Genomic DNA, 63,646 nt, shown 5'->3' on the forward strand with positions numbered 1-63,646 from the left:
AACCAGCCAGTATTTACTGAGCACCTTCCACGTGCCAGGTATCGTTTTTTGGTGCTTGACCTAAAAAAATCCCCGTCTTCCTGCAGCTTATTCAGGCTGGGGAGACCAGACAACGATAAACATAAAAAAAAAAAGGCCTCACTTAGGTGAAGCTTGAGCCAAAGCGAGCGGGTGTGCATGGGGCCCCCAGGGGCTGGGGCCTTCCGGGCAGAACGAAGAGCCAGTGCGAACGCCCCAGTGTGGCAGGAAGGGGCCGCAGGAGCGGGGGCTGATCTCACAGGGCCAGGGCTGGTTGCCAAATAAGGACTTGGGCTTTTCTGCTTCACTGTCGCTGTTTTGCCTAAGAGGACCCACTGAGAGAGGAAAGTCAAGTGTTCTTGGTCACAGGGCCTGCCCTCTACTGGGCCTCCACCCCAGATGACAAGCCCCTGCCTGTCTCCCACAGGCTCTGCCCCGCGCCCTAGGGCTCGGGACGCTGCTGGTCCTGCCAGGGGCCCTGGGCTCTGGTGGTGGCACTGAGGACAGTGTGGGCTCCAGCTCCGTCACGGTCGTCCTGTTGCTGCTGCTGCTGTTGCTGCTGGCCACGGGCCTGGCACTGGCCTGGCGCCGCCTCAGCCGCGACTCGGGGGGCTACTACCACCCAGCCCGCCTGGGTGCTGCGCTGTGGGGCCGCACCTGCCGCCTGCTCTGGGCCAGCCCCCCGGGCCGCTGGCTTCAGGCCCGGACTGAGCTGGCTTCACCAGACAACGACCCAGAGCGGCAGGAGGACGAGCAGGACATGGAAGACGACTACATCTCAGACGGTGGCCTGGAGGCTGGACCCAGAGAAGGCAAGCGGCAGTGTGGCGAGGCAGCGGGCCCAGAGCAGGGCCCAGAGCAGGCTGAGGAAACACCTGACAGTGACACGGAGGGGGGCCCAGGCCTCAGCTCCCTGGGGCCGGCAGGCTCAGGGGGCAGTGCCGAGGCCCTGCTGAGTGACCTGCACGCCTTTGCCGGCAGCGCGGCCTGGGACGACAGCGCTGGGGCAGCCGGGGGCCAGGGCCTCCACGTCACCGCACTATAGGGGCCAGTCTTGGTGTCCCATCCCTGTCCTGGCCACTCACGGTGCCTGTTTCCCAATCTGCCAAGGCTGGCCACAACCCCCACCCCACATGGCATTCCTCAGACTGTCACCCTCACCAGTCCCCAAGTCTGTATATGCTACCCCTCTACAGGAAGGCCTCCTGTCCTCACAGGCACTGGGCAGCCATTTGAAATAAAAGCCTCCAGCCCTGCGGTCCCGTGGTCCTGTAGCGACCCCCTCTTCCTAAGCAGGGGCTCCTCCTGGCAGGCCCCCCCCAGTCCTGCCCCCAGGAGTCCAGCCGAAGAGCCAGGTCAGTGCCATGATTCAATCCTTTAATCCCCCACTGGCACAGGTGAGTGGGGCTCTAGGGGGCAGCGGAGCCCTTGCTCCAGCAGTCGCGGCCTGCAGCCCTCCATAATCATGATTCAGGGGCCCGGCCACACCCAGCAAAGACACTCGCTCTCCACCCCACACACAGCCCCAGGTCTGTGGGACTCGCCCAGCGTCCTGCCCTCGCGGCCTGCAGGGAGGGGCCTCAACAGCTGCCCTCATCCCCACCTAGCCTAGCGCCCAGGGCGTGCGCGGCCCCTCTTGGACTTCTTGGTCCCTGAGGGGGGACGGATGGGGAGCGGGGCAGTGCTCGAGGGTGGTGGCGGCGGCGGTGGCGGCAGCAGTGGAGGTAGAGGTGGCTCCATGGGCTCTGGCGGGCCGGGGCTGGGCCGGAACCCCTCAAAGGGGGAGAACTTGAGGGGGCTGCAGAGGAAACCAAGGTAGAGTCAGAGCCTCCTATGACCTGCCAGGGCCTGCTGGCGCTGGGTCAGGGAGGACAGACTCTCCCATCTGCCTGGCTGCACAGGCTGTAGGGTCCACCAAGTCCCATCCAGGCAGTCCTGGCCACAACGTGTAGACAAGGCAGCCCAAGCCTAGAGCTGGCTGCCTGCCCACTAGAGCCCCCTGGCCCAGCCACACACTGCCCGTCATTCCCTTGGTACCTTATAGGAGTTCGGGGGCTGCTGTTGAGGCGCCTGGGGGAGCGCAGCTTGGGCTGGAAAGAGAAGCCCTCCTTGATGCTGTCCAGAACAGAGGGCGCCACGTACGTGAAGCCCTGGGGGCAGAGGCCCGGTGATGCTCAGTGTCTGCCACTCTCTGGCCACAACCCCTGCCCTGGTCCTTGTAAGCCCCAGGTCCCCGTGTCCTCACCAGGAAGGCCTGGTTGGCACTCTCACTGAGGGCCGTGTCGTCCGGACTGTCCACTGGCGTCTGCCGTGTGAAGCGGGTATCAAACTGGCTCACGTCCTCCTCTGACTGCTGCGGGCAGACCCGAGTGGGGAGTGGTCAGGGGCATCCGAGATGGCAGGTCCTCTACCCACCACTGGGCCAATGGGACTGCCACTCACCAGACAGGGCCTGAAAGGGGGGTCCACACGGCGGGCCAGGAGGTCATCCCAATTCACATGCCGGAAGAAGGGGTGTCTCTGTGGATAGAGAATGCCCCCCAAACCTACCAACAGTTTTCCCTGCCTGGCTCCTTTAGTAACCTGCTCTGCCCCAGGCCCCCGCCCCTGTACCCAGTCACCCCTGGAGACAGCCCTGCCCTGGTGGTGGTCCCAGACCCACCTGCACGTCAGCAGCATCCCCTGGGCCACCCCCAATCCGCTGGCTGGGATTCCGCTTCAGGAACTGTGGGACCAGGGCAGAGGGTGAGGGCCTGGGGGAGGTATGTGTCCCAGGGCCAGCTGGGGTGGGACAAGGTGAGATGGGGCGGGTAGGTGCCTCCGGATATGGCCCCCACCTCCAGATGCCCTCAGGACTTTCGAGGTTTGGTCCAATGAAGCGTTCTCCACGAAGCCTTCACAAAAAGGCCCCTGGTCCCTGGCACTGACCCAGGGTGCTTCAGTGAGGAGCTGGAGCCAACTCCAAAGCTGGACGAGCGCCTGGCCTCCCCCCTACACCTCCAACACTTGCCTCTCTGAAGGCAGAGTGGCCAGCTCATCACGAACGTTCTGCTGACTGGCTCTTAGGCCTGGGACTGGTCTAGGGGCAGGCTGGTCTGGGTCAGAGCTGAGGCCTGGGTCGGAGTCTCGGACCCCAAAGCAAGGGCTCCTTTCCCTCCCACAAGCAAACTGCACAGGCAGGGGTGGCACCAGCTTCCCCACAGCTGAGAGAGGCTCAGGCACGCACGCAGGGTGGCCAGTAGGGCCCGGGAGCAGAGATGGGGGCAGGACCCTGGGCAGGAGGGAGCCCCACCTTTTTGACAAGGTCCCGGGCATCTGGGGTGAGGTAGGGGGGCAGCGCCAACTTCCCCTTGATGATCTTATCCATGGTTTTCTTCCGGTTCTCTGCAGTGAAGGGTGGCTGGAGGAGGCAGAAGGTGAGAGGAGCCTTGCAGGCCTCCCACCAGCCCTGCTCCTGCCCTGGAGGGGGTCTCCTCCCACCCCCCACCCGACCTCCCCCCCACGGAGGCTGGACTTGCCGATCCAGTGAGCATGTCGTACATCAGGGCCCCCAGGCTCCACCAGTCCACAGCCCGGTTGTGGCCACTGCGCACCAGGATCTCAGGGGCCCTGGGGACCAGGCAGAACTGTCAGTCAGGCTAGGCCCTTTCTGGCTGTCCTCCCAATCCCTGGAGCAGGCAGGTGTCACTTACATGTACTCAATGGTGCCACAGAAGGTATGAGTGACAGCACCCTCATGGATCGACTCCTTGCAGAGTCCAAAGTCGGTCAGTTTGATGTGGCCTAAGGAAGAATGTTGGGGGCGGTGGGGCGCCGGGTCAGGGCCCTGGCCCCCTCCACGGGGCTGCTCAGCCTCCAGATAGACTGCAGACCCCGTATGTGCAGCTGCACGTGCACACATGCGCACCCTGACTGTTGAGCATGATGTTCTCGGGTTTGAGGTCTCGGTAGATGATGCCTTGGGAGTGGAGATGGCCCAGGGCCAGCGTGATCTCAGCCAGGTAGAAGCTGCAGAGACAGAACAGGGTGAAGGTGGGGGTGGGGCAGGGACCAGCCATCTCGTGAGAGCAGCAGGAGTAACACCCACCAGGCTGTGTCTTCGAGGAAGATGCCCTCTCGCTCCAGATGTGTGAAGAGTTCGCCACCTGCAACACAAACATGTCAGCAGCCATGTGCTGGCCCAGGCCCCTTTGCGCTCTCTGAGTCTCGGTTTCTTCTTGGGGAAAGTGGGGCTTATAATTCCTGCCCTACCTGCCTCACAGAGCTGCCGTGGGGATTCAATTCAATTCAGCAAACATCTACCGACGCCTACTCGGAACCTGGCCCTGTGCTGGGTGAAGCTGGGGACAGGATGAAGAGACCCAGCCATTGCCCTCAGGACGCTCAGTCACTGGGGAGACAGACATGCACACAACTGCTCTAATATGCCAGGCTGCACAACAGCTCTGAGAGCTTAACCCAAAACATCTCACAGAGGAGCCGAGGGAGACAAAATGAATCCCACCACGAGAGAACAGAGAAAGGGAGGTGCGGGGGGGCTTCAAGGAGCGCTGAGATGGAGGGGAGGGAAAGCGAGTGCAGAGGCAGAAGCTCACAGGGCTCATCTGGTGCGGACGAGGTAGTGGGAAAAGCAGGCCTGGACCGCTTCAAGGTGAGCAGGGGACAGCGGGCCGAGGAGGTTAGGCTGGATCTGGGCAGGCACAGTCATGGGACTTTGAGCAGAAGTGCTGGGCGCAGCCTGTGCTTTCAGAGGATGGCCCCAGCAGTTAGCAGAGGGGACAAAGCAGTGAGCAAGAGGCCTCAAGCCCGGTTAGGAAACTGCTGTCCACCCCCTCCTTGTCCTCCTGAGAGAGTGGAGGGAATGGAGGACACTACAGAGAGTGGACCAGCTGGATCTGGGACCTGACTGGATACAGTGCTCGCAGGGGAGAGGAACAGGATGTGGAGGGGAGCAGAAATAGACAAACCACCCTCTGGACTTCCGTATAAGCTCGCACCATTCCCATCCACCCCCAACACAGGTGAAGGACAGATAGGCACTGGACAGATGTTTGCTGAATGAATGAATGATGGGATGGATGGACAGACGGACAGGTGGATGGGTGTGGGGGCCCTCAGCCATCCTCCACAACCCAGGCTCTCGGGGCTTCCCCCAGAGCTCCCAGGGCTTCCTGTGCTGGCTCCCCACCCACACCCCTAGCTGGGCCCACACTCATACCACTGAGGCACTCAAGGATGAGGTAGAGTTTGCCACCAGTCTGGAAGGCATAGGCCAGTTCCACAATGAAGGGGTGCTTCACTGACTCTAGAATGTTCCGCTCAGCCCGTGTGTGTGCTGTGTCCTTGGCGTTGCGCACAATTTTGGCCTGGAAGTGCAGGAATCAGTTAGAAGCTGGGGTACCCAGAGATCCTCAGTCCCTCCAGCCATTACCCTCTGCCATCCTCTGTCCTCCATTGTATTTCTCCATAATTGGAGAAATAGCAGTCATCCTTTTCAGGAACCAGTTTATCCTCTACCATAGGGTTTTTCAACTTCAATACTGCAGACACCTTGGACCAGATATTCTGTGGCGGGAGGTCGCCTTGTGCATTGTGGGATGTTCAGCAGCATCCCTGGCCTCCACCCATGGGATGCCAGAGGTACTTCCCTCTCTAGTCCTGACAATCAAAAATTGTCCAGACATTGTTAACTGTTCCTTGGGAGGCAAAATTGCCCCCATTTGGGAATTAATGCAAAACAATATATATCACAACAGGCAATAAACTAGCAAATGCCAAAGACAACGACTGTCTTCTTTGTCGTGTTCACTGCTATCTTCCCAAAGCCTGGCACAGCATGTTGGGAATGGCAGCCACTCAGTATTTTTGGCTGAATGAATGACTCACCTTCCTTAAGACTTTCATGGCATAGATCTTGCCCAAGTTGGTGCCTTGCACCTTTCGCACCTGGAACACCTGTAGGGCAGGGGAGACAGGATCAACTTCCCTCTCCACATCCCATCTTCAAGAAGCCCCACCCTGAAGCTTTGGCATTTAGGACAAGAGACTGAGGCCCCACCAAGGGTGGGGCAGTCACGATTTCAAGTCCAAGTCAAGAGGATTTACCCTACCCTCCTCTGTGTTTCTAACTCTGAATCTCATTAGAGGCTGTGCTGATCTACAAGTCTAATTGGTTTTGAGAACCCTTTGCTGCCTCCAGGCTGGAGGAAGCACCAGTACCTTTCCATAGCCTCCCTTGCCCAACACACGCAACAGCTCAAAACAGTGGGGCCCAATGCGCTCAGGGCCGAGGTTCACGCTGGTCTCAGTCAGTTCCACCTCCTCATAGTGTCCCACAGGCCTGTGGACACAAGAAGTTAATGACGGCAACACTCCAGGGCTTCCCAGGTCCCCTTCCCCATTACATTCCCCCCTCCCCCAACACGACCCTCACTCACTCCAGGCCAGCAGCCCTCAATTCGGCAAGAGAACACACGTCCTGTGAGAAACCGAGGAGTAAGAGCCAAGGGAGGCGCCAGGATACCTTCCCCATCCCCGCAAGCTGGAATGCTTGGCCCAGGAGAGGAGGGGTTAGGGATGGGAGCTGGCAGGGGATAGGCAAGGGCTGGGAAGAAGAGGCCCAGGGCAGAAGAAAAGGGAGAACCAGGAGAAAGGGCTGGGGGCCTGGAAGAGAGGTCGGGGTGAGGGTGGGGTCAGAGCTTAACAGAGGCCAGGATCTGAAAAGCATCGGGGTCTGCAAGGGTCGGAGCCCACTCTGGGTGGGGGCTGCCGTGGCTCCGGCCTCGGCTGAGTGATAGCATCGGCGCCGGGATCCGGTCGCGCCCGGGAGGAGCACTCACCGTGGGGCTGAACTCCGGCTCGCCCTCGCCCTCGCTGCCTTCCTCCGTCTCCAAGTCCAGATCAAACACGGCCGCCATAGCGGCGCGGGCCCCGCGGGCCACTCGGCCCTTACCCGGCCGCGCTCTGACTGACAGTCCCAGCCTGACGTACACGTTATCACTCTGCGACGGCGGCCGCGCGCGCCTATGATGTAAGAACTTTGCTCCGCCTCCGGAAGGCCGCTTAGCCTAGCGGGGAGGAATGATGGCGTCACAAGGTCTGTCGGGAGTTGTAGTCCCGGAGTGCCGGGGCGCCCGGGCTCCAGCCTGCGGAACCCCCTTCGGCAAAACCCTCTGTCTTCCCAGCACCGCTACCTGGGCGCCTATTTTGGCTCTGGGAAGAGTTTCAGCATGTTTCTCCGTTTTCTTTCTTTCTTTCTCCAAAAAAAGAAACTCAAACTAGAGAGTTTGAGTTTGGATGCGGCAGAGTCGGGAGTGCGGGCAGGTGTAAATGTAAATGCAATCCCCAGCCCTGTCGGAGTGTCGCTGCCAGGCTGGCTGGGTGACCAGAGGCAGGTCGCGTTCCTCTCTGTTCGTTCCTGAAAAGGAGGCGGCTGCATCAGGGTCTCCCTAACGTGTCTCTCGCTCAAGGACCCTGCAGGTCAGAGCATTTGCTGGGTGAGCAGCTCACTGCCAGGCTCTGTTGCCAGGTGCCTGCCCTAAAGGGTTTGGGGCTCATTTATCCGTCCACAAATATGGGCTTTTGCTGGGGTTTGCTCGCTTGTCAATTTAAGCATATTTAGTAATTTAGCAGCCTGATACAGACCCTTAATAAAACTTTGTTGTAAGAATGAATGAACCCACCAAACCTGGTCTGTCATTTTTTTTTTTTTTCTTACAGACCCTGCCGCTCTGTTGCCCAGGCTGGAGTGCAGTGGCACAATCAGCTCACTGCAGCCTGGAACTCCTGGGCTTGAGGGATCCTCCTGCCTCTGCCTCCCGAGTAGCTGGGACTACAGGCACACACCACTACACCCAGTCTTGATCTATGACTTTAGATTAGGCATGGATTCTTGTTGGGCAGAACTATGTGGGGGTAAATTTGGGCCAGACCAGGCATTGGGTGTGAGTACTGATTGCTGGAGGATGTGTAGATGTGCATTCCAGTTACACAGGGGAGGCTGGATATAAACTCAGATGAACAGAACTTAGAGGTCTCCAGGCAAGTGGAGGGTTATCTGGTTGGATGTGGCCCTCTGGTTGTAATTCCACCAAAAGACCAAAGGAGATCCTCAGGTTGGGTCCTGGTGTAGGTGTAGGGCAGGCCCCTGCCAAAGCTCAACCCAGATGCCTGGCCTGTGGGGTGGTTTTCCCTTAGCTCCAGATGCTACAGGTATCCCCTACCCACCTCTCCCGCCCCCTCCCTTACCTCCCATCTAGTTGAGCCTGGAAGGAATTGTGCAGTCAAGAGAACCTGTCCCAGACTCCAGACACTTCACTAGTCCATAAGCCTTTATTTGGGGAGAAATGCTTGGGGAGCTGTCCATAGCTCCTGTGTGCTCAGAGGCAGGGTTCTTAAAGCAGCCTTCCCTGAATTAGGGGGTGTAGACTCTCCTCTGCCAATGCTAGTTAGTGTGCCAGAGACGAAAGGACCAAAGCTGGGTGGAAAAGGTGCATGGTGCATGGGAGAGAGGTATTCACACATCTCAGGGCCACTTATGAATGAAGGTAAGGAGATGAGGGTGGCCTAGAAGCTGAGTGGGCATATAAGACTTAATCAAAACAGAAACCTGGACCTTGCATCATGTCCCACGGCCATCCATCCACTGTGGTATGACCTTGGGGCAGTCACTTTTCCTGTCTGAGCCTGTTTCCTCTCATCTGTAGAACAGGGGCAACAGCGTCTGACTGGAGGTGTGAGGGGAGATGATTACTGCTGACCGAAGGTCACCTGCTTCTACTGCTCAGGCCAAATGAGGCAGATGGGACACTGCTGAAAGTTTTCAGCAGGCTCTAGAACTATCCTGGAATTTAGGTAAAAGAAAGGGGCTTTAGACTCAGGTTTTCCTGGGATTTGTCCAAGGCCAGGGGCCCAACCAGGTTCTCTCCTCTGCTAGGTGGCAGGAAGAGAAACAGACCTGGAGAGTGGACAGAGTGGGCTGGGTTTGGGCCCACTTCCACTTGGGGAGGTGGTGGTGGAAGTGTGTATACAGCTGCTGTTATTTCTCCAAGGCTAGAGTCCTGGGGAAGCTGTGGGCTGGACTGGGACCTTTGGGAGGGCTAGAGGCCCCAGCAGTCCCCAGATACTTGCTTTTGTGGCCTTTGAGTCCAGGAGGCCTTGGTGCCTAAATGGCCCTGCCACTCTGGAACAGATCTGAGGCATCAGAGTGGGCCAGACTGGGGCCGGGGCAGGGCAATGGGGAGAGAGGCAGGGAGAGCACCAGGAAGCAGAGGGCACCACAGCCCTCCCCCAGCACCTCACCCCTGCCTCCTGGCCCCAGCGCTATTTGAAGTGAGATAGGAAGTGGGCAACAGGGTAGTTGGGCCCATCGATGCCCAGGCCCTGGCAGAGGCCCAGCAGGCGGAGGCGGGCCTCGGCGGGGCTGGGCCCAGCACAAGCCACGCTGCAGTAGGGCTCCTCATACTCGCCAGGCACCAGGGCCTCCTCCAGCAGGTTGAGGCGCAGCAGGCCCCGGTCGTGCAGGGCCTGAAGGGTCTCGCGGCTGGCAGTGGAACTCAGGGCCTGCAGGTGCTGGGATGCCAGGCACATGACACCTACCAGGTAGCCACGGGCACGTGGGTGTGTGGGCAGGGCGGGCCGCAGGCCACAGGCCACCATAGCAGCAGCTAGCAGCAGGTCCACACCATAGAGCTCCAAGATCCAGTCACGCAGATAGAAACCGCCCATGCGGGGGTTGATCTCGATGAGCCGAGGCCCAGCCCCAGTCAGCTTGAGCTCCACATTGAAGACCCCATCAAGCAGCCCACAGCCCAGGCAACAGCGGAAGGCTGCCTGAACCATCTGTGCCTCCTGCTCCGGTGCCAGCCCGGTGGGCATGCAGGCGGCCGTCTCAGTGAAGCCAGGCAGCCTTGTGGGGCCGTTGTCAGAGACAAAGGCAGCCAGCAGCCGCCCGCCAAACAACACCAGGTCCACATCGTGCTCGGTGCCCTCCACAAACTCCATCAGCAGCATGGCATTGCCCCAGCCCAGCCCAATGCCCGGGTGATCGGCCTCACCCTGCAAGTCTCGGGCGATCCTGGAAAAATGTTCGTGGCACTGTGGCGCATCCTCCACCAGCCGCACTCCCACTGCACCTGCCCCGAACTCCAGCTTCATGACGCCTGGCAGGGGAACCTGGTGGACAGCCCTCGCCACATCAGCCTCACTCTCCAGCGGACAGCAGGGCACGGCATGAAGGGAGGGTGCAGGCCAGGGTGGGCCATGGCAATGCAACAGGTGCAGCTGGGTGCAGCTCTTCTGCTTGGCCAGGCGCATGGCAGCCGGGGGGTTGCAGGGCAGACCCAGCTCCTGGCAGAGCAGGGCTGTGAGCACCAGGCAGTCATCCCAGTAGGAGAAACAGCCATCCAGCTGCAGGCCGCGCGCCCGCACCAGCTCTGCCAACAGCCGTGCGTTCTCCTCATCCCTCTGGTGCTCCGTCAAGTCAAAGTGGATGAAGGTCTGCACCAGCTGGGATGCGAAGTGGTTGGGGTCTGACTCCACCAGGTGCAGCTGCGGAAACCACAAGAGGGCAGCACACCCCGGTCAGCTGGTGCTGAGCGTTGGAGAGATAGGATGAGGTGTAGGACATCCTCTCCGCCCTCAAGGGACACGGGTTCACAAACATTAGGTACTCAACAAATATTTGCTGATGATCAATTGAATAAATGGAAGGCGCAGAGGTGGGACACCTAACCCGGCCTGCGGGGAGGGATGGCACCCTGGAGGAGGCAATACTTAAGCGGAGAGCTGAAGAAGAGTCAGCTGAGGAAAGAGGAGGTCAGTAAGGGCAGCCAGCTGCAGGAAGAAGGGGCCGGGTCTGGGTGGGTGGGGATGGAGGGCAGAGGGGCAGGTGAGAGAGGGCTCAGCGGTCTCCTTTTCAGAGGCAGCATCACTGGCCAGGGCTTGTAGAGAAACCACCAGGGTTGGGGCTTGGGACAGGTGGTTTGGCTGTCATGCACAGCAGGGGTTCTGACACCGGAAGGTGCCCTCAAAGCTTACTGCCCAGTGGGGGGAACACAGACAAAAAGCAGCTGGCACCCAGGGCAGGGACAGCCACTGAAGAGGGTTGGGAGGGTGGCTGTCTGCACTCTAACGCTTGGCATCAGGAGTGGAGTGACATCCTAGCTAGAGAACATGCTGTGCAAGGCAGGAAGCAGAGAGCTGGGGGGTCGGTTGCAGGGTGGTGTTCCCCAGGGGATGCTGCGCTGTGGGAGAGGGGAGCGGAGGCTGCTACTGTAGATTAGAGCCAGCCTGAGAAGACCTCAGTTTTCTTATCTGCTCAGTGGGGATAAGAATATCTACCTGCCAGGCCCGCTCCAGATTCTGTAATGTGAGGCCACTGCTGTGAACTTGGTTCGGGATCTATAAGCTGCTCCCCAGCACCCTCCGCAGGCCCTAGGTGCCGACTCGCAGGAGGAATTCAACCTCAAAGTGCTCGTCCTTTCCCCAGGACGGAGCCAGGCTCCTTAGCCTGGCATTCAAGGCCCCAGCTCTGTCGCTAACCTTGTCCCTCGGCCCCCCAGCACATCTGCCCCGGGCTCCTCGTTCCCATTTTCCGTGGGACAAAACTTGAACACCCCAGGGCGTCTGGCCAGTTCCTGCGCACGGGCTTTGGCGCACCCCGCCAGGACAGCCCCGCGAAAGCCCCGCCCCCAGCGCTCCCGGCCCCGCCCCAGGGCCCCGCCTCCACCATTCAGGCTGGGACTTGGGGCCCGGCCCCGCCCCGAGCCCCGCCCACCTTGAGCCCGTAGTCGCGCGCCGCCTCCCACACGAACTTCTTGCTGACGCCGCCCGCGCCGACCACCAGCAGCTGCTTGCCCTCCATGAGGCAGCGGGCGGAGCGCCGGAGCATGGTCTCCACGAGCGGCGCGGCCGCCGCGGCGTCGGCCGCCGGCCCCGGCGCGGCCCACAGCCCCTCGAGCGCGCTGCACGCCTCCAGGCACAGGCCGCCGTTCAGCTCCAGGGCCACGGGGGTCAGCGCGCGGCCGGCCACTGTCAGCGCGAAGTCCACGCCTGGGCCGGGCGGGGGACACGGGCTCAGCGCGGGTGGCCCTCGGCCCTCGCCCCGGCGCCCAGCCCGGGCCGCATGCACTCACCAAGGAAGTCAGTGTGGGCCCAGCGCCCACCTCGCTGCTCGGCACTCAGGCCGGCCTCCAGGGCCAGCACGGCGGCCAGAGCAGCCTCGGCCGCCGCCTTGATGCGCTGCCGCACGATCGCCACCTGCGTCGCCTCGCCCAGGCCGCACTGGGCCAGCGCCACCTCCAGGGTCCACGGCAGGGAGTTCTGATGCCTCAGAGGCCTATCCCCGCGGCCCACGCCGCACACCACCTGGACAGGGTGCAGCTCAAGCGGCTGGCCCAGGAGGAGCCACCCGCCACATGCATACCTCCCCCTGTGCCAAGATCCAGGCCAGACCTCTCACTGAACATTCAAGAAGCCCCATCCTTCAATGTGTCTTTGTTTGTTTGTTTGTTTGAGACAGAGTCTCACTCTGTTGCCCAGGCTAGAGTGCTATGGTGTCAGCCTAGCTCACAGCAACCTCAAACTCCTGAGCTCAAGCGATCCTACTGCCTCAGCCTCCTCCTGAGTTGCTAGGACTACAGGCATGCGCCACCATGCCCGGCTAATTTTTTCTATGTATATTTTAGTTGTCTAGCTAATTTCTTTCTATTTTTAGTAGAGACAGGGGTCTCGATCTTGCTCAGGCTGGTCTCGAACTCCTGACCTCGAGTGATGCTCTCCCCTCAGCCTCCCAGAGTGCTAGGATTACAGGCGTGAGCCACGGTGCCCAGCCCTTCAATGTGTCTTAAACCATTCTCTGCCACTGCCTATGTGGTCCCCAGACCCTCCAGGGGTTCTACCCAGGCTTCCAGGGGCAGCTGGGGTCCCTGCTCCTAAAGGCTCCAAGCCTGCTTGCTTGTAGCTCCTGCAGCCCTGAAGCCTGTGCCACCCTGGTGTCCCCTAGCCCTGGCACCTCCCCTGGATGCCGCTCCCCTACTCCACTGGAGCTCCCCCCACCCCGGGAAGAGTGGAATCCCTCCTTCACAGCTGGTCTCAGAGCTGGGTACTCGGAGGGTCCCTAAGCCTTCTTGAGCTCCCCAGCTTACAGGCCCCTCTAAAGTGCTCCAGGCACTGGAGATTTATCAGGAACCCTGGGGCAGCCTTTTCCATGGGCAAGAGGTCCCTGGGAAGAGGATTCAGCCCCCAGCCCTGGTACCCAGCATGGGGCTGAGCACAGGGGCAGAGGCTCCTGATGAGGGAGGGGTTCTGGAAGGGTTGGAGGAGAGGGAAAACGTATCAGACCCAGGAGTTCCCCTAGAGGCAACCAAGATCCCCCAAAAGATTTTGTCCTCCTGCCCACAGACTGCCCAGGGGCCCTTGTCAGATCAGTGTGATGGGGTGTGGTAGGCAGGTCATGACCTGGACCTGGGCCACGCTTACCTTGCTTAGCAGGGGCCTGTCGCCCTGTGTCCGACACACCACAGCACAGATACGCACAGTCAGCTCAGGGCCAGGGGAGGGGCTGCCTGGGGATGAAGGGAAGGTCTAAGCCCAGCACGGAGAAACCAGGAGCCCGTGCCGAGCTCCCTCCCCTGCCTCTCACCTGGGAAGGGCAGCTGGGGAGGTGGGCACACAGCCTCCACCAGGACACTCTCCTCCTCCTCCAGCTTCTCCAGCAGCGCCAGCACTGTGTCCACCACTGCGGCCAGCTCCGCCCGTTGGTGCAGACGCAATGCCTGCCGCCCCCGCCAACGCCAGCCACTGAGCTTCACAGCCACCTGCAGCAGGGAAGGGAGAGGGGCCTCCTCGACACTACCCCATGTACATGCAGGGCAGGATACTGACACCACGAGAGCCAATGAGTAAACTGAGGTAAGGCAGCAGGGGGTTGCCCTAGAAATTTGGCGGCAGCAGGGCTAAAAGGTAGGTGCAGCTTCCCAGCAGGACTTGATAACCACGCCCAGGTCCCATCCTGCTGGCACAGACGTGGGCGGGAGCCTGTTACCTGCAGGACATCACCCAGGGCCTCGGAGTGCAGAAAGGCCCCTACTTCCTCTTTCACCAGTGTTTCCTGGCCCTCTTTGCCACTCAGCTCCACCAGCCGTAGGCCTGGGCTGGCATCCCCTCCCCGAAGCAGCCCCGGCGGCTTGTAGGTGAGAGCCAGGGTAGCTGGCACGGCCACACCGCCCTGCTGGGCCAGCAACCGCCTCGTCAGCAGCCGGTCCTCCAGCAGCCGGGCCAGCTCGGCCGAAGCTCCTGTGGGGCAGGTCAGGTCGCGGGCAAGCTCTGCTGCCTCCCGGCCCCAGCCAGGCCCCTGCCCGACGCCCGCCAGAAAGTAGGTGGCACGGCGTGGGGGGACAAAGTCATCCAGGAATGTCATGCCCCCTGGGTGGAAGCTCACAGCCTTGGAGACCAGCAGGGCTGCCTCACCCGGCTGCCCGGGTGCTGGCACCTTCATCAGCCAAGCAGGGGACAGGCAAAGGAGCATGTTTCCTGTGGGTAGAGGGAGGCAGGTGGCTAGTCAGGGAAGGCTTAATGTCCCCATGCCCTCCACCTCCAGCCCGGGCCCCTGTGTAGCAGGAGGCAGCTGCTCCCAGAACCCACCCCCACTCAGAGTACGGCAGCTGGTCTGGTGGAATGCGGGCAGTTGCCAGGGTTGGCGGGTATTTTGGGATGTTGCTGGGCTAGGGCAGTGCTGCCCTTTCTGTAGGAGGGGGTGGGGAAAGTTGGGCACACACTCACCCGGGCTCTGGATCCCACCCTCCAGCAGCACTGACAGAAAGGTGCTCGGGGATCCCAGAATGCACAACGTCACCTCTGCCCCAGGACAGCCTCAGGGAAAGAGAACATTGCCGAACTTACCAGGGGCTCCCGTTGCTGTCTTTCTGCCCACCTGCCCCCACCTCCATATCCCTGCCCTCACCTTTGGGCCTCCAGGTGCTTCCTAGGGATCAGAGGAGAAGAGTACAGGGGACAGGGAGGGAGCTGGATGGGGAAGGGGAGCTGCCACCTGTCCTGTCCTGTGAGGCTGGCTCCCTTCTCTCTGGAGCTGTCCAGAAGGCACTGCAGGCTGGGTGACCAGGGACCTGGGTTCTAGCCTGAGCTCTGTCTGTGAAACCTTGGAGAAGTCACCTTTTCTCTAAGCCTCAGTTCCCCAGTCTGTACAGTGGGACCAAGTCTGTGATTCTCATGTATACTAACTCATCTAGCTGTGGCCACCTGATTTATAAAACAGATGAAGCAGGGAAAAGTCTTGGGGTCCCAACTGTGAGCTGCCTCCATGGCAGCTCCCCAGACACTTCTTTAGAAGCTTTGGTGCCATGGAACACAGTTTGCAAATCCCAGGGCTGGATCTTCGTGGGGAGTGAGTGGGGGTGGGGTGGAGAGCCCCAATCCCTGACCCCACTGGTGCCAGATGGCCTTGGAAGGAATGTCTGCCTGCCTCAGACCAAACCAGAGGCTGGGGGAAGGACTGCCCCTGACCAGGATGGGGAAGCAGACTAGGCTGAGGGCCCCTCCCTGCCCCCAGGCGTGCCCCCCTCCGTGGAGCCCTCGGGCACCTGTGCGGGGCACCTGGCTGCGGTCCTGGGTCTCCGGAAGGCCAGCTTGCTGCAGACAGCTCTGCAGGAGGCTGTAGTAGTAGACAGTCCAGGCCCGGGCCTCGGCCCCTTCAGGGGAGCCCTTGCAGTCCAGGCCCACATCCTGGTGCCAGGAGCCAGGGAGGCAGCCTGTGGGCGGCAGGCCAGAGCCCCCTCCCCGTGGGCCCTCGTCTTCCTCCAGGTCCTTGGAGCCCAGGGGGAAGTCCCACTCGGGACTCAGTGGATCCAGGGAGAGCTGAGGGGGCAGAAGTGGTGGGTCTTGGGCAGAGTGGGCAAGGGGCACATGAAGTCACCCAAGGATGTAGGGCCCCCACTCTCCCAACCTGGATTATGTTCAGGGCACATACTGTCCAAGGGACCAGGAGAGGAAGGAGTTGGGGGGGAAGGCTTGTCACTGGGAGCATGTAGGTGGGTGTGCTTTGCAGACTGTTTTGTGTCATGCCCCCAAGGGGGGCAGGAGGCAATGTCCTGCTGGCTGGATTACTGACCCCCCATCCCACGCTGGGGTCCACCTTAGCTTGGTTCACAGGGGCAGAGTTTGTTTTGTCTGTTTGTGCATCAAGGCAACCCCAGCACCTAAAACAGTGCCTGGCACACAGTCACTGCTCAGTGAATGTTTCTTGACCGAAGAATAGATGAACGAATGAACCCAGCAATCACTCTTGGGTTGCTCATTTCTCTCTGGGCCTCAGTGACCCAACTGCCAGCATGGAGTTTGCTGATATCTACGCATGGAGGTGATTCTGTCTCACTGTCATCCCCACATCGGCCTCGGAGACCTGCTGTGCACCCAGCCCTGTGCTAGGCATTAGCAGGGAAAAGCTGGTGCCCTTTTTTCAGAAGTTTTGAGTCACGGAAATGCTTTCTTTGGATAAAAATGTAATACTCCTCCCCGTTTCTAAGGCCGGCCGATTCCCATGGGGGCTGCTGGAGGCTCGTTGTGAATGGATTCTGACTCTCTGTAGTCCCCTGGTCTGGACAAGCCTGGCAGCTAGACCCATCCTCCAGGGGACAGGCTCGGCCACCGTGAGCAAGTTGTGAGGTCTCTTTGGGCCTTGCAGTTGCCTGGTGCCTGCCCTGTCCCATCCCCGGGGTGTGATGAGGCTTGGACTAAGAGAATCACTGGGTGGTTGGGAGACAGTGTGCTGCATCCGGGACAGCAGAGGACTGAGCCTCAGACCTGGGCTTGAGTCCCAGCCGCCAGGGCCATGCTCTGAGCCTTGGTGTCCTCCAGAAGGTGGGCTTCCGGAGGGCCCAGGCTGCAGGCTCCCTGCTATGTCCCCAAACCTGGAATGGTGCTGGCTACACAGCAGGTGCTCAGTAAATGTTGTGGAATGGATAAATGTCCAAGGGGCCTAACAGTGCCCACCTCCCAGGGCTGATGGCGGAGGAGAGGTGGCGTGCCTGGCACACAGCAGCTATTTCTCCTATGACACAGGGTGAGGGCGGGGGCAGGAGCGGGCTGTGAGTCTGAGCTGTCCGCACAGGGCAGCCCCTGGGTTAGGCCTCTGAGTGCCAGTTGCTGCCCTCTGGGCCCTCCCTCTGTCCAGGAACATGGGCCTTTTGGGGGAGGGACCACAGGAGACTCACCATCTCAAGGGTGCAGGGGCTGAGAGACTGATGGCAGAGACAGAGGGACAGAGAGACAAAGGAGGGTGTCAGGGCAGCCAGGTCTCTACCCCACCTGCCTGCCCCTAAGACTTTGGGAGCAGAGAGGTGGCCATCTCCGTGCCTCTGTCCTGTCCCTGCCAGGAGGTGCCAAGGCTGCCCCACCCCCACCCCAAGGAAGAAGAGGGATTTCTGACGCCCAGACCCCGTGGGTCCTGCCCCCTGAGCTCAGGGGGCGCCCTGGGCGCCCGGCTGCACTGAGGGTCCTGGCTTAGCCCCTCCAGCGGGGGACTCCCCGGGTCCCGTCGGGGGCGGCGTAGTGTCAAGGGTCGCGCTGCGGGGCACAGGCGCTCTGGGTCCCTGTCCCCGCGGCCCGGGCAGTCCCCTCCCTGGCTCTCCCCGGGACGGGGAACGGAGCCGGGGGTACCTGGCGGGCGGTGGCGGCTCGGCCGGACTCGGCGGCGGACACGGAGCGGGCGGGACTCGGCGGCGGCGGCGGCACAGCCGGGCTCAGGCGGCGCCACTTTATATAGACGCGCAGGGGCAGGCTCGCGGCCGGGCGGGGCGGCGGGGCGAGGACGGCGGGGACCGCCCCGCCCCGCGCGCCGGGGCGACCCAGACCTGGGCGTGGGGGTGGGGCTGGGGGTGGGACTCGGCCGGCCAGAGGCGACGCTGGGCGGCGGGGAGAGCCAGTCCCAGGGACCGACAGGGCATCTTCAGAGACACAGACTAAGTCTCAACAGAGGGTCAGGTACAAGTGGACAGGGACTGTCAGAGAGGGTCACAGACATAGGGCTGCGGTAAAGAAAAAAGAGACATAATGGAGAAGAGTTGCGGATGGGAAGGGCAGGGGCGAGGGGAGGGGAGGGGAGCGCTGGAGCGGGCAGAGGCTGGTACGGGCCGCCCCTAGGCCGGGCGGCGGCAGAACCGGCTGGGGCACACAGCCCCGAGCCCCGCCCTTGGATGGAGTCCTGAGCTCCCTCCACCGCCCCCCACGCCCAGGCCTGCCGCTGTGTCCCAGCCAGGGGCGCTCTGCCCTATTGCACACTCTCCCAGAAAGGCACTCCTGGGCCAGGGTCTCCGGACATCTGCGGAGTCGCCTCCTCACCTCTCCTGTCCTGTGGGCCTGCACAAGGAGAGGGGGTGTCTGTAAGATCCACCTGCCATCCACACCCAGGCCAGCTGCACAGCCTCCCCAGGACACCCATATACCCAGGTGAAGCCACCCAAACACCCACAGAAGCGCACCCCAAGGGACCTGGGTCACAGCTACAGATTCAGCCCCGCAGACTCACACCCTCTCCGGGAGTGTACCGCACCTGCAGGGGCCCATCCTAGCTCTGGCTGGTGGGACCCGGCCCCTCCCCTTTCTGATCTGAAGCTCACTGTCCTCTTGCCTCAAATGGGGTTGGCTCCCTTCTCACAGGCAGGGCTAGCCCAGGGTGTGCACCTGGCACAGGCAGGCTATTGTCACCATTCCTCCACCTCACACCCCCACACTCACACCCCCTCCCTGCTTGTCTCCCTGTCCTGGCTGTCCTTGAGAGCCCCCTGGCCTGGGGGAGGGTACTGAGAGGCCGATGGCACTTGCGGGGACAGAGGTGGCAGCTTTTGGACCCTTTCTGCTACTACAGACAGAGCAGCCTATGGGGACACACCCCTGTCTACCACTGGAGGGGTTCAGAGAGGGGAAGTGACCTATCCAGGGTCCCCCAAGCCAGCCCACATTCCTCACAAGCAGCCCTCCCTGCTGGGGCTCCCACAGTGAAGCGCAGATACCCCAGGAGGTCCATTCCCTTGGCACATGGGTGGCCTGAGCACCCATGCGATCCCACTGTGGGGGCAGGGTAGGCATGGCTGTCATCCAAAGAGCATGAACTTTGACGTTTGATAAACTACGCAGCCTCTGGGGACTCAGTGTTCTCATCTTCAGATGGGGACTACAGTGAGTGCATACTTAGTCCAGGCTTGGCTGGGCAGGGGCGCCTGCTGGTAGAGCTAGTTGTATCAACAAGTATTTCTTGTTTTTTCTTCTTGCTATGTTGCCCAGGCTGGTCTTGAACTCCTGGCCTCAAGCAATCCTCCCATCTCAGACTCGTGCATCACTGGGACTCTAGGCGTGAGTGAAGAGCGCAAGTGTTTCTTGCCTTGTCCCGGGTGCTATGCAGGAGGCTGTATGTGCAGTGTCACTTAAACACTCAACACTAGGAGGTAGCAGTCACGATTGTTTGCCTTTTACACATGAGGAAAGTGAGGCTCAGAGATGTGGTGTGACTTGCCCAAGGTCACACAGGTGGTGAGAGTCAGAGCTGGGGTCTTCCTTATGCCAGGATGTGCGCATACCTACGCAGAGAGCAATGCGGTTCTGTGCCTGCTCCCAGGCTACCCTGGCTGGGCACCAGCTGCACTGGCTTTTGCCTTGTGGACAAAGGGAGGAAAATGAGGGTTTAGAAACTGCAGCCCAGTACCGGGGCCCTTGGACTTGGGGCAGGCAGGTGGTGGGGTGGTCCTACTCTGTCCTTGCCAGGAAAACATAGCCATCACCCGAGGCTGAGCTGAGCCAGGTAGGGGTGGAGTGAGGAGAAGCCATGCTTCCGCTGCTACCCAGCTGGATTGAGGGCTAATCCTCATAATGGTATGACTGGTAGAACGCTCTTGAGGCTGGGGTGGGAGCTATCATCCCACTATCTGTAGGAGAAAACCGAGGCTCAGAAAGGGCAAGGGGGCCTTTCCCATGCAGGGACTTTGCAGGGATTCCAAGTTTGGCCTCTGAGAGCCCAGAACAGTGCGGGCATGGCGGGTGGCAGTGAAGGATGGAGACTGTGGGTCCTCCCTGATCCAAGGTGGGGCTCCACATGCTCTGCCACTCCTTTGTGTGCCACCCACTCGTGTCCACTCTGCATCCCCCACTCTGATGCAGACTGACAGATGTTTCTGGGTGCCATCCCAGCTTCAGTGCCCACACACTGAGTGCTCTCGGATGTGTTACATCCCTTTCTGATCCCCTTTCCAGGCAGGTTTGTAGGGAGCTTCTGGGTTCACTGAGTATGGTTGTGCAGGTTGATCACTGCACAAAGGCACCTGGGTGAGAGGTCACCCCCCGACTCTGCCACACCGTGCACTGTGGCAGGACTGCATGTTGCCTGAAGAGCAGTATCTTTCCCCAACTGGTGCAAAGTGCTGTGGAGCTGGCGCGGCCCTGCGGAGGAGGACCTCTGAGAATGTGTGCTCGAAAGTCTTCATGTGAGGAGGGAGCTTGTCCTCTTCTGGCCTGACCTGTCAGTTCAGGCTCCTGTGTAGATGGTTGATAATGGAACCTGCAGAAAACCACCCAGAAAATACTTCCCTGAGTAGGAAAAAGGCAGTGACTCAGCCCCAGCTGGGGGGGGCCTGCCGGAGACCACCTGCTCCCAGACTCTGTCTCTGTGGTGAGCCACTGCCATTGTCCCCTCACCTTGCCCCAGCCTCATGACAGAGTTTTGCCCAGGGCTGAGCTGCTGCATTCTTGCGCTCCTATTCTCCCAGCAGAATAGCTGAACTGTGGAGGGCAGGGAGCTTCCAAGTGGACCCCAGGGGCAAGTCCCCTGGCCACCCTACCTGCTACAGTGCCCGAGATTCCACCATCAGACTCCTCTCTAAGGCCAAGGCATTGTCCAGAAGGCCCAGAGCTCTGCATTCTCACAGCGGCCCTGCCTCTGCTGCGGTCTCGGGCCGGGTATTGAGCCTCACTGACCCTCGTCTCTCTAATAGGGCTATCAGGGCCACCTGCAGAGAGGGGGTGGGGGTCTGTGAAAGGCTTTCATAAACTACAGGTAAGGGGATGATTATTAAGCTACAGGTACCCCATGGTGGGGGAGGAGGGAGGGAAGGAAGGCTCTGGAAGCTCTCCAACTCACAGGAGCCCAGCTGCCGGCCCACACTCAAAGGGGCTGGCACAGCAATGGCGGTGGGGTGGGTGGGAGCAGGAGAGAGCACGCGCAGGAGGGCAGGCCCAGGTGGGTTCCCAGGGGGAAGCTGGTTCATGGGCTGCCAGTGGTGGGGGCAGGGGTGAACCTTGGTCTGCCACGGACAGTGAGCTATGCCAAGTTCCCTCCCCTCCTGAGCCTCAGTTTCCCCCCAGGACAATCTAGATACAAATGGATCCCATGATTCCCTCCTCCAGGTGGTCAGCTTCTTGGGATTGGGACAGGTCTGTCCTGGACCCAGGGCCTGACCAGGCGCATAGTAGGTGCCACATGAACATATGTAGAGTGAGTACATTTCTGCAGTCTGTACCCCTGTCACTAGAACATTCCAAATCCAGACTCTGACATGGCCATGGCAATACTCCAGCACAGCCGCTGGGCCGTGCAGACTGAACACTCCCGATGGTCCACTGCTGACCGGCGGCCTCCGCCGCCTGCTCTCGGTGCTCCCCGCCATGTCCCTCGCCCTCATCATACTGCGGAGCTGCCGAGGGGGGAAGGGAGAGGGCGCCTGGGAACAGGCACTCTGGGGACACAGCCTGCATCGGAACCAGCCCTGTTGTCCTGGCGATGGCTCACGTTCCAGGCACCCCAGGCACCCACGGGGGCAATTAGTGAGCGTGGGAGGAGGTTTCCATGGTGGCGATCCCAAGGGGGTGCCTCCAGGGCTTGGGGGAGCAAGGGCCAGCAGGACCTTTCTCCTTTGTCCTGGGCACACTAGGCCTTTGTCCTTGCCTGGCTCTCTTTGACAGATGTGATCAGGACCATGGTGGGGGCGGACTTGGGTCAGAGTCCCCCACCCTGGGGAGTCCTGAACCTGCCTGGGGGGAAAGGAGGGAGGGGCGGCATCCGCTGGGGAGCCCTCCTCCCGCAGGTGCGAGAGCCTCTCCTGTCCCCAAGAGGCTGGGCGAGGCAGCACTTGGCTCCTGTGGCTGGTAAACACCTTCCCCAGCAGCCAGTGGGCAGCCTGGGTGTGTCCCCAGGGCGGAACCAGGGCTGGGCCAGCAGAGGGCAGGGCTGGGAGGGGGTGGGTGAGGGGAACGGCCTCATGTCCAGGGTTGGGGTGGAGGGCATTAGATCCAATTCAATCCAGGCATCTGCTCAGTCAGACTTTATTCCAGGAGCTCTTTGGGGTCCCTCAGCCCAGCCAGCTGCCTCTCCGTCCCACTCCCTCAGTGCTGGCTTAGATGCTTGTGAGGGTCTGGGCACCAGGACAGCTTCATGGGCAGGTAGCTGGCTTGGGTCCCCACAAGTCCCACTCCGTGATCTTCCTTCATCTTTGTGCCTGACACAGTCTGTAACACGGGGGCTCCTCCTCCACGGCCCGGCCTTGCTGGGAAGGGGGCTGAGTCCCGAGACCCCAGCCGTAAAGTGCAGTGGCTGTTTGCAGGGCTGGCGCCAGCCATTCAGGAGATCAGGACGCTGAATCCATGGGACCCTCAGAAGCGGGTGTCCAGGAAGGAGGCAGAGCCTCGATGGGACCTGGAGGGACCTTCAATGGGGGGCCCCCGGGCCCGAGTCAGGAGCCCATGGAAAGTCTTGCCGCGGGTCTGGGGCTTGCGCCGTGGTGGTCTGGGCTCCTCCGGGGGCTGCACCACAATTCGGGGCACCTCAGGCTTGGTGCCTCCTCGTGCCCCTGCCAGCTGCTGGGCCTCAAAGATGGCTTGGGCCCCAGGAAGGCGGGCCTGTGGCCGAGGGGGGGGCCCAGGCGCTGACTCAGGCAGCTGGGCCAGCTGGACCCTGATCTCCCGCTGCAGGTCCCGCTCAGACAGGGCCACACTGTGCACCTGTGGGGAGCAGCTGGTGCTGAGTTTGTCCGGACTTGGGGAGGGCGGGGGGTGGGGACAGGAAACCATGATGTCCCCATGGGGCGGGCAGTACACAGCCCCAGGAAGTGGCTGAGGGCTGAGGGGCTGACAGACAGCCTTGCTGGGGGAGCCACAGAAAGCCACTTGAGGCCTGGGGTTTTCGTGTTTTCTGCAGCTCAGAAGACAGGAACTGAGCCCCGGTTCTCACTTTGGCTTCCCGCTCTGGGACTCTGTCTCCCCCGCTGTGCAGCAGGGACTGGGCCATTGCAGAGGGCAGGCAGGGGGCACCCACCTGGGACATGAAGACCTCCTCCTGCAGCTGGGTGGGGGGGATGGCTCGAAGGGCGCCAAGCGTCTCCAGGAGCCCTGGGCAGGCCCCGCGCTGCTCTGCGGTGCCCAGCGCCAGGCGCACCAGCGTCAGCCCCACACGGAACAGCACCTTGGCACCTGCAGGCCGGGGCTCACTCACGGGAGGCCAGCCCTGCCCTGCCCCTCCTAGATTCTATACCTGAACCTGCCCCCAGCCATAGTCCTGCCCCCTCCCCCAACCCAAGCCAGGAGCAATGGGGGAGGACAGGCTTGGACTTTGTGGGGCACAGGCCCTCACTGCCCACATCAGTCTCAGGGCTCCTGACAACCTCACACCCAGCCTTCCGGCCTCAGCTTCCTTGTCTCCACGAGGAAAGATCAGGTGGGTGCTCTCTAAGGCCTTTCAGCTTGGATCAGTGACACCCTGATTCTAGAAAGATTCTGGGCAGAGTTTCTCACCCCGGAGCCAGGAGCACATGCCTGTGCGTGTGCACACTCCCCACAGTGTGACCTTGAGCCTCAAAATCCCTTCCTGGCAACCTCTGATCTGCTGAGAGGAGCAGGCAGGGGACCAGTGAGGCCTACTGACAACTGTGACTTGTGAAGGGACGATCTGATGTCCTTGTAGATATTCAAGGGAGCCCGCACAGAGCTCGTCCTCAGGTGGAGCTGATCAGGCCCTGTCCAGCTCAAGGTCCAAGGCTGGAGGGGAGGTGACCCATGGATGGCCACTTAGACACCTATGGCCAGAGCTCTAAGCCAGCTACTGGCCCTCCCCTGTGTGTGTGTGTGCGTGTGTGTGTGTGTGTTGGGGGATGGGGTTCAGGGGGGTTGGCCTGAATCTGGCAGGCATACAGTAGGTGTTCAGTGAATGTACTAATTTATTTCTACCATTTTTTCAGGTGCAACCTCTGGGCATCACACAGAAAACAAAGTGCAGGTGGGTTGCTGGTGGGAGGCACTGAGGTGGGGCCTCGGGGACCAGCTCGGGGCCTGCCTGACTCCCCTCCTGCTCTTGGCCTGGCCCAGAGCCCCCCCTCTGGCACGGCCTCCCCAGACCCTCCCTCCTGTGTCCCTCCACTGTAGCCTGCCCCTGGGGACAGCAGCATTCCCAGCTCCAGGCCTCCTGAGCACCCCGCAAGTGTGCCTCCTGCACGGAGCAGCCAGGCAGCTTTAAAACAGCAGTCCCCTCCTGCTGCTCCCCTCACACCCTCTGTCACATCCCTTGTTTTATTTTCCTCATGACACTTATGACAATCTATAAATATCTTGTTAATTTGGTTACTGTCGCCTCCCATCCCCACCCGCGCTAGAAGGAAGGTCTTGCTGGCTCAGGTGCTCCCTGTCGCCAGGGCTTGGCCTCCTACCAGGGCCCCAACCTGGCCCAGTCCCAGAGCTCAGGCCTCCCTGCTGTGACGACAAAGCCTCCCTGGCCCCGCCCTGCCCCAGGCAGTGCCAGTCCTCCCTCTGGTGCTCCGCATCACAGGCCGGGCCGATGCCTTCAGCAAGCCTGGCCCTGAGACGGGAGGCCCCCAAAGAGCCAGGAGTGACAGCGGCAGCGCAGAGCGAAGCCTCCCCATGTGCGCGCCAAGGCCCCGCCTCGCTCACCCTCGCTGAGGAAGGCGTCCCAGACGCGAAGTACCGTGGGGAAGGGCAGGGAGCGGGCGAAGAGGCACAGGAACCACTCGGGCAGGTAGAGCAGGGGTCCGACGCCCACCTGCTGCAGGTGCTTGTGCACACGCGGGAGCAGCCGCCGCAGCAGGGCCATGAACACCTCGGCGTCCAGCCGCACAGCCTCCTGTGGCCTTGTCCATGAGCTTGGAGGCCAGTGCCGCCCGGCACCTCCACCCCCACCCCAGGCTTCTGCCCCTTCAGTCCCCAGCCCCCACTCACATGCCAGGCCCCTTCCCCTCTTTCCTCCAGCCCCCATCCCAGCCTCTCACCATGTGGGGCCCGTAGTAGCCGGGGAGGTAGACCTCACAGATCTGCACCAGGCACCAGAAGGCCTCCTGGGGGGAGAGGGCACAGGCCTGTAGTGCCCACCAAGGAAGGTACCACGGAAGGGAAGGCAGGACGGGCAAAGGGTGTTGGGGAGGGCCTGGGCACAACCAGGAGCCTGGACTCAGTGCCCCCCTGCAATCTGCCCGGTGCCTGGGTGTGCTTTCCAAAAGCCAGGGCCTGCTCATGGGCTCAGGGGGTCAGAAGTCACAGGGATCATCAGGGTGTTGGATTTGAGGGCCACAGGGCTGGGGCTCACTGGGCAAGGGTTGGGAGGGTCCCAAAGTTCAAGTCCTGGGTTCTTGGGGTCATTGGGGTCAGGGATCAGAGTCCCAGGGTTCAGAATCAGTAGTCATGGAGTCAAGGTGATGAATATCCAGACTCCTTGACCACTGGGGTAAGGGTCAAGGTCAAGGTCCCAGGCTCCTGGAGTCAAGATCGTGAGGCTTGAAGGTCACTGAGGTTGGTAGTCACGAGGCTCTGGGTCACTAGGACAGGGTCCAGGAGTCAAAGATCCTAGGTCCCTGAAGCCAGAGCTTGTAGGGTTGGGGATCACTGGGGGCCTAGGGTTCAGGGTTCAGGGGCTCAGCTCCCTAGAGCAGGGTCCTGGTCACTCACCTCTGGGGGCAGGTGCATGAGCAGCACAGCAGCCACGGGACCCTGGGCCTGGCAGTAGCCCTGTTCTGGTCGATACAGGGTGTAGGCCTTGAGGACCTGCAGGAGCCCCTGCTGCCTGTGCCAGAAGACCCCATTAGGGGCCAGTCCTCCAGGCATCCCGTCCCCACTCTGGTGGCCTCTGCCCAGGCCTCAGCCTCCCTGAGCCTTGCTGGGTCCTCTGAGATGCAAGGCTGTAACACTAGGGTGGGAAGACTGGGCCCAAATGGCTGGGGCTTGTGGGGCTGGGGTCCCTGGGCATCACTGGCTTCGTACCCATGGCCCTGGGGTGACACAAACATCTCGTGCAGAGGGAACTGACGATGCAGGTCCCTGCCAATGGTCTCCATCCACTGGGGGTCTCCTGGGGCCTCTGCCAGCTTCTGTGGGTGGGCGGGCAGGAAGACGGGTGTGAGGGCTCAGTATGGTGAAGGGCTCTGGGAGGGGGAGGTGGGACCCCTGCCCACTCTCTCACCTGGTAGGTGCCAGGGCTGTTCTTCTGACACACATGGGCCCCACACAGCAGGGGCCAGCAGCGGGCCCGCAGGGCCGAGGGGATGCCTTTGCGACACTGCATCTTTACCTGTGGGGGATGCCGAGAAGCTCCCTCACGCCAGCCCCACTGGCTCCTGTTGGCAGGCTCCGAGCACAACTTAGCATCGGGCAGGGACCACTCTGGGTGGCAGGGAGCAAAGGCATGGGGCCAGGCAGAAGGAAATGGGCCAAGGAGGCCTGGGTGGGGCCACTCTTCCCCTCACCTTCTTGTACCGCCGAGACATGGTTTTCTCCCAGTGCGAGGTCATCTCCACCCACTTCATTTCCCGTTGGCGGATTAGGTCTGCAGGGGGGTGGCCTGGCCTGGTGGCACATGGCACAGATATCCAGGTGCTGGGCAGCTGTTTTTACCTAAATCCCATACCTGCCGCCCTCCATGCTACCCAGGTGAGCCCAGCTCCTTGCCCTTGGGATCTCTGGGGAGCCCTGGGGAGTGACCTGTGACCCAGGAGCTGCCAATGGTTGTCATGGGGACAGGAAAGGATGTGGCTCCAATGTGGGCAGAAACAGGAGGGACTGAAGGGGTGAGTGGGTGTGTGCTGGGGGAGGGGCTGGTTGGCTGTCACCCAGGACAGGGACACAGACGATTCATAGAGCCCTGGACTAGAAGCCAGGAGTCCTAAGTTTGAGTCTGGTTCTGCCCCTGATTTGCTGTGTGACCTAGAGTGAGTTTCTGTCTGTATCTGGGCTTGTTTTCCTGTTTGTACCTTGGGGAGGAGACGGGAGGAGGTGTAGGTTCTATGATTTGGATCTGGGATTCCTGGGCCCAAAATTAAAAGGGAAAGGAAGTCCAGCCCCAGAAGTGGATGCAAGCCCTTGGAGGTTGGGAGTCAGAGACATACAGAGACACCCCCCCCCCACAGCCCTTCCTACCTTAAGATGCTGCCTGGAGCCTGAGGAGGGTGATACTGGCTGAGTCCCCAGCTCAGTCCCTACCACCAGACCATTCCCGGGCCCCTGAAGTTGGGCCTCACTCCAAAATTCAGCCCTCACACCCCATCCTTAGTCCCGGCATCCCACCCTCCCCAGCCCTGCCCCACTTACCCTGGCTCTGCTGAGCTTCCCCCAATGAAGCCATAGCGGTCAGCCTGGCGATACGGGCCGGGCCCACTCAGCTCTGAGTCAGACCCCAAAGAGCTGGAGTCATCCTGTAGCTCAGAAGGCTGCACCAGGTCCTCCCCCAGGGCCTGGGCCATGATGCCCAGACTTTGGATGCCACAGGCTGAGAAATGTGGGGAGAACCAGTGTGAAGGGCCACTCCTGGCCAGCCTGGGACCTGCATTCCCATCCAGCCAGTTCCTGGCCCCAAGCCTGGCTGTGGGGTCAGATGAGGGAGACCTCAGGGTATGTCATCCAGCCCCCTATGTCTCCTCTTTTATTGGGGTGGAGGGCCAGACCCTGCAGTGACAGAAAGGCCAGGCCCAGCCCCTGTCCCCACCAGCCCAGCTCACCTCCCCGCTGCACCTCACCTCCTCCTCTCACTTCCTCTTCACACACAGCTTCAGCAACCCGCCAGGGGCCCCTCCCAAGTCGGGGGGGTCACCCTTTTCTCTGAGGCTCTTCCTGCCTGCCCCAGTGCCCCTGAGCCATGGGCTCCTCCCACCCTCCCGTTGGGCGGCTGTGGGCTTCAGATCCTGTGCTGGGTATGATGGGCCAAGGCCTGCCAGAGGTAACGAGGCCTGGCCACCTCCAGTTTCCAGGATACTGGCATGTAAAGCACCCAACTCAGGGTTTCAATAAGAATTATGGTTTATTTAAAATAATGTTTGCTCTTTACAAAGTCACACTTTTAACATGCACACAATGCAATATGATTACACTACTCAAAAGGTAATTATGGGCTTATAAGAAAATATTAATTCAGCAAGCCCCAAGGCAGTGTGGACCAAAATGCACTCAGCCATCTGGGGACCACAGTGACCCAGGATGAAGGCGTCCTCCGGGAACGTGAGGCCCTGGTCTTGACAAGCCATTGCTATCTGTGAGCCTGTTTCCTTTTCTGCACTTTGAAGACTTAATCTGTAGCGTTTGAGGAGACGGTACTGTGCTCACACCACCATCTCACCCAGGGCAGGGGTGGGAAGGGCTATTTGGCCCTTGAAAGAGAAAAACAACTTCTATAGTACTTCCGGTCCCATACCCTCGGAAATGGGGCTGGGTGACTCTCAAAGGGCGGAACCAGACTCAACTTTGCCCCGCCCAAACCCCGCCCACCAGCCTCCACCAGGCCCCGCCCCCGACGCTCCAAGCCCCTCCCCGTAGCCCGAGGCCCCGCCTCCCGGGGCGCCGCGGCCTCTGCCCATCGCGTCCAGTTGAGGCGCTAGAGCGCGAGGGAGGGCGTGGCGGGGCGGGCCCGGAGGCCGAGGAGGCGGGGCGGCCGGGGGCGACTGGGGCGGGCGGAAGGAGAGCCAGGCCGGAAGGAGGCTGCCGGCGGGAGGGAGGCAGGAGCGGGCCCGGAGCTGGTGGGCCGGAGCGGCGGCGCCGCCATGTCCGACAGCGAGAAGCTCAACCTGGACTCTATCATCGGGCGCCTGCTGGAAGGTTGGCCGGGGCGGGGAAGGTCCGCGCCTGCCGCGCCCTGTCCCCCTGCCCGGCCCGGAAGTGGCGCGCGGGCGGGCCTGCCCCTCCCGGAGCCAGCTTAGACTGGGCGGGGACGGGCCGCGAGGTCCCGTGTCCACAGCCGCCCCCCCATTCGCGGGCGCGCCTGAGAGGTCTGGGGCCCGCTCGGACAAGGGAGCAGCCCCCTCTCCTGGGCCGGGGGCACACGGGTTGGCCTGGCTCTTGGGTTGAGGGAGAAACCTGTGAAGCCTAGCCCTAGAAGGGGTCCTGCGCGGTGAGGATTCCGGTGGCAGGCCCTGTCCCCTCTCGAGGGCCTTGAGGGTAGTCTGGGTCTTCCCTTAGGAGGCTTGAGGCACGGAGGTCCTGGAAGGCTCAGCAGCAACAGCTGCCTCTGGGCAAGGAGGGGCCTGGGAGGCCCAGGCGCCCCGAGTTGCCCATGGGGTCACCCGCGACGCCCACCCTCCTGTCTGAGGGGCCAGGGTCCTGACACCCCCATTCCACCCCCAGTGCAGGGCTCACGGCCTGGAAAGAATGTACAGCTGACAGAAAATGAGATCCGTGGTCTGTGCCTCAAATCCCGGGAGATTTTCCTGAGCCAGCCCATTCTTTTGGAGCTGGAGGCACCCCTCAAGATCTGTGGTGAGCCCCCTGCCCCGGCCCCTTTGGCTTCCTGAAAGCGGCACTGGCCCCCCAAAGTTTCTGGTTTCCTCTTCCTTTCAGCCCAATCCTGGGTCTGGGTTCCAGTCTAGACCATGCACCTAGCTTATGATTCCCTGGGTCACAGGTGACATCCATGGCCAGTACTATGACCTTCTGCGGCTGTTTGAGTATGGCGGCTTCCCTCCAGAGAGCAACTACCTCTTCCTGGGGGACTATGTGGACCGGGGCAAGCAGTCTTTGGAGACTATCTGCCTGCTGCTAGCCTATAAGATCAAGTACCCTGAGAATTTCTTCCTGCTCCGTGGGAACCATGAGTGTGCCAGCATCAACCGTATCTACGGTTTCTACGATGAGTGTGAGTGGTCTATGTGTCCAGAGGCTGCCCAGGTCCTGAATGGCACTTTCTGCTGTTCAGTGGGACCCTCACATTGGCCTGGCAGCAGCAACTTCAGTATCTGAGATACCTGTTGGACTGTGAGCTGTGCGAGGGCAGAGCCCGGGTCGGTTCATACCTGTCTGCCCTGCCCTCCCTGGCTGGCATGGGGTCTGGTGAATGGCTGCTGACTGGAGGGCTGCCTGTGTTCTAAGTGCATTCCCCCAGGACCCTGCCTGGTGACAATCCCCTCCAGTACATTTGCTGCTTGAGCACTCGGATGCCTATGTGGACTGGACTCTGCTGTCCAGAAGCTGAGATAAACCAGACCCAGTCTTGGCCTGGCCCTGCTCATGGGGGGTAGGTGGGTGCTAGCCCTGAGGTTGGTCCAGATTGGAACTTGGCTTCCTGTGGACTTCAGTGCTTTAGAACTCTTGGAAGGCTGGTAGGTGGTGGGGGATTTGAGCCCTCCTTGCCTTACTTCTTCCAGCTGTGTTTGAATAGCCCCCAAAGTGCCCCGGAAGGCCCCGAGACCAGGCTGGGGGTGGGCGGGGGCAGGCAGGCCTTCCATGAGCTGCTCCTTCCCCTGGGTAGGTAAGAGACGCTACAACATCAAACTGTGGAAAACCTTCACTGACTGCTTCAACTGCCTGCCCATCGCGGCCATTGTAGATGAGAAGATCTTCTGCTGCCACGGAGGTGAGGGTGGCTCTGGGGCACATGCTGAGGGAAGGCCTGGGAAGGAGCCCTGGCCACATCCCTGGGCCTTGGAAGGAAGCTGTTAGCTGGAGGACACATTCCCAGTTGCCTGGAACAGCTCTCCCTTGGGTCTTGGATGCCACTCCTTCCAGGACTTCCCCCTACCCCGCTGCGTCAGGCTGCACTTGCTTCCCTGTCATGGCATTCGCCATCCTGCATGGAATTTACTTGTCTCCTTTTTCCAGGGAGCTCTCTGCTCCTTGAGGGCAGGGACGTTTTTGTGATTGTTTGGAACCTTGAAAAAGCCTCTGCCTGGGCTCTCAGGAGCCCAGGAGAGGGGCGAAGGGGTGGTGGGAAGGGTAGGGCTGGTTGGCAAATGCTTCCTGGAGGAGGGAGGTCCTTGTTTTGAGACTTGTTGAGGAAGTGACCTGCCCCTGGTGCCCCTCAGGCCTGTCCCCGGACCTGCAGTCCATGGAGCAGATACGGCGCATCATGCGGCCCACAGATGTGCCTGACCAGGGCCTGCTGTGTGACCTGCTGTGGTCTGACCCTGACAAAGATGTGCAGGGCTGGGGTGAGAACGACCGCGGCGTCTCCTTTACCTTCGGAGCTGAGGTGGTTGCCAAGTTCCTGCACAAGCACGACTTGGACCTCATCTGCCGAGCGCACCAGGTGGGCCGGCAGGCTCTGGTCTGGGCAGGGGGTGGGGAACGCACAGGCCTCTTCTTGCGGAACTAACTGCTCCCTTCCTTGCCCAGGTAGTAGAAGATGGCTATGAGTTCTTTGCCAAACGGCAGCTGGTGACACTTTTCTCAGCTCCCAACTACTGTGGCGAGTTTGACAACGCTGGTGCCATGATGAGTGTGGATGAGACCCTCATGTGCTCCTTCCAGGTGGGTGTGGGGCAGGAAGGGACTGGCGGGCCCTGTGGCTGAGCCCCTTGAGCCTGACTGGCTTTGTCTCTTCTAGATCCTCAAGCCCGCCGACAAGAACAAGGGGAAATACGGGCAGTTCAGTGGCCTGAACCCTGGGGGCCGACCTATCACCCCACCCCGCAATTCCGCCAAAGCCAAGAAATAGCCCCTACATGCTGCCCCTCTGCCCCGGATGATGGATTGATTGTACAGAAATCATGTTGCCATGGGGGGTCACACTGGCCCCTCGGGCACACCCATCATGGGGAACATGGAGCCTTGGTGTATTTTTCTTTTTTTTTTTAATGAATCGATAGCAGCGTCCAATCCCCCAGGGCTCCCTCCTGCCTGTACCTGTGGTGGCTGCAAGCAGGATCCTGGGGCCAAGGCTGCAGCTCAGGGCAATGGCAGGCCAGATTGTGCGTCTCCAGCCTTGCTTGGCCTCAGGGCTGGCAGCCGGATCCTGGGGAAACCCATCTGGTCTCTTGAATAAAGGTCAAAGCTGGATTCTTGCCATGGCCTCTGTCTCCCTTGTTCCAAACACTGGGCCTGGCAGCCCTTCTGCACAGAGCCACCAGAGAGCGCGGGCTTGCTGGGCCCGAGGGGCTCTCAGAATTCCAAGCCAGGAACACAGTATTGGGAATGCAAGAAAAATAGTCTGCGTCATCCACAGGGGGTCCCAGGGGTATGTGCAGGACTTGAGGAACAAACAGGCATGATTGGCAGAGCGCATCAGCAGGGCCAGGTTCTTTTCTTATAAAGGTGAGTGTGAGGAAGACAGGTTTCCAGCCCTGGCCAGGTGGTTGGAGTCTGGCCTAAGGCTCAGTGGTAAATAAGAGGTGAGGGACCTCCTGTCAGGTAGCAGCTCAAGGCCAGGTCTGGGAAGAGACATGATTGGTTGGGGGTTGAGGGTGACAATAGGACCCAGGCCAGTCAGGGTGAGCCGGGCAGGGCCTGCCGGAGGGAGCAGAACCGCCAGCTCGGCTCCAGCACCTCCACCTTTACGACCCTCCAGGGCTGGGGCTACGCCTAGCCCAAGGCCTCTGGACACAGACTTCAGGTTCTCAGTTCAGCCTTCACCCTCACTGTCTTCAGCCAGCACAGGGCTGGGGCCCTGGGGGGAGTGTACAGGGGCCAGGATGGAGCCAAAGAACAGCGAGCGGAACTGGAAAGAGAACAGAGAGTTCTGGAGGCTGCTCCTTTCCTCAACTCCCATCCCCCGCCTCCACCTCCAGCCCCTACCTTCTTGGGTGGGGGAGTCCCAGGCACTGTACTGGGCTCAGCTTCGTCTTCCTCCTCTGAGTGGGGGTCAGGGCTATGGCGGTGCTGGCAGCCAGGTGAAAGGGAAACGGAGGGCAGCGCCCGTGAGCCCTCACTGCTTATGGTGGTTTCCATGGCGATCATGTAAGAGTCAATGTCATCATTGGCAAAGTCGTCCAGGTGGGGTGTGCTGCAGGCAGCAACAGAGTACCAGTGAGGAAGAGGGAGGGGGCGGGGCACAGAGGCAGGGCTCCACCTCGGAGAGCTCAGAGGGGGCTCTGAGGCCTCATGACTGCTGGTGCTTGCATGGTTTTATTACTTCCTGGTTTGGTTGGAGAGGAGAGGATGCTGGGGTTAAGTGGTGGCTTCCTGGAGGGGGTGGGCCTGGAAGCCCTTTGATCAGAGTTCAGGTAGGGGCCTAAGGGAGGCATCCTGTGGGCCAGTTTAGCTCAGCTGGGGGAAGAGAGCAGCCAGTCATTTGAGCTGGGCCACTTGGGGCCCAAGCCCGCACCTTCCCAGGGGACAGGAACTGGAGAGCACTGGCGCCCAGGGACAAGCTGGGCAGGGGGCCAGACCAAACTTCCTCTGCTGAAACTACACTGGGCCCCTCCCCCCAACCCACCTGCCCTTCCAGCCACCTGCTTCCCCCACCCCAGGCAGCTCCCTCCTCCCAGCAGCCTTTTCCCTCCGTGGCCTGGGAGGAGGCTCAGAGGGGAGGCCTCAGCCAGACAAGGAAGCCAGCAGGACCCTGGGGATGCTTCCCTAGGTGGGAGGGGTCTCAGCACAGCTGACCGTGAAGGCTGTGCCTGCAGGACTGGAAGCTGTGAGCGCTGTGGAGGTGGGGGCCCAAGAAGCGTGTGTTGGGGGGAGCGGCAGAGGCTGGAGGCAGCAGGATCAGGCTGGGGTGCACAGAGGAGGAATGGGGGGGCAGGGGGTGCCCTCACCTGTAATCCTGAAGCGGAGGCACTGGCCGATGGAGCTCCTGGGAGCCTAGGTCCTTGGAGTGTGGGTCAGTCTCTGAGAGTGTGGCTAAGACAAAGTGGCCATCCAGCAGAGAGTCCTTGATAGTGAAGATGGCTGGTCTGGGCAGTGAACAGGGGTCCCCAGCTAGGTCATTCCATTTAGCTCCTGGCATCCTAGGGCCCTCCCCCTCCCTTGTCCCAAGACTGGGAATTACCGGCCTGGAGCATCAAAATGAATGCTAAGATTCAAGTTTGCTGACTCTGCAAAGCTCAGGAGCCCCTGGGAGGGAAGAGGCAGGGTGGTGAGGCCCTGGGCTAGGGAGGGAGGACAGGACAGTGAGTGCGTGGCGGGGAACCTCACCCGGAATTCCTTGAGGCAGAAAGTGACAGCCACCCCTTCTTGCGCCTGCAACTGCTGGAAATCCTCCTCCCCAATGCTCATCTCAGTCATCATCGCTTTGACGGTGCTGTCTGTGGGGGCAGGAACAGGAAGAACCTAGGAACCTGGGCCCCACCCTTCCCATCCTCAGCTCTGCTCTGTCCTAGGCCACCCTGGCTCCTCACCTGCCTCCTCCTCCTCCTGGTAGCTGCGCAGGATGACCCTGCGGCCACAGCCAATGCCCAGCGTCACTTCAGCCAGTGCAGGAGGGAAGGGCAGAACAGCCTCCCCCAGGACCCTGTGAGGAGGGCAGAGCATTACACAGAATGCTTGGTCCTGCCCAGGGGCTCCGCTCCCAGAGGACCGGAGGCAGGGTGGTGACCAAGCACGTGCACAGGCCTAGCAGGCCCTGGGAAGGCGAGGACAGAATGAGCAGGATGTGGTCCCTGCTGTCAGAAGTTCCCAAGGTGTGAGAGAGAAGGGATAAGGCAGACAAGAGGACAAGAACAGAGCCCAGAGCAGGGAGCAGGGAGGACAGGCTGGCTGCACCTGGCCATGCAGAGGTGGGACACCACACTCATGCCATCCCTACAAACCCAGCCTTCAGAAAGAGCCCTTAAGTCTTTGTCTTCTAAGGATACACGCTACTATAAAGAGGAAGTACATCTGGAATTTGCCTCAAGTTAATTGGAGACAAGAGCTGGCATCTGCTTTTATACGTATTTGAAACTGTCCATAAGAAAAAGAAACAATTGCTCATTTAAAAGAAGAGAAAAAAATAGTACAGACCAAGGTGATAGCCTCCCCTCTTTCACTGAGAGTCCTGAGCAGTGTTAGCTCAACAGAACCTGGGGAAACAGACGTCAAGACCCAAAGGGACCTTCAGTCACCATGAGAAATGAACGGGACCTCAGGCCACTTGAACGCAGTATCCAGCATGGGGCAGGGGGCGAGCCCACTCTTCTCTGAGCTGGTCCTCGCCAGGGGCCTTTGCTTCCACTGGAGTCCCCATTTCCCTGGCCCTAGACAGCCCTTGTGCTCTGACCGCCCAGAGTCCACGCCCGCGGCTGAGTGTTCAGGTCACCCTCCTGGTGCACGACACCCTCACCCAGCCTCCCACCTTGGCCTGGAGACTCCTCAAAGCTAGATCCCAGGCAGTTAGGAAGAGAGGCTGCCCTTGGATGGGGAACACCTCTAGAAGGATGACCATGCTGGATTTTGAACCTTTGAGCCACAAGGTTAAGGACAGACCTTCAAGGTTACTTAGGCCACACAAGAAATCTGATGGCAGGTCAGGGATGTGCTCTCTACAAGAGGAATTAAAATGGGTACGATTGGCCAGGAAGCCAACCAGACTTTGGGATGGAGATTACAGGGCCGTAAAGACAATAAGGAGAATGGCACAAGAGGGCACCCGCACCTCATCCATGCCAGCCTCTGCCACTAAAGAGCCAAACAAAGACCTAAGCACACACTGGGATGCGTATCTTTGAGGTTCACAGAAACTCCGTAAGTAAAATGAGGAAGGTGCCTTCTTAAATTGGCCCTTGAGGCCCCAAATAAGGAAGAGAGAGACCTAGGGCTGAGCTTGTCGCTGGGGTGTGCTCACCGTGCTGGGGCGCGAAGCATGTGGGGGCACGAGGCTGGGTCAAAGACGGCCTGTAGGGACTCGCAGTCCTGGAAGGACAGGTTGTGAGTCTTCCTCACCCCTGGATGGGCAGACAGGGTCTCAGTGGGCCTCAGTGATCTCCCCCCACTTAGGGACCCTCTGGCTGATGAGCTGCCCACTCACCATACTTGCAGTGCAGCTGGACCACCAGGCGGCTGCTCCTGCCATTCAAGGAAATGCAGCATTTTTCCACAGTCTTCTCCAGCATTGCCAGCGAGCGGAAGACGGACAGGAAGGACTGAGTGGGGGAAGACATATCAGCCCAGCACTGCGCCTCCACCAGCCAGCTCTCACATTCCATGCAGGCCCCGGCCCATCATGTAACACTGAGAAAGGGGCTCCCATGACATATGGGACATTTGCATACTTCCCGGCCTTGTTCATGCTGTTCCCTCTGCCTGAAGTGCCTTAAAAGACTGCTTACCTTTTTTGACAACCTGAATTTCCCCACCTTCTCAGGTCCCCTCTTTGCATGTCTTTACTATGCCCCTCAGTGCATTTTATTTTTTTTGAGACAAGGTCTCGCTCTGTTGCCCGGGCTAAAGTACAGTGGTGTCATCATAGTTCGCTGCAACCTCAAAGTCCTGGGCTCAAGCTATCCTCCTGCCTCAGCCTCCCAAGGAGCTGGAACTAGAGATGCATACACCATGCCTGGCTAATTTTTTACTTTTTGTAGAGACAGAGTCTTGCTATGTTGCTCAGTCTGGTTGCGAACTCCTGGCCTCAATCGATCCTTCTCCCTCCCAAAGTGCTGGGATTACAGGTGTGAGCCACTGTGCCCAGCCCCTCACTGCATTTTGCATGGGACTGCTCCTGCATGTGTCTGTCTCCCCCATTAGCATCTGCTGAGTGCCCCAGAGCAGAGGCACAGCTCGTGGAGATTCCTGGGTTGGGGCAGTGCCACTGCTAAGGGAAGGGTCTCACCTTCATCAGGATCTTACAGCGCAGCGGGTCCTGACCAGGGGTGGTGGCCTGGTACTGCTGGAAGAAGAGTGGGGCAAAGACGAAGCAGGCATAGGCAGAGCGGGAGGAGTTCACAGTCCGGAGGGAGAGCTGGGCCACGAAAAGCAGAAAAGCAGAAAAGCAGGGAGAGACGGATGTAGTCTGGGGGCAGCGACAGGCCCAGCCCTGCAGCCTGTATTTGCTTGCACACTTGCCCTAATGTTCCCCCCCCCCCCCCACCAACACCTGTTGAAACCCTTCTCCCTGCAGTCAGCTAGTATCTTCTCATGAATTCTGTAGAGTCAGCCTCAGCACTGCTCCCGGGGTCAAGCGTCTGCACACCCTGCCCTTCCCCCTAGTTATCTCTAAGTCCATGCCACCCCCGCTGCCTTCAATTCACACACTGGCCGGGGAAGATCACAGGGCCCAAGCTGACGCCCCACAGCTGGAGAGGACACTAAAACTCGGCAGACAACTCTGCCCACAGTCACGCTGCCTGCTGGAAGCCAGACTTGAGTCCAGGCTCCCGGCTGGCATCCCACCCCTCATACCCCAGCCCCTCACCCCGTCTTCCAAGGGTTCCAGGTAGAGCTCGTCCCCGATACGGGACAGGGAGTGGACGGCCTTGCCGAGCACTGCGGGGAGAGCAGAAAGGGGTCAGGCTGGCGCCTCGGGCCGGCTCACGTGTCCCCGCCGCCAGGCCGTCCCAAACTCACCCTTCACGTTGCCGCCCATAACCAGGCACTTCATGCTGGCCCAGCTCCGAACCCGGGCCTAGCCTGCGACCGGGCTGAGGCAGGTGGCTGGCCCGCGACAACTAGCCCCACCGGGTCTCCGCGGTCGCCGGGACCCGGGTTCCCTTCGCGCGCACGGCCCCTGGCCGCCCCGCCCCCGCCCGTCTATTGGTCCACACACCGGCGCCTCAGTCACGTGAGGAAAACGCTCACAGGCCCTGCAGTCATGTGACGGAGTCCGTTTCCGGGGGTGGGCCCCTGTCACGTGGCTCGGGCGCCCTTGCAGCCTGCTTCTGGCTTTCCAGGCCTGCTCCTGACCCTGCTGGGCTGCTGGGCCGCTCGGCGGGGCGCACGGCGGGCTGCGCACCGGAACGCGAAGGGCAGAGAGACGCAGCTCCAGGGCTCGAGGTGCCTGGTGCAGTGGGCCGAGCACTGGGCTCGGAGTCGGAGATGTAGGGGCAAGCCCTCTTGGTCACTAACTTAGTACACGTTTCCTGGACGTCTGTACGGGGATACAGGGTTGAAGCAAGACCGTCCGCGCCCAGTCTGGGCTGGGGACTCGGACGCAAGCAGCAGTCACCAGCTGTAAAAAGACGTCAAAGCAACTTGCTGCAGCAGCCAAGGGTGGAAGGTGGCTGTTCGTTCTGTCTTTGAGGATCCTTTATTGGTTCTCTTCATTGATACTTGAAGGAAGAACAAAAGATTCTTCGGGCAGAAAGGGGTAGAAGGCAGAGGGAAGACCAAGAGTAAAGGCTCAGCGGTGGGTGGGCTCTGCGCCCCTGGGGAGGGGAGGGGGGCTGCCAGATGATGAGGGGCACTACTAGGAAGCGCTGGAAACGTTTTAGGAGGGTAGATTGAGGGTAGATCGCAGTTACGTGCATTTTTATAAGACCCCAGACTGTGTGAAAGAAAGGGGTTCCTCAGCTGGATCTTCCCCTCGCCCTGGGCCTCAAGTCCCACGTGTGAAAGTGGAAGGACTCGCTGACCCCTCGTTCCGCACAGTTCCAAGGCTCTGTCGTTCTTTGAAGGACCCTGGGCATCCCTTCGTCCCTGTAGGGCTGGTCCGTGTGTTACCCCTCTGGTCCTCTCAGTAGTGCAGAGGACAGATTTGTCCCTGAAACCGTTACCCTCCAGCCTCATTTTAAAAAAATTATTGATGCGTCTTAATTGTACATACTGATGGGGCACATGTGATAATTTTGATGCATGCATACACTTTCTCTTATTTCCCTCGGCTCCCCTCTGTCACCAGCCTTTGCCTCTTCCCTATACCGCTGGGCAAGGTGGTTCTTCTTCCCTTTCCCCTTCAGGGGGATCAGTGTGAATGGGACCACCTCTACCTAGGCAGTCAGCTCAGCAAGCTGGGACTCATCCTCGACCCCAACCCTGATACGCTCCTTCAGCAGATCCTGACTGCTCTGCCTCCCAGAGCAGAGGCTACTTCACTCTCACCTCTGATCTCCATGGCCACCATCTGGCTTGGGCCAAAATCCTCTCACCTGGATGACTGTAACAGCTCTCAGTGGTCTCCTGCCTCCACCCTGTCCCCTCCAGTCTACTCTCCAAACAGCAGCAAAATTACTAAAATGTCAATTGTGTCATGCCTCCCCCTTGTTTACATGCTCCAGTAGTTGCTATGAAATCCAAACTCTACTCTGAACCTGTAGGAGCCCGCTCCACCCATCTCCCCCGCTGATCACCTGTTGTACCAGTCACTTCCTCTCCCATCTGGGGATCTTTGCACTTGTTCCCACCACTTGGTATGGTCTTCCCACTTCTTACATGGTGGCTCTTCTCTTCCTCAGGGCTCAGCTGCAGTTGCCCCTCCTCAGCTAGGCCTTCTCTGCCCCCACCCCACCCCCACCCTGTGCTCTCTGGCTGGGCCCTTGCCCTGTTCTAGCAGCAGCACTAACCCCAACTCCGCATTATCTCATGCATGTGTTTTTGATCTGCCCCCCATGGAAATCAGCAAAGCCTTCCCAGCTTCTCCACCTCTGCCCCACACGCATTACCTGAGTAGCCCAGCTGGAAGAGGAGACAGAAGCAGAGCTCCCGGGAAGGCTGCGAAGATTCACATATTTCTGCCCATGACCCCTACAGGGCTATAGGGTCCTATGGCCTTGAGGTCCTTGGAGCAAGGCCCTAGGCACGGGGGAAGGGAGACGGAATCTCCTTGGGCCACTTCATGAGTCTTTCTTCAGTCACCCTCCTGTCCCCTTGCCAAAAGTCAGAAATCATCTGAACCTTCTGAAGGGCTTAGAAACCAGGAAATGGCCTAGAGCTGGGAGTCAGGAGACCTGAGTTTCATGTCTGGGACTCAACACTGACTTGCTGTGTGATGTACAAGTCTCTCCCTGTCTTCAGCTGTTTCTTCATCTGTACAATGTGATGGAGGGGGGAATGGGGACAGCACACTGAGGTCCCTTCCAACCATGACATGCTGGGATCCTGCAGGGGCCGTGCAGCTTCCCTGTCCTCTTCATCTGCCTGCAGCGGGGGAGGGCAGCTGTAATCAATCGGCTGTCCTGCTTGCCCTCTCCCTGCCCCCTGCGCTGTGGGGCTGGAGGGAGATTTCCAATCTGAGGCCAAGAAGCTTCCCCAGGCTGGCGGCTGGCACATCACACTAGTGCACTTCTGGTCCAGAGGGGAATAAGGAGCTCGGCGCTGCCAGGAACCCTTTGTGTTGGGTGAGGAATGGGTATAGGGACCCAGAGAGAATTTGGAGACCTAGGTGTAGCTCCAGCCCGACTCACAAATGGCCTCAAGCACGTCAAGGCTCCTCTCTGGGTCTGTTTCTTCCTCAATAAAATGAAGGTGTTGGGTGAGATGCTGTCTCAGGATTCTTTCAAACCCCGAATGTTTACAGTCTCTGCCATACCCCACAGTAGAGGTCGCCTTCTGTGAGCGGGTAGGCATGCAAGTATGTGTTAATGTGTGTATGTGGGGAAGGTGCAGCAGATACGGAATGGAAGAAAGGAAATTCTGTTGGGAAATTTCTTCTCTTCAACTACCACTTCTCACCCAGCTGGTTAGGTTTGAAGTTGCAGGAAGTCCAAAGCTTGAGACCTTGGTGCTCAGTAATTCATTCATTCAAAGTATTTTGGGTGCACTTTTGCACAGGACAAAAATCCCTGCTCTCATGGGGCTTCCGCCGTGGTGTAGAGAGACAGATGGCAAAATAAACAAGTCAGTCGCATCGTATGCTAGAAGGTGGTGGCTGTTGCAGAGAAAAAGCAAGGCCTGGGGGTTGGGGGGCCAATATATATAACCTGAACTTTTGTACCCCCATAATAAGCTGAAATAAAAAAAAAAAAGAAAGAAAAAAAAAGAAAAAGCAAGGCCTGAGAGGGGTAGAGGAGTGTCGGGAGAGAAGAGCTTCAGTGTTGAATAGCCTGGCCAGGCTGGCTTCATGGGAACTGGCTATTTGAGCAAAGATCTGAAGGAGGTGAGGCAGTGAGCCCTGCAGACATCTGGGGACAAGCACTCCAAGTAGAGGGAATGGCCAATGCCAAAGCTCTGAGCAGAAGTTTGAGCAAAGTCAAGGTTCCTGAGCTGGGGAGGGCTACAATCTAGTGGGGGAAAACTGACATCAAAGAATCACCGAAGTAAATGTGAAATTACACCTTTGAAAAGGGACAGGAATGATGATGACATGGGCAATGAGAGCCTGTCACTGGGCACACCTGGTCTGGGGTATCAGGGAGGGCTTCCTGGAAGAAGGAACAGTCTGAGAGAGGTGAGGCATGGGGAACAAGTTGACCAAAAAAGCACAGTTGCTGAGAAGTCATTGGTGAGGATGATTTGCCAGGCACTGCTCTGTCCTACCACAGGATGTCCCCTGCAGCCCACCTTACAGACACAAGAGCAAAGGCAGGATGACTCGTAGTTGGCGTTTTACCAGACTGGGGTAACCAATAGGCAGAGGGGCAGAGGAGTTTAGGGCTTGGGGGTTCACTCTGGTCCATCTGGCTCTAGTCTGTGCACGGGCAGAAATGGTGCTGTATGGTCACTCTGGGCTAACCAAGCAGGCATGGCACCTCTTGAGTTGCTGGGGTGCTAAGCTGGTGGAGCACCACTTGGCCCGCTTGTGATGAGTTTGTGGCATGCCAGGTGTTGCCAGCCACCTGCCAAACTCTGCCCATGCCTTTCTCATTCCCTGGCATTTCTCCCAGCAATGAGAACAATGTTTGGCATGCAGTAGTGGTTTAATAAGTCTGTGTTGAATGACTGAAGAGTAGAGGATTCGGAGAGATCAGAAGACTTGAACCCAGGATTGTCTGCTGAGGTTGAGAATGTGGTTCTAGGTGCCAGACTGCCTATATCTGAATCCTGGCTCTATCACTTAACAAGTTGTGTGAAAATGGACAAGTTGTTTATGTTCTCCAAGCCTCAGCTCCCTAATCTGTAAATGGGGGGTAACAACAGTCTCTACCTCACAGGGCTGTTGTGGGATGGAGTTAATGTTTATAAAGCTCTTAGAATCTGCTGTTAGTATTGCTATTCTTATGGTTGCTGTGTTCTACCACCTCCCTCTCTGGTGTGTATCCTCGCAGTATCGTAGGGCCAGAACTGAAGACAAGTCATCACCCTCAATGAAGCCAGGGTGAATCCACACTGGGAACCCAGAAGGCAAGTCTCCTCAAAGAAATATCACAGGGAATAGGTCTGGAGTCCAGACATTAGGAAATTTCCTGAGGCCTCTGGGGTAAGGCAGAAGAGTCACACCGGGGGAAGAGGCTCAGGAGGAAGGCTGTTGCTGCTTCCAGCTGTGCCACGTGCTGGCCCCACGATTCTGGGTCCTCAGTGTCCTCTGCCTCCCAAGAAGAATGTGGGCCCTTGCCTGCCTTGCAAGCTGCTGGATGCTGGCACGAGATAATGGATGTGCCCACACTGCCAGGCACTGTGCACAAACCAGGGATCAGGTTTTTCACGGCTGCAGGGCTGGAGGTGGAGGGGAGATGTGATGGAAATTATTAAACCCACAACGGGGATGGGAAGGGGGACGCTAAGGCTTGTGTGCCAAAACCTGGCCTTCTGGAGTTACAGGGCCCCCTTGGAGCGCAAGTGAGGTACGTTTAGGACAAATCAAAGGCAGTGTGCTTCACCCAGCAGGGGAGGATGCTGATGGAACTCATTACCCCAAGATGTGGTCTTGGCTGGAAATATAAATAGCTTCACAAAAGGTTTAGATAAATCCATGGATGACAGCTCCATTCATGGGTTAGAAGGGGAAGGAGGCTGTTTGGGGCCTGTCCCCTCCCCCCTCAGGAACGCATCAGGGATGTGACCTGGCCTCCCTGAACGATGCTTTTGCACTCCTGTTGGAGGCAGGCTGCAGGCTGCGTGGACTCCAGGAGGCAATGCTGTGTCCCTGTAAGCTGGAGCCTGGCCTGAGTCCTGGGCCCTTTGCTCACCCTCCCCCACACTCCCCATTCACTGTCTTGGGGAGAGAAGGCACCACCAGTTTTGGGGAAAGCATCCTGGCTGGGCTGTCCCCTGAGGGACCAGCAGAGGGAGACAGACACCGCGTCCTGTCTCAGTTCCCAGACCAGATGCCAGGCTGATCGGCCTTGGGCAGGGTCAGGCAAGCCTCTGTGGGTGCCGGCTTCGTGCCCACGTTGGGTAGGCGCCCACGCGGGGAAGGGGCAGGGAAGACAGTCTCCTTGGCGGAGATGGGCTTACTACGGGGGAGATGGGTTTGGGGAGGAGATTTCAGGGAGCTAACTAGGTGCGGGGTGGGGAGAGGGCTACTAATTAAGAGCAGGGTGGCTCTGGAGCCAGGCTGCCTGCCTGGGTGACGCTGGGCAAGTTATGTAACTCTGTGCCTCGGTTTCCCCATGGTACAATGACAAGTTCAACAGCACCCTGCTTTCAGGACCATGGGAGACTGTTGTATTTAAGTGTTTCATTGCAGTGCCAGGCAATGAGTAAGTGCTCAGTAAACAGTAGCTGTATCTTACATGGGTGGGGAGACCAGCGGTCTCTTCAGTCTCCTTGGAGCTCGGCAGCACACACAGCCCTTTCGCTGCCTCGTCTCACCGCAGCCTCGTCTCACCACAGCCTCACCACTGCGCTGGAGGCCTGGCGAGGCTGAGAGGCCATCTTGTGAGTGCTAGGGCTGGGCTTTCCGATGCTAGAGAATCCAGGGATCGTCCCGGGGTCCCTGCGGAGCTGGAGGCTGGAGGCAACCTGCCTCAGTGCCCTGGTTTGTGCTGAGCCTCCTGGCAGGCTGACCACATCTCTGGTGGGTATTGAAGTCACCTTGCCCTCAGTCTCACCAGAACACAAGCCCCTGGCGGGCAAGCTGTGTGTCTCTGTAGGTCCACACTGTTCAGCAAGGTATATATAGTAGGGGCTTCAGGAGGTGATTGGACCCCACAGGTCTGAATGCCAGTTCCTCCCCAGCCCCTGTACTGGTTCCAGGCCAGGTGTGGCCCTCTTTTTTGCCACTTGAATTCTCCCTGCCTCCTCTGTGACATTTTTCCTAACATCTCCTCCCTCCTCTGACCTCTTTCTTCTCTGCACTATAGCTCTTTGTACACCTTCTTAAATTCCTGTTTTATTTGACACATTTTGCAAGGGTCAAAGGCTGAAACTGAAAGTCAGGACTACAGGGTAGACCTCAGAAAGATGCCTGTGGGTGCTGGAGAGTGGGTGAGTTCTTCATAGACCCAGGCCACCCATGTCTTCTGGACACCCTGAAGGCCTAGAATGGGGCTGGCACACGTTCGGTTGGCTCCCTTCCTCCCTTCTGAGCCGGCTGTACCCGGAGATTCCACCCTTCCTGCCTCCAGCCCTTCTTCAGTGCTACAAGAATGCTGTCTGGGATACAAGGTCAAATCCTCAGGAGTTGTTTATTGTGAGGGGAGAGAGGAGACACATCCTGAGACTGCACTTGTAACACAAGGTAGAGAGTGGCAGGGCCCCAGAGTCACGTGGCTGTGCCCTGTGGTGGGGAGGCAGATAGGGGCAGTGGGGACAGGCTGAGGAAGAAGCAAGGATGAACGGAGAAGGCTTAGATGCGCAGCCATGGGGGCTTGCCAGAGACAGGTGCATTCTAGCAGAGGGGCCATCATTAGCAAAGACAAAGGGCTAGGCTGGCACAAGGGGCAGCCAGCAAGAGCACTGAGCACTGCTGATTGCTTCTAAGTGCTGGTGATTTGACCTATGTCCACTCAGTTGTCCTTTATTCTGAGGAAGGTACTAGTATCATCATCCCTGTTTTACAGAGGAGAAAACCAAGGTGTAGGGCGGTTAAGTGACGTGGCCAAGGTCACACAGCTGATAGAGGGGGAGCAGGCACTCTTCCAACAGTGCTGGAATGGCAGGCCCATGAGGTGGGACTCTGCGTCACTGCATCATGGGGGGATAGCCCCTGGGGAGATGGGGTCCATCCTCTGACCTGGGGGCGGGGCAGGAGAACAGACAGTCTGGAGAAAGCCATGAGAACCCTGAAGGAGGGAGGATGGGTGGGAGGGAGGGAGCAGGAGAAGCCGGCAGTGACTCAGCAGGGCAGGATAAGGATCTTCCAGCCCAGGGAGAGGTAACCCCACTCCTCTGCCAGGGGAGATGGAGTCACAGAGCCTGCGGCATGGGTTGGCCAGGGCAACGGAACATCCTGGGAGAACTGCGGCGGGGAAAGCTCCTGGCAGGCAAGGGAGGAGTCGAGCACCTGGGGGTATCCCTTCCGCCCCTGCCCTCTTCACACACCCATCACCCAGACATCCTGGCACATGGGCAGACAGAGCCCTGGCAGGGCAGGGGAGAGCCAGGCGGGCAGCAGGCCTGGGTCCTCTCAGCTTCTCTTTGGCTTCACAGGGAAGCAGGGGGTGGGGGGCGTGTTCTTTGGGAGGCCCCAGCTGGGTCAGGTGTGGATGGGGGACCTAGGGCAGGATGGGGCCATTGCTGAGGTAAGAGGAGGCCGTCTGCCCCAGGGTTTCCGCTGACATCACAGCCAGCTCAGGGTGAGGCAGGGCCCTCTGGGCTCCTGTCCACTGGAAAGAAAGGGAAAGTGCGCATTCACACAGCCACCCACCCCACACACACCCAGACACACCGCCCCCCACGTTCCCGCGGCTCCTCCACACATGCACTGGAGGGAGGGCGCGCACGTGGCATGGCGGTGGAGAGGAGGCTGCTCCCGCTCCCAGGGATGTGAGTCCCACGGTACTGAGCTTCTTAGGCCTCACTTTGCCGCCATTGAGCAGCAGCCCCAGGAAGCAAAGGGAAGTCCTTGTCCTGGTTCTGTTGGTGGGTGGCCATCTAACTCACAGTTTAATGCTCATTCCATGGTTCCAAACTACCTGCTAATGGAATCCAGAATTCTAGCTGAGCTCTCCAGTGCTCTTGGGATCTAGCCTCTCCTGCCCCAGGAGGGAGACACGGGGGACCCTAGCTCAGCGGGACACTGTCAGTTCATGTCAGTGGTGGGTGGTGGGCAGGACAGCCTAGGTCTCCCTCTGCTCCACACCAAGGCTCTCCAGGTACTGGAGGACTCTCTTTATGTCCCAAGGAACATCTTAGTGTCCTGAAGAAACCAGTTGTGCCTGGGGCTAGATGGCTCAGCAAAGTCCTGCTGTTGCTGAAGTCTGCCCTAAGCACCCAGACTCTTCTCTTTGCAAGAGTCCCCCTCTGCTCCCCCTGCCTCCAGGCTGGCACCTGCATGGTATAATTAAAAGGGCACGTCACTGAGGTTAGACAGTACTGTGTTCCCATCCTGGTTCTACCACTTGTGACCTGAGACAAGTGACTTCATCTTACCGAGCCTCAGTTGCCTTGTGTATAAATGAGGAAATGATAGCTCCTACCTCATGAGTTTATTGCAAAGAGAAAATGAAACAGTGCCCATGCCTGACGTGGGGAAGAGCTCAGTGCATTAAAACTATTGTCAGTATTTAAGCAAAGTAAACGTCAGTGAGAAACAGCAGCATGGCAGCAGGCTAGGGGGTCACCGTGGCAGGCATCTGCCTCTCCTGCCCACACCCAAGGCAGCCTCCACCCCTCCACCCCATGACCCCTTACGGTTCCTCTCTGTGTCCCCAGCATCTGGCATGGGTGGTGCTCAGGGAATGTTTGGTGAACAAATGAATGAACTAGTGTATGTCCCTAATTTCCAGCTGGGGAAACTCTGTGGGTTTCTCCAGTACCATACTCCTGCTTGCCTGTCAGGAGGGGACCAGACTAGAGGCTCCCCAGCTCAGGGGTCCTGGGCTGGGGTCCCTGTGACGCTAATTCTCCAGCTGTGCAGGATGTGGCATTGGTTGTTCATTTGGGCACCTGGAGAGCTTTCCCTGGGGATGTTAGTTTTGTGGGGAGGGAGAAGTGGGACATTCGCCAGTCCCTGAGCCAACACTGACTCACCCTCACCTCTTGGAGGGCAGCTCAGTTATCACCTGGTGCCAGCTCTGCCCCCCAGCCAGACACCTCTTGGGGCCTGATCTGCCATCCACCTGTAGATGGTAAGGCCTGGAGTCTGGAAAGCCAGAGAAGGTGGCAAACCAGTGTTACCCTCATCAGCTCACTGAATACTCCCACCATCCTGTGGAGAGAAGGCAGAGGTAGTCATACCCCATTCCACAGAGAGGTGACAGGCTTGTCCCAAGGCCACATTGGCCAATTGGAAGCAAGATATCCTGACTCCTAGCCTACTCCGTGCCTGCCGAAGGGAGCCCTGTGGGCTACACCCAGTGATACCTCGGTGTTGTGCCCGTGGTTGCCATTGTACTTCCTGCTCAGTCCACCCACGTGTCTGCCCTGAAGCCCCATCTCCTCTTGGATGTTCTCCTTGGCCCTATGTGCACCCACTACCACCTATAGCTGGTCTCAGATGGTTCAGTGAGTGTCCCAAGACTGTGAAATTCTTGAAGGCAGGAGTGGGTTTTCCTTGTCCTCTCTGTCCCTTACAGCAGTGGTCCCCAACATTTTTGGCGCCAGGGGCCGGTTTCATGGAGACAGTTTTTCCATGGTGGTGGAGGGGACTGGGGGGCAGGGTGGGGGGTGGAGCTGTAGCTCAGGCAGTGATGCCAGCGATGGGGAGCAGCTGTGAGTGCAAATAATGCTTCTTTGCTGGCTCCCCTGCCCCCACTCACCTCCTGCTGTGTGCCTCCCTACTCCTAAATTTCATAGAAGACAATTTTTCCATGGTGGGAGTAAGGGGGTGGCAGGGCTCTGCTGCTTGGTCCCTAACAGGCCACAGACCGGTACAGCCCTGGGTTGGGGACCTCAGGTTTATAGGACCTAGCACCTAGTAGAGACTGAGAAAATGCCTGCCTATACAATGTACCATGGGACAGAGTCTCTTCCTAAGGATGTTCATCTGGAGCTAAGGGGACAGGTGTCTCCTCTAAACTCTGTGCTGTCACCAGCAATCCCAGATTGTGTTTCTGAGAGCCACAGGGGAGCAGGAACTCTCTGAGGCCCCCAGATGGAAGTCAGAGGGCAGCCACCTGTCCTCCGCCCCACAGAAACCCTGGAGGGGCTGCTCCTTTGCTATCTTTCCTTCCTTCCCTCTTCCCCCAATTCCAGCACCCTACCCTCATCTGGGGTTTTGGCAGAATAAAGGCACAGTCATTATTCCAGCCCCCACCCCAACCCAACTGGCAGCTCCTAGCCTGCTGCCTTTGTCCAGACATGGCAGAGGGGCGCTGGCAGCTTGGAAATGGAGTTGATTTTCCCTTTGGCAGTGTGGAAGATGGGGGAGAGCAGAGGTTTGGCCCCCACTAGGCGAGGGCAGGTATGCAAGTCCAGACAAGAGGCAGAGGGAGAACAGGACTTTCTCAGCTTTTGGGGTCACTATATTAAGAATCAAAGACAAACTGGGGATCTGGGGGGCTGTGTGTAAAGCCAATTATCCCTACACTTACCTGGCCTGGGTCCCTGTTTCAGAGCTGCAGCCCTCGTTCCTGCAAACGAGTGCTTTCTAGATACCCCCCCAGGTGAATGTTTGCTGGGAGTGGCATTGTCCACTCTCCCCTCTTCTGCTTCAATCTCTTCCTCTTCCTCACCCAGCTCCCCCTTTCTCCTCTGCTCCTGCCTCCTCCCCTCTTTCTCACTCCCACCCATGTGCCTCTTTGTGTCTCCTCTTTCCTGCCCTGGTCCCTTCTCTTTTCTCACTCCTCTCACAGCCCCCACCCTCCAGCTTCAGCTCCCCTCCCCTGTCTCCTGGCTCCTCCTCCTCTCCCCGCAAGGGGCTGCTTTCTCCCTGACTCAGCAAGGTGCTTTATAAGGTGCTGAGGGGCTCAGCCAAATCCAAACCACATTGTGCAGACTCTCCACAAGGCGAGAGGCTGCAGAGAAGGGCCTGAGCTGCTCCTCTTCCTTTCTTGGCTCCCTCCTTCTGAAAGGGTAGCTGCTAGAGGTACCTCCTGGCCAGCCTCAGTGCCAGTCAGCCGTGGGCATCTGCCTTCTTGACCTTGGCATGGGCATCAAAAGATCGTTGGGCTCACTCACCAAGAATGTCATTGAAACTGCAGGGTTCTGGCTGGTGGGGGCAGGGAGGAGGGAAGGAGGGAAGAGGGAGGCCCTGAGTGCTTTTCACAAGGGCCCCTCCAAGGCAGTTTTCATCAGAGCTGCTACCAATGTCCCACAGGTTCCCTGCCCTGCACCCCAGGCCAGCTCTCCTTTCCCAGCTCTTTTTCTCCTTGTTTAGGAAAAAGAAAGGAAGAAAGGGTGGGGGGAGGAGAGAGAGAGAAAGAGAGAGAGAGAGAAGGAAAGAAAAAAACCAACCCAACAACAAAGTCTGTCCCACTCCAGTGAGGTAATTGAAAACAAACTTCTTCCCCACCCCCCCGCCCCCCCACCTCAGTTCTCACAGTGCAGAAAAGGGAAGAGCTGCCCTGGGAACCCAGCACTGGCCACGACCACGATGCCTGCTCTGACCCACGGCTGGAGGGGCTATGGCTGGACTGGCAGAGCGGCACCGGGGCAAGAGTGAGGGAGGAAGGCTCTGATGCCACTCCAGGCAGAAGCATCACCTTCCAGGTCTGGCCCACCACTGGGCCTCTTCTCCTTTGAAACAACAAATCAACAACAACAACAAAAGCAACTTATTACCAAATGATTTAATTCGTGGTGTGGTTACAGAGCATCCAAGCCTTGGGGACCAAATGACTGTCCTCCCAGAAAAATCATGAAGTGGGGCTGTCCACAAGCCCTGGATGAGAGCGGTTTCCTCTGCGCTCCCTCTCCCTGGCAGCCCTTTGGAGAGGGAGAAAGGGGGAGGAAGGGAGACCCTGTAGGGAGGGTACTAGGCTTATGGGTCCCCTAGGTGTCCTGCCCAGCAAGTCCCAACCCAGGCCTCAGGGAAGGAAGGAGGAGAGGACTCCACAGCCAAACCACCCCTACCTCACCACCAGAAAAAACCCAAACCCCAAAGGAAGGAGAATGTCAAATGTCTTTAATGGGGAAGCATTTCACAAAAGGGGACGCTTGGTCTGTCCATCGCCTTGAATCAGGAGCATTCTCGCTGAGTCACCCGAGAAGCCTCTGGTGTTGAAACTGGTCCGGTGCCTCGTGCTGATTAATGAATTACAAATCCCCCACCCATGTGCATGCTCCCTGGTCACTGGAAGAAGAACGACTGGGCAGTGGGCCTGTGGTGCCCTCTTCCTCCCCCCCAGGGGGCATTGTGAGCCGGTTAGTCACCTGCCCCAGCCCCTGGCGCCTCACTGAGCTTTAGCTTTTGGAAATGGGACAAGCGGCGGGACAATAGGCCAGGGGGGCGGTCAGCCCAGACAAAGGGCAGCAGGAAAAACACCATCACTTGCTTCCAGGCCAGCTCGCTGGCATTTGGGAGAATGTGTCATTGCATTTACTTAGGGGGAAGTGGGGGGAAGGTTAGAGACGAGGAGGCAGAGGTAGGGTGAGAGCAGGGACCCTGCGCACAGGGCAGGGGGCAGGCGTCCCCAGGCCAACACCAGGGGAGAACCCCACACCGAGGCCGCCTCACTGTCCTGGCTCTCGGGAGTCTGCAGACGGACTGATGCCCTCCCCGCCCCCTCCCCCAGGAGGCCCAGGGTGGTACCACGGCAGCCTTGCCTCACCTCACCCCCCCTCGGTGTTGTGGGAGGGAGAGGGAGCCCCAGAAGCCCTCCCTTCCCTCCTCCCCCCTCCTCCCCCCACCCCGGGGAGGGCCGCTACAATTTGTGGTTACAGCTTTACACGTCAGAAAAAAAAAAAGTTTGCAGAATGTCCCACACCGAAAAAAAAAAAAAAAAATCCGAAACCGAGCGAAAAAAACCTGCGAGTGGGCCTGGCGGATGGGATTATTAAAGCTTCGCCGGAGCCGCGGCTCGCCCTCCCACTCCGCCAGCCTCAGGGAGAGGAGCCGCGCCCGGCCGGCCCGGCCCCCAGCCCCATGGACCTCCGAGCAGGTAGGAGCCAGGCGTCCGAGGCCCCGGCCTCCGCCCTCGCCGAGCAGCCACGAGATCCGGTTCCCGTCCTTCCCCCCGACACCCCCGGGAAGCGCTGCGCCGGGGATCGGGGCCGGAGGAGGCACGGCTGGGCGCCCTCGAGAGGGGCCGGGTGGGGACGCGGCATTCTTGGAGTCCGCTCGGCGGGGCCAGGAGGTGGCCAGGGGTGCGGCGGGGAGCCCGGACGACTCGCAGACCTGGGGAGGCGGCAACCTGGAGCCCCAGCGAGGCGGGGTCCCGGGGAACCCGCAGACCGAGAGCCCCACGCAAAAGTCGGGACAAGCGAGTCCGAGGCGGGGAGCGAGGCTGTGGGAGGGAGACGCCGCGCGAGGGGAGGAGGGGGCCGGGGAGAGGAAGAGGGAGGGAGGCAGAGGGGGAGCCCGAGGCCGGGCCGGTGGGAGGCGAGGGGAGGCCGACACCTCGGGCCGCGCTGCTCCCTCCCCGGCCCGCAGGGAGGGGAAGGCGGGCGGGAGTGAAGAAGGGCGGGCGAGCGGAGAGGAGGGTGGGGGGCAGAGTCGAGCCTGGCTGGGCCGGGCCAGACGGGCCGGACGGCGGGACTCGCGGCTTCCTCGCTGCGCGCAGCGCGGCCGGAGCTTTCCATGCTGCCCACGGCCGCGGAGCCGGCGGCAGGTAGGGCGGGCGCGCGGGCCGGGCAGCTAGCCCCCCGGCCCTCTGTGGCCTGGGAGTGATTACTGCAGGGTGGGGGGGGGACGCGGGCGCAGCCCGGCCGGACCGGCAGGAAAAAGTCCGTCACCCGCCGGGGAGCGGCGGGAGCCCTGCGGCCCGCGGGACGGTGGGCGGGCAGGGCAGAGGGTTGACGCGCGGGAAAGGGCAGCGGCCGAGCTCGGGAGCCCGGCTCCCCGGACCCCGCCCCCGCCGCCGGGAAGGGAGCGACCGGGCGGGAGCGGGCGGGGGCGGGGCCGGGGGCGCCGGGGCCACACAGGGGGAAGGCGCTGCTGCCGGGAGGGGTCCGGGAGCGAGAGGTCACCGCCGAGGAGGGAGGGCTAGCGAGCTGCCGCTGCAGCCGCACAGTTCCCGGGCCGAGCCCTTCGAAAGGAACCTCAGGTCCCCGGGGCCTCGCCAGACTCCCCTCATCGTTGCTCTCCCCACTTTACTTTTCCAACGCCACACTGGGCTCCAGGAGCCGTCCCTACAGACCCTCAATCTCAGAGGACCCCATTTTCCTCCAGAGCCCAGCCTGGCCCTCCCCCGTGGGGTGGAAGGGGCTTCCAGGGGAGGCGGGGGAAACTGGCGGTGCCGGCACTGCAGGAGCAGTCTGAGCCTGGGAGAGAGGCTGGGGTGGGGGTGCGGACACATTCTCTGCCAGACGCTGTTTCTCTGACCCTGATAGACCTGTGCCCTTCTCCTGAGCACACACTGGCCCTCACATGGACACAGGTATATATTACCCTAACGGCCCAGATGTGCTCCCCCAACTAGCTCAGACACATTCGCTGCCCGGGAGCTACACACAACCAGGGAAGGAAACAGGCAGAGATGGTAGCCACTGTCACCCATCAGCCCCAGAAGTGACACTCCAGACTAGTGTAATGGCTCCCTCTTCAGACCCACACTCCTGTCCCGTTCACACTTCTGCACACCACCCCCTACACACCAGCTACTCTGCTCAGGGACACTTCACATTCCTCCCCACAATCCCACCTGCCTATTCACACCCTGCTCCTCCCCACTCTCTCCCAGCCCCTCCCGCACCCTCTTGATAACAACACCCTTTCCAGCTCACCTACAGCTTGCCCTGGACTATTTCTTTCGCTTCTTCCCCCTGCCTCTGGCTTCCAGCTGGCTGCACAGCAGCCCCCTGGCTTCTCCCTGCTCTCCCTGAGCACACCCAGGGCCCTCTTGTGGCACAATCAGGAACCCTTTCACTCCAACCGAAGCCCAACTCTTGTCTTGGTTACTGACTTCACAAGCAGGGGCTGGCCCACCCTCTGCGTCTTTCCCTGGGCCTCAGTTTCTTCTGTCTTTTAGGCTGGAAGAGAAGGGCAGGGAGGGGAATGCTGGAGAGGTCAGCAGAGATGGAGCCCCACAAGTTTCAGCAGGGAGGGACTTTAGCATGCACAGCGCAACCTCCTCATGCAAGCCTATGGTCACCAGAGGGGCTGGTGGCAAAACTAGTTCTCCTGACTTCCCGGTCCATGTGTCCCCACTCACCAAGCCACTTCTCAGCAGGCTGGGGGAAATGGAATCGAGGAGAGGGCAGACAGGAGAGAAAAGGGAGGGCAGCCAGCCTGGAGGACTGAGGAAAGATGGGTTTCTGTGGCCTGTCCCTGGGAATCCAGGTCAGGAGGCACCCCCTAGGGCAGCTTCCTACAGTCACAATGCCTGAATCTCACACCACAGTGTACACATCACCCCCTAACCCAGTCCTCCCCCTAATTCTTCTCAACAGATCCCTCCAAGGTCACCCATATGTTGGTCCTAGTCTGGCCTGAGGGAAGGGCCTTTCTGTCTGGCTCCCATATTTAGCTCAGCCTGTAGCCACTGGCCCTACCTCTGGAGCCCTGCAGTGCCTCCCTGGCTCCAACATTTAGAGGTTACAGCTTTTAGCCACAGGTCCCAGGTGCAGAGTCTCCCAGCTGACTCATCCTACCTATCCTAATCATCCTGGCACAGCTGCACCGCGGAGCCCCCACCTTCACTGGGAGAGGTCAGCCTGGGGGATCAGGCCAGGGACCGAGACAGCTGGCCAGAGATGCGTACACGGGTGTGCCTGCCTGTGCAGCCGAGTCAGAGTGGCCATGTGCTTGCGTGGGCTAAGAGTATGTGTGTGTGTGTTCATGAGGGGGGCCTTGGTTCCCAGGGCCCAGGGATCTGGATGGAATTAGGAGCTGGCCCGGGTGGGGGCCAGGATTGGGGGTGGAGGGATGCTGCAGGAAACGTGAGCTGTGCTCATTAGCTCCTCACGTGCTCAGCCGGATTTATAAACACAAGGAGAAGACGGGATGTAAACAATCAGCGGGCAGCAGCCAGAGGCAGAGCTGGGGCGGGGGCTGGGCTGGGGGCCAGGACTGGGGGAGGGGGCCAAGGACACAGCCCCCACGTCGAGGTCCACCTGCACACCATGAGCCTGGAGAGGAGGGTGAATGAGGGATCCAGGAAGCCCACCGTAGACTCCCTCCTCGGGGTTCCAGTGCTCACAACTAAACCACAGGTGTTCTCCGCCCCAGGCAGCTTTCGGATTGGATTCACTGCCTGAGATATGGACATGTCTTGCCCAGCATGGAAGCTGTCACAGCGGAGGGCAGAGCCTCATCCTTTTACCTCCCCTTTCTCCTCTCCTAGTCTCTTCTCCCTCTGGGTTCTAGAGACTCCTTCCCTCTTTCTGGTTCTCTCCATGGGCCAGTCAGTCCATGGGCCGGTCAGTCGGATCCTTCTGCTCTCCCCTGCCCGCCCCCCCCCCACCTCCTGCCCCACGCCTGCAGTGACACAGTTACCTCAGAACTGAAATATTCCTGGAAACACCGGCCTCGTCTGGTTAATTTCATGAGCCGTTTTTCTGCCCAGATGACTTAGCTCTTGTTTATCCAAAAGCTTCTCCCCCTGCTGTCCCTGAGTAGGGAGCTGGTTCCCCCCAGGGATGTCCCACAGGGCTCAGAAGGGGAGAGGGAAACAGGCCCAGAGCTGGGATCCTGACCACACCTCCCTGCCATGGGATAGCCAGAGCCCTGTCCCAGAACTCTGGCTAACAGGTCTGCCCAAGGCAGTGTGGGGTAAAGAGACAAGCTCAGCTCCCAATTCCTGCTTCAGCTGGGACCCTTGGCATTGCCACTAACTTTGAGCAAGGCCAGACTCAATCCTGAAAGCCATCTCAAGGCTAGAAGGGCCATTGCCCACCTCAGCAGGTCTCCAGTCTCCCAAACGAACACTATTTTGCACCCCAAGGATCCTGGAGGTGACTCAGCTAGATCCCTAGACTTCGTGCAGAGGGGAAGGGCCTGGAGATGGGATGTGAAGAAGAAGGAATAGGAAGGAACTAAGAGTAAGGCAGGAGCTAGGGATGGAAAGGAGCATCCAGAAGGGAAGCCACAAATTGCAGATGGGGGAAAAGAAAAGGGAGTCTGTTTCCCCAGGGAGCAGTTAAGTGCCTGACCCTGTTCTCTGTCCTAAAACACATGTGTGCATGCGTGCACACCTATATTCACACACACCCCTCAAACAAAGAGCCTTCACCCAAAAGAGCAGGGTCCCTGTAACTGGTGTCCCCCACTGCCATGCTCCATCTGTAAAGCCAGCCAGCCAAACATCTGAGTCAAGACTGACCGGTTGTGCCACTGTAAAAGTCCCCACCTGACCCCTGTGCTCTATAAGTGACACTTCATACAACTTTTTTTTTTTTTTTTTTGAGATGGAGTCTCTGTTGCCCGGGCTAGAGAGCTGTGGCATCAGCCTAGTTCACAGCAACCTCAAACTCCTGGGCTCAAGCAATCCTCCTGCCTTCCTGCCTCAGCCTCCCGAGTAGCTGGGACTACAGGCATGTGCCAACATGCCTGGCTAATTTTTTCTATATATTTTAGGTGTCCAGCTAATTTCTTTCTATTTTTAGTAAAGATGGGGTCTCGAACTCCTGAGCTCAAAGGATCCACCCGCCTCGGCCTCCCAGAGTGCTAGGATTACAGGCGTGAGCCACCGCGCCTGGCCCACTTCATACAACTTGAATCCGGAATCCTTCCCAGTTTGTAACCCTCTCTAAACCCTGCCCCAGCATTATGCCTAGCTCTAACCCTAACCTAGTCTTCATTCTTTCTTAAATCCAAACCCTATTGTAACTCTAAGTACAGCCAAATTGTTAAACCTATCCAACTTATTTCTAACTATCAAAGCAACGTGTCATTACAGAAAAATTTTGGAAGTATAAAATATAATCTAGAGGAAAGAAATCAATTATGACCTCCCACCTACCCAAGCTTAAAACCCAGACTAGCCCTGCTCTTTCTGACATGCCAAACATCACACCATCTGACATCAAAGTCAACAAATTCACAAACCTTAGCCCCAGCTAACCCTCTGCCTGCCCAAACCTAACCACATCCCCCTGCTGGACTCAAACCTCAACCACACTAAATCGACCAAATCCCAAATCTAAACTAATCTGAAACTTTAAAAATAACCCAGTCCTTAAACCTAACCTAGCCCAATGCCAAGTATATCCCTACCCTATCTAAACCCTAATTGCCTCTGCCAGTCCCAAATGTCCACTGTATCCTGACCTTGGTCCTTATCTAAAAGCCTTGAAAAGCATGTTTCCCACAAACTTCCTTACAGCGTGGACTCTGGGCATCCTGGTATGTCCAAACTCTCCAGCGCCATCAGCTGACAGCCCAACTCATCATTTGCATAGCTCTCCCTGTCTATCCCCGTCACCTGGAGGCTGAGGAAAGTTCTCACTGAAATCAAACTTTTCCCCACCCAATACCCTAGATGAGAATGGTACAAACCTCCACACTGCTACCAATCCCTGAGAGTGAAGGCTAAATGTCCTTCAGTCTAACCCTATACTTCCCACACCCAGGAACCATATCCCAGAATATGCCCAAAATTGGCTCCATTGAGGCAGCCCTGTGTCCTTCAGCCTGATCCTGGTGGTCTAACCCTACGCCTTGCCTCCTCTGGCCGATTCCATTCTTGGCTGCAGCCTCTCTCGGGCACCCTCCCTCGGTGCTGACTGCTTTCAGTGTGCAAGCTCAGATATGTGCTGTTTCCCACCGTTGGCTCCCCTCAAGCTGCACTGGGACTGGGAGACTGGGAGAGAAGACTGGGGTACAACTGGAACCCAGACATACTGATTCACAGTCCCTTGGCTTGGCCCCATCCCTCCATGTATACACATACATGTTGGCACACATACTGTGGTACACATGCCAAACACTTTCTCAGCTGACACAGATAGACTCTCAAATAGCTACTGATAGACACAAACACACGCATGCTAAGTCCTCGTCCTCAAACACACATGCCTCTTCTCTCTCTTTCTCTCTCCTTTTCTGGCCAGGAATATTCCCCCTCCTCCATCCCTTCTGCCTCCCATCTGGTGTCCCATCCTCTGTCCAAGGTGGGGACAGACACCTGAGTGGCTGCCAGCAGCTTCCCGCTTGGGCCTGGGCCTCCCCCTCATGCTTCTTGCCCATCCTGTCCACAGGGGACTCGTGGGGGATGTTAGCGTGCCTGTGCACGGTGCTCTGGCACCTCCCTGCAGTGCCAGCTCTCAATCGCACAGGGGACCCAGGGCCTGGTCCCTCCATCCAGAAAACATATGACCTCACCCGCTACCTGGAGCACCAACTCCGCAGCTTGGCTGGGACCTACGTGAGTATCCAGCTTAGGAGTCTGGGAGTTGGGTGCAGAGTGAGGAGTTGGGGGAAGACAGACATATGGTGGAGGGTCCTGGTGATCTGTGGAGTGATAACGAGGGGCCCTTTGGCTCCAAGCAGCCTCCCTGTCTGGCCTATCTCCTGTCCTTCCCTCTCAGGTGCCCCCTCCTCCCCATCCCTGGCCCCAGGACTAGGCATGTGGGCAGGCCTCGCACCCGCCTTGGCCCATTGCCCCACTGGCTGCCAGCCCAGCCGCCCGCCTCCCCCTGGGGGCCGGGGAAGTCTCCTCTGTTTACACCGTGTTGTGGTGTCTCTTGCACGGGCGGGGTTGGGTGGGGATGGAGGGGCCCCACCTCCCATGCCTGTGTTCCAGCTCGTCTCTGCCCCTAGACCTGGGGCCCTGCTGCTCTGGACCCATGGGCCTCCCTTCTGCCTGCCTTTCCCATCCTAGCTGGGCCTCCTAGGGGAGTCCTAGGGGAAGAGGACTGCAGGGAACCCAGGCCAGTAGTGGCAGGGGGTTCGGGTGGGGATAGAGGTTATGCTGTAAGGATTTGGGGGCAGTCCAGAGGTGCTCAGAGAGCCCAGGAGAGAAGGAAGGAGGGTCAGAGGAGCCAAGGACCATGGGGAACCGGCCCCCTCTTCCCGTGTTCCTCTTCCACATCCCAGACCCTACTCTGGAGCCAGGGAAAGAAAAGGGAGGAGGGTGGCGGGGGAGCTGGCTCCAGCCCCAGGATACACCGAGGAAATTAGTTTGTCTCTGTGCTTGTCAGCGTGTGAACCTCCCCCTGGGCCCTTGCCTATCCCAGGCCTCGCCCCTCTCTTCTCCCTTTCTCTCCCAGTCACACATCTCCCTCATCCCTTTCCCTGGGCCCCAGCTGCCCCCCAGGGGCTGGCAAGGGCTTTGCCCTCTTCCCTGTGCTATTCTGCCTTCCACATCCCTCCTCCTGTCCTACTCTTGTGACTGCCTCAGTTTCTTCCTTCTGCAACCCTGCTCCTATCAGCTGAATCCTTCCTTGCGGGTGTTAGTAAGTAACCTTCTGTCCCAATTCCTTCAGCCAGTGGGACCGGGCATGTCAGAGAGGCAAACAGGACTCTGATGCCAGCGGGCCCCTGCCTTTCAGCACCGGCTTTCCTCTCTCTCATTTCCCTGTGCAGAAAACCTTTGCTTCACTCTGCTACCCTCTCTAGTTCCCGACCCTTTTTCTCTCCTGGCTTTCCCTGCCAAATTTCTTGAAGGAGTGGTCTACACCCTCTGCCTCCACTTCCTCTCCACCCACTCACTCCTTAACCCCCTGCAATCTGGCTTCCAGGCCCCAGCAATGGTTCTCTCCAAGGTCGTCAGGCACCTCATTCTTGCCAAAGCCGACAGTATTTGTAGGCTCATTCTCCTTGCTCTCTGTTTTGCAGCCACACTGCTGAGCACTGCTGCCTTCTTGAACTCCTCTTCCTTGGCCTCTGCACTCTCCTGGGCCATCTTCTACCTCTTCAGCCTCGCCTCCTGGTTCCTGGTGGCTCCTCTTCCTCTCTGCCCTGACCCCACGGTGGGCACTCTCCAAGGCTTGCCCACTCAGCCAATGAGCACGTCCTTGCGGAGTGTCTCCTGTGCGGCTTTCTCTTTCTACGCCTCTCCATAGGAGAGTTCACCTGTCACCTCCATGCTGGAGAAACTCAGGGGAGCCCATGAACAGAGAGGCCTAGCATGGCGACAGGGCCAGTGACAGGGGACACAAGAAATAGAAGCTCTGGGTGCAGGCCTCTCAGTGGTGAGCAGGCTGCTCTGCCCGCCTCCTTCCCCATCACCCTCTCCTTTTCACAGCTGAACTACCTGGGGCCCCCTTTCAACGAGCCTGACTTCAACCCACCTCGGCTGGGGGCAGACACTCTGCCCAGGGCCACTGTCAACTTGGAAGTGTGGCGAAGCCTCAATGACAAATTGCGACTGACCCAGAATTACGAGGCCTACAGCCACCTTCTGTGTTACTTGCGTGGCCTCAACCGGCAGGCTGCCACAGCCGAGCTGCGCCGCAGCCTGGCCCACTTCTGCACCAGCCTCCAGGGCCTGCTGGGCAGCATTGCAGGCGTCATGGCAACTCTGGGTTACCCGCTGCCCCAGCCTCTGCCCGGGACTGAGCCCACTTGGACCCCCGGCCCTGCCCACAGCGACTTCCTCCAGAAGATGGATGACTTCTGGCTGCTGAAGGAGCTTCAGACCTGGCTGTGGCGCTCAGCCAAGGACTTCAACCGGCTCAAGAAGAAGATGCAGCCTCCGGCAGCTGCGGTCACCCTGCACCTGGAGGCCCATGGCTTCTGATCTCTGACCTTTACCAACTCCTTTTGTTACCCCTTCAAACCGTGCTCCCACTCTAGGACGGAGAACCCTGTATGCCAACACTTGTTGAGCCAGGAGACAGAAGCCACAAGCCTCTGGCCCTCCCCTGGACTTGGGTGGGGGTGTGATGTAATAAGCCCTGTCTCTTCCCCACCTCCCAAAGGCTTACAGATCTGGGGAAGAGGTGCAATAAGGCCCCATCCTGTTTCTGCAGGGAGTACTGCTCGAGGGAGTCCAAAGTGGTTCAAGGTGGTATAAAGGCTCTCACAGCCTCCTGCCTTCTGCCTACCACTTGGCCAGTACCCACCCAGCCCCTTAAGCAGCACTTCTAGGAAGCATACCTGGAAGACAGGAGTGGGGAGCCACCATAGCACGTGCCTTTCTGCAGTGAAGCCCTTTGGCTGCTCGACTCTTCTTGGATGGGTATTACTCCTCCACCCCCAAATAACTCCACACATCCAATTCAGGAAACAAACATGGTGGCAAGTCTAAACAAAGAGAGATGGGATTAAAAATAAAAGGGATGGGGCCTGCGTTGGAAGTGGCCTACAGACCAGAATAGGTAATACTAAAAGCAGAGGGGCAGGGACAGACCAGACCCAGGAGTCACCAAAGCAATCAGTGGCACAGAGTGGTAAACAAAAGCCATGCTGAACATTAGGACCTTGCCTTAAATTTTCTTGCCAGCATCACGGTGCCTCCTCTCTGCCCCCTTTCCCAGGGTATCTGTGGGTTGCCCAAGCTGGGGAGGGCAACCATAGCCATAGCCACAGGATTTCCTGAAAGTTTACATTGCAGTAGCATTTCGGGGTGTGGGGTGGCAGCTCCCCCAGGCCCTGCCCCCCAGCCCCACCCACTCATGACTCTAAGTGTGTTGTATTAATATTTATTTATTTGGAGATGTTATTTATTAGATGATATTTATTGCAGAATTTCTATTCTTGTATTAACAAATAAAATGCTTGCCCCAGAACTTAGTCTCTTTGTCTAGCCTTGCCCCTCCTCCTGGTGCTCATCGCTGCTCTCCTGGCCCTGGCCCAGGCCCACCCCGGCTCCCACTCCACCCCTAGCCTCTGGTGGAGGTGCACACAGCCCAAGAAGAGGTGCTCCTCCCTCTGCCCACTGGGGCGATGTATGCACCTTGGACTTGTCCACCCCAGTCCAGTCCCACCACCCCTGTGATCCCTCAGTTCTCTTGAGAAGCTTCAGTTTATTTTGGGTTTTTCTTCTCCCTGCCTTTGCTCAGTCTTCCTCACCTTTCTGGATTGCTTTAATGGTCTTGTGGGTCTGTCTCCCTGCCTTGAGTTTCTCCCCTCCAGCCCACCCTCCCCATGGTGTGTAAAGCTACCTATCTGTCTATCTGGTGCTCTCCCCAAAGTGGTCAGCCCCTGGGCATTCAGTCCCCAGCTTTCCCAGGACTATGGCCCCCATGCCCATGGCTGCCCCCTGGGGCCTCGAGAGCAGTGACCCTCACCTCAACACTCTCTTCCAGGGAAAGTGACAGACTGCAGCCAAGTCACAGTTCTCAGCTGTGACTCTACTCCTTTCTCTCCAATGTATGACAGCATATTTGGGGAAAAGAGAAAAACTCCTCCTGGACTGTGGGAGAATGGGATAGATGCTATTCAAGGGATGACCTAAGCTCAAATTCAGTTTCATGACCTCCTAGCTGAAAGACCTTAGACAAATTAAAGCTTTCTATTGTCCATTGGTAAAATGGAGATAATTAAATACCCTTATACGATTGTTGGACAGGATAAGAGAAACAATAAAGGTAAAATGCTTGCTTGGCTGTAGCAATCGTAGTAATTACAGATTACTTGGGATATATCAGCATGTCATGACATTTTAGTTAAGAACCACTGGGTAAATTAATGGATGAATCGCTCCCAGGTAATACATGCATATTTCACAAGGGCCTCCTAGAGACGATGCCTTGAGCGAAGGAAATAACGAATGATGGTAATGTCAATCAGCTGGCAAACCCAGTACAGCCCTAATTACCTGCCTGTCATTGACGGGTGAAAGAAAGCTAAAAGAAGCCTAAAACCTAATGTGGCTCCTGTCCTTATGGAGCTTGCAATCAACTTGGGAAGAAAAGATTAGTTTACCTAAAATAAAAGGGCCACAAGCATACACGTGCGATGTAGACTAGGAGGTACCAGCAAGTGCAAGAGCCACTAGAAAAGGGAGAGGTCAGAGTGTAGGTGCAGGAGCTGTTGGACTTGCTTGTGGGTGGGGTGAACCAGGCTCTTCTCAATGTCCCTGAGTCATCTGGCCCAAGTTGAAGGGAACGTGCCCCACCCTGAGGGGTCCAGGCTCTTTAGGTGGAGACATTTGCCCAGGCATGCCCAGGGGCACCCACAGGCCCTGCCCTCTGCCTAAAAAGATAGAAAAGAGAGGGTACCTGGGCTGTCTCCATACACAGGCAGAATGAGTCGTGGCCTGTGATGTGCAAAGCACTAAGCAAAGGGCCCTAAGGAACACAGAGGTAAGTGAGGTGTAGGTCCTGTCTGCAGAGAGCAGACGCAACCCCATACAGTGAGCTTCTTGGGGGAAGATTCTGAGTCTTCCTCTTCTCACTATCCCAGCACCCAACTCAGACTCCAGCCTAAACAAGGTGCTCAATTAGTGTGTTGAACAAAACAATCTAGAAAAGGGAATAGGAACCCCTCCCCACAAATGCTAGAATACAAGGCAGAATTCTATTAAGAGCAGAAAAAGAAAAAGAGATCCAGGCAAAATACTATGGAAGTCTAGGAAGGAGAAACCGCATCTAGTTGGGTGAAGGTCCTCTAGGCTGTGCGTCCTTTGGGAAGGTGTTTGAAGTCATCGCTGTATTTCCAGTGTGTAGCACACAGCAAGTGCTCAATAGTTACCCTTTGCATAAGCGCATGAGGTGGGACTTGACACCGTTCTTGAAGGATGGGCAGAATTTGGACAGTTGGAGATGGGGCAGGATAAGGGTTAGCTAAGTGTTTCTCTCCTTTTCAAGCAGATGGCTTCCTGAGGGCAGGCTCCATGATTTATTCATCTTTGCATCCCTACAACATTTTAGCATAATGCCTGGCAGAGTAAAGTCCTCAATAATTTGATTTAAGTGGATTTAAAGAGTATCAAGACAACAGCATTTTAGAAGTTAAGAGAACAGAATTTGAAGGAGGGGGTTGATCAACAGTCTCCGATGCCCCAGAGGAACTGAGACAAGAATGCAGAGAAAACTCACTGGTTTGGCAACCAGGAAGTCACAGGTGACCTCTGAAAGAGCAGGTGAGAAGCAGACACACCAAATTGTGAGATTAAAGGATGCGGTAGGCAGAAAGTAAGAAGGGTAAATAAAGTCCCTCAGAGTTTGCTAGTGAAGGAACTATTTAGAGGGGTTACCAGGATCAAGGAAGGTTTTTTATTATTGCTGTTTTTATTTTTATTTTTTTTTGAGACACGGTTTCACTCTGTCACCCATAGTGGCACCATCATAGCTCCCTGCAGCCTCAACCTCCTGGGCTCAAGCGATCCGCCTGCCTCAGCCTCCTGAGTAGCTGGGACTACAGGCATGTGCCACCATGCCCAGCTAACTTTTTTATTTTTTGTAGAGATGAGGTCTCTCTCTTGCTCAAGTGATCCTTCTGCCTCAGCCTCCCAAAGTGCTAGGATTACAGGCATGAGCCACCTCGCCCGGCCTGTTGTTTTTAAATAGAAGAGATCTAAACATGTTATTGTTGAGTGGCTGTGAGCCCTGAGCCACGCAGCGTGGGCAGGATGGTCAGAGGAGGGAAACAGGAGGGGAACAGACCTGGAGAAGCACCCCAAACGGGGACCACTGGAGTTCACTCACTCTGAGGATGCAGAAAGTTCCAGTGGGGGGGGGTGTAGGG

General features: G+C 58.7%; 7 protein-coding genes across 14 annotated transcripts in view; 3 read left to right on the forward strand and 4 right to left on the reverse strand.

Moving 5' to 3' along the window:
• The window catches only part of PTPRCAP (protein tyrosine phosphatase receptor type C associated protein), a 1,961-nt gene extending 695 nt beyond the window's left edge, over positions 1 to 1,266 (forward strand). Inside the window, exon 2 of the mRNA XM_069470329.1 lies at positions 446 to 1,266. Within this exon, the coding sequence (XP_069326430.1) occupies positions 446 to 1,063 (618 nt within the window). The 3' untranslated portion in view covers positions 1,064 to 1,266. The remainder of the gene's footprint in view (positions 1 to 445) is intronic.
• A 120-nt stretch (positions 1,267 to 1,386) lies between these two features.
• Positions 1,387 to 6,984, reverse strand: RPS6KB2 (ribosomal protein S6 kinase B2). The gene is made up of 15 exons (XM_069470330.1): positions 6,858 to 6,984; positions 6,456 to 6,496; positions 6,238 to 6,358; positions 5,905 to 5,973; positions 5,237 to 5,384; positions 4,106 to 4,163; positions 3,926 to 4,026; positions 3,711 to 3,801; positions 3,537 to 3,627; positions 3,311 to 3,418; positions 2,681 to 2,743; positions 2,461 to 2,538; positions 2,264 to 2,371; positions 2,056 to 2,168; positions 1,387 to 1,816 (listed from the first exon to the last, which is right to left on the reverse strand). The coding sequence occupies exons 1-15, from the start codon at positions 6,933 to 6,935 to the stop codon at positions 1,627 to 1,629; spliced, it is 1,458 nt and encodes a 485-aa protein (XP_069326431.1). The 5' UTR covers positions 6,936 to 6,984; the 3' UTR covers positions 1,387 to 1,626.
• Positions 6,985 to 8,376: 1,392 nt separating this feature from the next.
• Positions 8,377 to 17,739, reverse strand: CARNS1 (carnosine synthase 1). The gene is made up of 10 exons (XM_069471752.1): positions 17,692 to 17,739; positions 17,247 to 17,273; positions 15,618 to 15,891; positions 14,800 to 14,889; positions 14,063 to 14,550; positions 13,661 to 13,835; positions 13,498 to 13,583; positions 12,153 to 12,384; positions 11,795 to 12,069; positions 8,377 to 10,566 (listed from the first exon to the last, which is right to left on the reverse strand). Exons 2-10 carry the CDS (start codon positions 17,247 to 17,249, stop codon positions 9,340 to 9,342), a joined length of 2,850 nt encoding a protein of 949 aa, XP_069327853.1. The 5' UTR covers positions 17,250 to 17,273; positions 17,692 to 17,739; the 3' UTR covers positions 8,377 to 9,339.
• Positions 17,740 to 22,325: 4,586 nt separating this feature from the next.
• Positions 22,326 to 28,033, reverse strand: TBC1D10C (TBC1 domain family member 10C). 5 transcript variants are annotated; one of them, XM_069470334.1, is made up of 10 exons: positions 28,005 to 28,033; positions 27,598 to 27,775; positions 26,757 to 26,856; positions 26,474 to 26,581; positions 26,275 to 26,381; positions 25,963 to 26,077; positions 25,290 to 25,355; positions 24,955 to 25,144; positions 23,330 to 23,484; positions 22,326 to 23,016 (listed from the first exon to the last, which is right to left on the reverse strand). In XM_069470334.1, exons 2-10 carry the CDS (start codon positions 27,747 to 27,749, stop codon positions 22,669 to 22,671), a joined length of 1,341 nt encoding a protein of 446 aa, XP_069326435.1. In that variant the 5' UTR covers positions 27,750 to 27,775; positions 28,005 to 28,033; the 3' UTR covers positions 22,326 to 22,668. The 5 variants fall into 5 exon arrangements, with proteins under 5 accessions (XP_069326435.1, XP_069326433.1, XP_069326432.1 ...); XM_069470332.1 differs by lacking the exon at positions 28,005 to 28,033 and adding an exon at positions 27,865 to 27,904 and having other exon boundaries at positions 27,598 to 27,829; XM_069470331.1 differs by lacking the exon at positions 28,005 to 28,033 and adding an exon at positions 27,865 to 27,904 and having other exon boundaries at positions 25,290 to 25,376; positions 27,598 to 27,829.
• Positions 28,034 to 28,963: 930 nt separating this feature from the next.
• Positions 28,964 to 32,270, forward strand: PPP1CA (protein phosphatase 1 catalytic subunit alpha). Of its 4 annotated transcripts, none has more exons than XM_069471757.1 (7): positions 28,964 to 29,094; positions 29,620 to 29,751; positions 29,897 to 30,127; positions 30,740 to 30,844; positions 31,293 to 31,520; positions 31,607 to 31,737; positions 31,814 to 32,270. In XM_069471757.1, exons 1-7 carry the CDS (start codon positions 29,040 to 29,042, stop codon positions 31,922 to 31,924), a joined length of 993 nt encoding a protein of 330 aa, XP_069327858.1. In that variant the 5' UTR covers positions 28,964 to 29,039; the 3' UTR covers positions 31,925 to 32,270. The 4 variants fall into 4 exon arrangements, with proteins under 4 accessions (XP_069327858.1, XP_069327860.1, XP_069327857.1 ...); XM_069471756.1 differs by having other exon boundaries at positions 28,983 to 29,094; positions 31,293 to 31,516; positions 31,603 to 31,737; positions 31,814 to 32,263; XM_069471759.1 differs by lacking the exon at positions 29,620 to 29,751.
• Positions 32,271 to 32,419: 149 nt separating this feature from the next.
• Positions 32,420 to 37,835, reverse strand: RAD9A (RAD9 checkpoint clamp component A). Its single transcript, XM_069471753.1, has 11 exons — positions 37,687 to 37,835; positions 37,535 to 37,605; positions 36,953 to 37,081; positions 36,152 to 36,266; positions 35,969 to 36,068; positions 34,545 to 34,657; positions 34,342 to 34,451; positions 34,196 to 34,260; positions 33,963 to 34,100; positions 33,001 to 33,208; positions 32,420 to 32,923 (listed from the first exon to the last, which is right to left on the reverse strand). Exons 1-11 carry the CDS (start codon positions 37,718 to 37,720, stop codon positions 32,828 to 32,830), a joined length of 1,179 nt encoding a protein of 392 aa, XP_069327854.1. The 5' UTR covers positions 37,721 to 37,835; the 3' UTR covers positions 32,420 to 32,827.
• Positions 37,836 to 50,998: 13,163 nt separating this feature from the next.
• On the forward strand, positions 50,999 to 60,744 carry CLCF1 (cardiotrophin like cytokine factor 1). The gene is made up of 3 exons (XM_069470337.1): positions 50,999 to 51,074; positions 57,271 to 57,437; positions 59,259 to 60,744. The coding sequence occupies exons 1-3, from the start codon at positions 51,059 to 51,061 to the stop codon at positions 59,751 to 59,753; spliced, it is 678 nt and encodes a 225-aa protein (XP_069326438.1). The 5' UTR covers positions 50,999 to 51,058; the 3' UTR covers positions 59,754 to 60,744.
• Positions 60,745 to 63,646: the final 2,902 nt, after the last annotated feature.

The sequence above is a fragment of the Eulemur rufifrons genome, chromosome 6, assembly GCF_041146395.1.
Source record: "Eulemur rufifrons isolate Redbay chromosome 6, OSU_ERuf_1, whole genome shotgun sequence".
Lineage (NCBI taxonomy): Eukaryota > Metazoa > Chordata > Mammalia > Primates > Lemuridae > Eulemur > Eulemur rufifrons.

Excerpts from the sequence above, each read along its gene's own strand:
- CARNS1 (XM_069471752.1), bottom strand. Across the intron at positions 14,551-14,799 it reads GGGTGGGATCCAGAGCCCGG|GAAACATGCTCCTTTGCCTG; the intron begins GTGAGTGTGTGC and ends CTCTACCCACAG. Across the intron at positions 13,584-13,660 it reads TCCCCAGCTGCCCTTCCCAG|GCAGCCCCTCCCCTGGCCCT; the intron begins GTGAGAGGCAGG and ends CTTCATCCCCAG.
- PPP1CA (XM_069471757.1), top strand. The coding sequence starts at position 29,040 with ATGTCCGACAGCGAGAAGCTCAACCTGGACTCTATCATCGGGCGCCTG. Across the intron at positions 31,521-31,606 it reads CTGCCGAGCGCACCAGGTGG|TAGAAGATGGCTATGAGTTC; the intron begins GCCGGCAGGCTC and ends TTGCCCAGGTAG. Across the intron at positions 31,738-31,813 it reads CCCTCATGTGCTCCTTCCAG|ATCCTCAAGCCCGCCGACAA; the intron begins GTGGGTGTGGGG and ends TGTCTCTTCTAG.
- CLCF1 (XM_069470337.1), top strand. Across the intron at positions 57,438-59,258 it reads GCAGCTTGGCTGGGACCTAC|CTGAACTACCTGGGGCCCCC; the intron begins GTGAGTATCCAG and ends TCCTTTTCACAG.
- TBC1D10C (XM_069470331.1), bottom strand. The coding sequence starts at position 27,749 with ATGGCCCAGGCCCTGGGGGAGGACCTGGTGCAGCCTTCTGAGCTACAG. Across the intron at positions 26,582-26,756 it reads TGTCTCGGCGGTACAAGAAG|GTAAAGATGCAGTGTCGCAA; the intron begins GTGAGGGGAAGA and ends CATCCCCCACAG. Across the intron at positions 25,377-25,962 it reads TCATGCACCTGCCCCCAGAG|GCCTGTGCCCTCTCCCCCCA; the intron begins GTGAGTGACCAG and ends TGGGCACTACAG.
- RAD9A (XM_069471753.1), bottom strand. The coding sequence starts at position 37,720 with ATGAAGTGCCTGGTTATGGGCGGCAACGTGAAGG. Across the intron at positions 34,658-35,968 it reads ATGCTTCGCGCCCCAGCACG|GGTCCTGGGGGAGGCTGTTC; the intron begins GTGAGCACACCC and ends CCCTCCTCACAG. Across the intron at positions 33,209-33,962 it reads CCTCCGCTTCAGGATTACAG|CACACCCCACCTGGACGACT; the intron begins GTGAGGGCACCC and ends TGCTGCCTGCAG.
- RPS6KB2 (XM_069470330.1), bottom strand. The coding sequence starts at position 6,935 with ATGGCGGCCGTGTTTGATCTGGACTTGGAGACGGAGGAAGGCAGCGAG. Across the intron at positions 2,169-2,263 it reads GTGCCAACCAGGCCTTCCTG|GGCTTCACGTACGTGGCGCC; the intron begins GTGAGGACACGG and ends CTCTGCCCCCAG. Across the intron at positions 1,817-2,055 it reads AGCCCCCGAACTCCTATAAG|CCCCCTCAAGTTCTCCCCCT; the intron begins GTACCAAGGGAA and ends TTTCCTCTGCAG.